This window comes from Daucus carota, chromosome 1, assembly GCF_001625215.2.
Source record: "Daucus carota subsp. sativus chromosome 1, DH1 v3.0, whole genome shotgun sequence".
Classification (NCBI taxonomy): domain Eukaryota; kingdom Viridiplantae; phylum Streptophyta; class Magnoliopsida; order Apiales; family Apiaceae; genus Daucus; species Daucus carota.
This window is the reverse complement of record NC_030381.2, coordinates 2,227,813-2,296,288: the sequence shown is the minus strand read 5'-3', so window position 1 is coordinate 2,296,288 and position 68,476 is coordinate 2,227,813. Positions and strand designations below refer to the sequence as shown.

Here is a 68,476-nt window from a genome sequence, read left to right as displayed (position 1 = left end):
ATATATAGATAGATAGGTTGTATAACAGAATAACAAGTAGAGCAACTTGGCACTTGAAAATAAGTCTTTTTTTGGTGTGCGAGAAGCGCTTGCACGTAAAATGTAGAGGAAAGATGTTGAAGTTGAACCATATATTGTTAGAGGTATGTAGACGTATAGCTCAGTATTACAAAAGTATCGGAGCCGTGTACTTGAAAGTAGAATCCTGAGAGGATATGTTGTGTTCGTGATTAAATTATATGATAATAATATATTTTGAGATTTGTACATAATTTATGTCAGAAGATGGAAAACATCAATAGTTCATACATGCAGATCGGGAGAGGGAGAGAGAGAGATATTTGCAGGGAGAGAGAGAGATTTGCAGAGAGGGGGGAGAGAGAGGGGGGGAGAGGGAGGGAGAGGGAGAGAGAGAGATTTGCAGAGAGGGGGGAGAGGGGGAGAGAGAGAGGGGGGAGGGAGGGAGAGAGAGAGAGGGGGGGGAGGGAGAGAGAGAGAGGGAGGGAGGGAGGGAGGGAGAGAGAGAGAGAGAGAATCTCGCTACCTTTATCATAGCAAAAACCCACAAGCGACGGCCTCTAGCATTAGTCCCAACAACGGTAGACAGAGGCTGAGTCCTCACTCTGTGCCACAACCAAACATGATAACTCACCGACACAAGAAGCGCTAGAGGCACAAGCACAGCATCCAAATAACACTTTCTCCACTCCATTATATATATCACCTTAATATCACAAAACTCCCTCAATCTCTCTCTCTACAGCTAGCAATTCTTGTTTCCAAAAACTACTTAAGCACTGGCCAGCACTTTCTGTTTGAGTATTGTTCAACACGCATATTTATAGAGACTTCCGCAAGGGAATGAATTTGGACAGAGACCGTGTCCTAATACAACATTTAACCTCACTTAAAAACAAAAAAAAAACTAATTTTTAAATAATAATAATTAAAAAATAAAAGTAACTCCCACTCACTACGTTATGTTGCTAGTTTTGTGCATGGGTCTTGTTCTTTCCTCTCACAGTTTGTATTGGTTGGTGAATGTGATTGCACCTTTTGCTTCTCCTATTTTACTCTTTTTTTTAATTAAGAAGCATGCATAAATTAAACTAATTAATTAATTATCCACTAATACAAATATTAGGTCAAAAGGCATATAGATTTATGAACGGGATATGAACATTATAAGCCTCACGTCATAACACATGCACTGTTAAAGATTAAACGCATTTAATTTAACTACGTGGATTGATTCATGCCACGTGCATAACCAAGCAAATAAATTAACGTTTGTTGCTCTTCATGTCCCTGTTTTATGTACTTCCACTGAAGTACTTAAAATTTAAAACTTGTGGTTAGTTATAAATACAATATTATTTCAACCAAACTTGGTCCAAGTCAATCTCTCGATTATCATATCCGTTATAATTTTTCTTTTGCATGAAAAATTCTCAACTTGAACTAAAAAATATTTTTATATATTATCTTATAAATCTTCCTTTTCAGGAAAGAATATAAATAAATTTTTATTCTTCAAAATATGTGCAAATAATCAAAATTAATATTATTTTAGGGAGAGATCATTGTATATACTTGTAGATTCAACCACTTTATCCATTGTTTTCACCTTTACATAATATTTTCCACATACTATTTCCTGACCTTGGTGGCCCAGCAGGTGGTGGGACGGCTGGATTTAATGTTTATCCGGTACAAGAATTTTCAGATGCAGAGAGAGCAACAGATCGAGTGAAAGTCTGACCAGGAGGCTCTTTGACTGAGCCTAAAAACAGGACTTCAAATCTTCGAAAATGATCATTTGTGTAATAAATTATAAGTAGGCTTAGAATTGAAAATAAGTCATAAATTTATTTAAAATCAGAAGTTGATTTGAGGTATTTTCTTAATGATTTTTCTAAAAAAATTGATAAAAGTCATCATAAGTCATAATTTATTCATAAATTATTTTTATTTTTATTATTATATTTTTAATAACTCATAAGTAAAATTATCAAACAGACTTTTTAAATTTCTAATTTATTACCTTTGTCAAAAAAAATTTCTAATTTATTACATTAAATCCGTTTCATAATTTTAACTTCAGCTTGTAGGCGTTGGACTGTTGGGTACTAGTGAAGTGAAAGTACGATGAGATAAGAGGGATGTGTGACTGTGTGTCCAATTGGAACGCACGCAAATTATTCATTTTGAGCGAACCGACATGATTAATTAGTTAATTGTTTCCTGGAGGAGGAATAAATTTAATTATGCAAAATTATATGTTAGGAAAAATAATTGAATCATAAATATAAAACAGATTATATCATTAACTAAATCAGTATTACGAGACAGTTAATTTGTTAAAGTTAGTGCATGGTTCATCGCAGTCGGTTGAAGTATTGACAAAAATCCAGCATATCTAATATCAGGAATATCGAATTATAATATCAGAATATCAATACTAAAATTATATTTAGGTTCGTGGCCAAAAAAATAAAATATTTTAGGTTACCTCCTTCATTTATCTTCTACAATTCTGGATACCTTATTGATGTAACCAGGGGATCATGTTCTGGTTAAACCGCAAAATCCGCATAAACCAATCTGATATTAATCCGATCTAAATCGAAATCAATCCGATATTAATCTGATCCAAACCGAAATCGAAACGAGGTTTACGGTTTCGGTTTGACTAATTTAAAAAACCGTGGTTTGTGGGTTGGTTTCGGTTTTATAGTAAACCAACCCGTTATAAAACCGAACCGCGTATTTATATATACAATATAAATATTTTATATTTTATATATACAAAATATTAATTTTATATAATATATTAATTTTTAAGTTTATACTTGCTGGGTTGATGTTTAGTTACTTACATTATCAATACCAACTACTAGTCATATCAATTCAGTAATCCACGACTTCGATTCAAGTTTATACATTTTATTAGACTAAAATTTGTATTCTAATTTAACTATGTGAAATTGTGTAAATAGAGACAAAATAATATTTTATTTTCTAATGTTATTCATGAATCCTCATCTCTGATTATAAAACATAGTCACAAACCGATCAATCCGCTTAACCGAACCATCAAAAACCGCACCGCTTGGTCCGGATTAATTGGTTTATGGATCACGGGTTGGTTTTAAGATTTTAAAAAACCGCTAATGTATGATTTGGTTCCGATTCCACCTCCGATCCGAACTAAACCGGACCGCGATCACCCCTGCATATGTAACCGTTACATTCTGCTTATAGTGCGTATCGCACGAGTTCCTACGCAGAGCCTCGTATTCCTGGCATGCATGCTGCATCATACGAACACGCATTTGTCGAAAAATAGATATAGAAATGTTTGTGAGTGTTATATGGTGCTATACACGTCTGGTGAAACTGACTAACACCAACCATCAAATACATGTGACTAGAGAAAATTCTGGCCCAGAACGTTGCAAGAAACGAGCTGGGGACAGCAAAGTCGTAAAGGCAGAGTGCGGCAAATAACATTTGTGTTTTGTGATGGTCGTGTGGAAGCTGACGATTTTTCCATCTCTCGTTTTGGATTAATCTTCCGACATTCTCAAGTCATTTGTGTTGTGATATTCGTCTTTTCTTGAAATTGAAATTAATCGAATATAATTACAAATTTTACATTTTTTTTATATTTTCTCACCACTCTAATTTTTAGGCAAGTGTCTTCCTAATTTTTTTTTTTGGAATTTTGGGCAAGTGTCCTCCTAATTTTTTTTTTAAAATTTTTCACTGCTCTAATTTTGTAAAATTATAAAAATAACCATGCAAAATCTAGAAATATAATTTTTCAAAAATTTACTTGGTGCCCTGTAAAATTCGAATCCTAAATCTGCCTTTGTATCAAAATATACCTAGAATGAAAAAAAGACTAATCTAGATTCTAGACTGAAATCTGACCCGGACTAGAAAATTTGATGAATTTTTTAAAAAATCTTGATCACTTTTTTCTTTAAATATTAACTAGTTGTGAATTAAATAAAAAACATTATATAAATAATTTTTGATTACTTAATTTATGATTCTGTCACTGAGATAAAGATTTTGTCATACCTTGGTCCTGATCATTCTCGTTGTTTACGCGGAGAAACGCTGAAAACCTAATTCTAAATTGGGACGTTGAGCATCTATCTGACTTGATGGATTGTAGGGGAGATATTAGCAAAGATTAACAAATTCTAGTTACATTTTGAGGAGGATGGCAATGATACCTTGAATAGTTACAAATCTTCTTTCTTTTTTTTCCCGCCAGGAATAGTTACAAATCCTAATGACAACAAATGTTACAATTTTAATTGTTTTTCATTATTCTACTACATTTGGGCTTTACTTAGTTTAAAAGTTATCATGACTCGGTTTTGGGCTGAGACTTGTTTGATGAATGATGATTTTGTTATCAAGACTCAAGAGTACAAAAAGTTGGGCCTGGGTTTGGTCTGAAAATTTTGGCCCCAAAACCTTTGAGTATTGAAGCCGGGTTATCAATATTCGGAACAGCAAATCTGGATCCATTTGCTGCATTTTTCTTAATCAAGGTTATTCTGGGAGAACACTAAAAATAAAAAGGTCTTTCTAATGTGTCCAGGGGCAATTTAACAAAAACATTGCTCTTAGAATGATATATGATCCTAATAAGCACTTTTTTCGTCATGAGAATTGATTACTTAACATAGTACAAAGGCTCGGACAGGACAATTCTGTTGAACTTATTAATCCCCTCTCCTAACATTTCAGAACAGAAAATGACACTAACAATAGACCGAAAGCAAATGCAGTCTAACAAAATAAGACCATCTTCGCATTGCAAAAATATATCACTTACCCTCAAAGTAAAATCCAGAAAACAAATTGATAAACTTATGCAGGTCATGAATTTGAACTTAAGATTCTATATGTTATCTCATAAGTCTGAACTCAAGTGTAGCCTATATCAAACCATTTTTCCGAACTCAACTAACACGGGAGACTTGTGCAACGAGTACAACCGACTCTGCAACTTTCGGACTATCTTCTTCTTATTAAAATAAAAAGAAAACAGCAGCACTTATAATCTCTCCATTAAACAACAAGTTCTGTAACTTTCGAAATCATTAAATAAACACCACATAGAAAATCTACTCACTTCCCTATTCTTTGACCGACCTCCCCATGTGCCACAGAACCCAGAGCAACATCATAAACAAATGCTACTGTACAGTAACATGGAATTTAACTTAGACCAGAAAAGCAAGCCAAGAACAGTGAACAACTGTACTTTCAGGATAGCATTCTCTAGAAATACACCCAGTTTCCGAACCTCAAGGCTCCAAAAATGGAGTGCCAATGAGCAGGTTAAGCTTTCGAGGAAGAAGAATCATTAATGTTGAGCCACAGGTGCCAGATTAATTAAATGTAGCTCAGTACTTTTGATTCATACTATAAATGCCAAGCCATGGTTATAACTCAATGGAGTATAAATCAAACAAGCTAATAGAAAATGCGGAAATGCTTAGTTGAAGAAATTTGGTTGATCGTTAAAATATAATATGATCTTAGTGAGCCTTCCTTCCAATATTTTGAAAATTTGGAAGAATTGGTTATTTTACATGATATCAGAGGTCAGACTTGGATTCGTCTCCGACCTCCGTCTCCATGCGATCCAATATAGTACTAATGAATTATGGACACAAAGACAAAGTTATGCAAGAGGACCTCCGGTATGCACATAGATATGGACCATTCATTTTGAAATTCTAGCCAGATCAAACAACCTACTATTTCAAAATTGAGGGAGTAGTCTGACATTTATGAACCATTTCAGGGTCCCTAGAATTGCTCGAAAAGAGAAATACTACTAAGGTTCTTAATATATTAAAATTTGATTGTAACTAATTCCTTAATTATTAAGAAGCCCACCTAGCTAATTGGCTAATAATGTAAGGGCAGTTGAATGTGTATTTTATGCTAAATCTAATAATCCTCCAATCATATACCTGGAAACCACTCAAGACATGCATTATAATACAACTTCTTTTCCTTGCCTTATTATAATCCTTAAACCTATGAACCTTCTTCTATAAATCTGAAGACAGATCACATTGGATTACATCACTAATCATTCCAAAACCAAGTACAAACTCACAGAAAAGCCAAAACTCAAATATTCCAACATGTCAAACAAGATCATTGAAATTGTTAAGCTCCAGCAGATCATGAAGAAATGGAGAAAGGCTGCAAGCTTAAAGAAAACCAGCATGCAAGCCAATGCAGGCACTGGAGGAGTAAAGAGCATCAAGTTTCTCAAGAAAACTCTTTCCTTCTCTGACCGCAATCAAGGGATCTCTCGGGACAGTGTTGTCCCGAGAGGATCCCTGGCTGTATGTGTCGGAGAAGAAATGAAGAGATTTGTCATCCCAATGGCCTATTTGCGGTGTGAAGCATTTGACATTCTACTGAAAGAAGCAGAAGAAGAATTTGGGTTCCAGCAGGAAGGTATCCTGAGGATTCCTTGCCAGGTTTCTTTGTTCGAGGAAATTATCAGGCTGTTGGAGGACAATAAGGACGCGAAGATTATTCATGATTATGTGTTTACTGCAGGCAATAACACAATGGCATGCAGCTTATCAGAAAGTCCTATAACTAATTCTCACCATCCACAGAGTCCAATTTGCAGATAGTGTTATGGTTTCGGCTTCTCAGCCTGCGTTTTTTATGCTGGAACCATTAGAGAGGGAGAATCATGTTCGCTATTACTACTTTTTTTTTTTGAGTGATCACCTATACATGTATTTTATACAAATAATGAAATAGCATTAGTGTTCAATCTACTGGTAATCTTGTTTTAAAGTTTCAGATAAATCATCTCGAGTTCATTGATCAGTTGAAATATAACATAAGATCCATTTGGGGTCTTCCTCTAATACCTTAAAGTTTTAGATGAGATGGTTCTCAACATGGTATGGTGAAGTCATAAGTTTGACTCTCTGTCACCCCCAATATTCTCACAATATAATATGGACACGAAGACATTAATTGCCCTATAGAATGGGCACCCGTGATATGAACTCATAATTTTTGCAGTCAAGCATGAAAAAATTACCCTCCTTTCACAGAAAACATCTAGGTTATTTCATCTGAAGAGCGAAAAGATTCAGAGAAAATCAGGTAAATGTATGTACTAATACAAAGCTTCAAGCAGAATGATCTACGACAGAATAGCTAGCATATTAAAATCTTCCATCTGTCTGTGTTCTTAACTTTAAGGAAACCACAAACAAATGCTTACAAGAGCAAAAGGTTGATTCTTTTTAATCAAGTAACATATAAATAATAGTTTCGTTTATCTTTTGTGCTGCAGTTTAAAGAGTTCTAAGTCGCGTATGATGTGCTTCATCATATATTTTTTTAAACCTAAGGTAAAACCAAAGTATGTCATATTCTCAATTTGATTAATGATATACTTTGGGTCTACCTTATTCAAGAAACAAACTAAACTGTATCACATTCGGAAGTAGGGTCTGAAATACACATCAATATCAAATCTAAGGTTATTACAGGATCATCTTGAGTCGAAGAAACGCTAAGTTTCAGATGTTATCTGAAACTTCAGACCACAAATTACTACATGTACAATGTAAGGGATTTTAACATGGCTAGACAAAATTGCAATGACAAATTGATCTTTTATTTCATTACTTTATCAGATTTTTCTATTAGAATATTATAATCCATCAGATTAATATAGATATCATAAAAAACTTGACACAGCTTTCACAAATATACTCCAGAATAAGTTTTAGCTTTAAAAAGTGTTACGCGGAAGTGTGTGCATCGCAGACCTGGTCTTACATTGAATAAAAATGACAACTGATACGAGATTCGCAGGTTAGCAACTACTGAAGGGAAGGTATAGCACTATAGCTGGTATCATAGAAGTTTGGATACTAGCAATATAAATAAACACTCACCAAAGAGTTCCCCTATCAATTGCCTTTAAACTAATGCTTAAAACAGACGTGATAGCTACATGGTTGTTTAGCCAATCAAGAAAAATGAGCGAGGCACGTAAATGTACGATCCGTAAGTGTTGCCCTGCATACAATGAATATAACAGATGCATGTGTGCTTACAATTATAAACAAATTTGCGCTTCTAACAAGATAAAGCATCTGCTAATTTCTCAGTTCACATGCAACTACTGACATCTGGCATTTTAAATTAACAGGGGATAATAATTGCATGCTTATACATAATTACCTATAATTTGCGAGGAAATTAGAGAGTCAAGGTCAGATAACACCGTACCATATAAGATTAAATTTGAGTAAGATCTCTCCTGGAACTTGTACTGATACCATGTGTTTTCATAGTACAGACATTTGTTTACGTATTTTGTGAATGTGAATGTACACGATTGTTTATACGTTGACATAAACTTACTATAGTTTACTCCAGGTGGATACCCTGGAACCAAAAAGAATCAAAAACTAACACAAGCAGCATATATTGATTGAGAATAATGAGGTTTTGGAATTTGGAACTTTTCGTAAATGCATATGATATTTTAAACACAGAAAAGCGCAATCTATGATAAAGTGATGAATCTAATCTTAAACAACTCATGCTGAAACCTAGAGATTCCTCAGTTAATGCCTTGGCAGGTCCTTACACAGGGTTCTTAAGATAAAATTCAATTTACTATAATTTCTTTTAAATGGTAAAACTATGTGCTGCCTATATTATATAAGAATTATCTTATAAAATTTATGAAAAATTCATAGAGCACTGATTCATCATATTTTAAGTCCTAAGAGTATTAGGCATAAAATTTTGTTTTATTCAATTAATGCCACCATCTAATCAAATTATGTACAGGGAACCTGGTTCTTGTTCTGAATACGAAATTTTTTGGATTCAACTGTTTCAAATGCTCAAGGTCAAGGGATCCTAATTCAGTCACAAATCTGACCGACAGTAATGCAGAATATTACTATTAAACTGATATAATTTGATATCTAAATCAATATATTGTTTTTGCTATTATGTTAATTTGGAGTGATAAGGGTAGATTAGAGCTAAATACTAAAAATGTCAATCCCTCTATGAAGGATAAAAATCCAGTGAGTAACTGTCAACAATATAATTTTACCCCTGGTAATGTAGCCTATTGGATACCCCCTATATCTTAGTAAGAGGAGATTAAGTGTGCAAAATTAAGCAAAGACATCGGTGTGCAAGTATTTCTGTCTTAACTGAGCATTTCTTGAAAATCCGTGGATATAATAATATTAAACAAATTTTCTCAAGCCAGTTATTATAACGATCAAAGTAAGTTATACTGAAATGTGCCAAACAATTTAAAATTTCTAGTCAGGTAGCAGTGCTTTGCTGATAAAACAACCTCTTTGTTATTTGTTAGACAAGAATTTATCTGTTAATTTTTCAGTTGGACGGAGATATATCATATATACCAGCAGTAAATGTTCCTCCAGCTTAAATGTACAGCAGTGAAGTTTGAAACGAGCAGGATGACTCTAAGTCCTAAGGGTTGGGCAAAATGGCGAAGGGCTACTCCTTAAGATCACTTGAAACAGCGGAATCAGCCTTCTTTGTATAATTTAATGGGATGAGGACATTTAAGTTTAAGAGCCACAGAGACTTGCTCTTCTACTCCTGACTGGTAAAATTATGCAGGATATAGTATGACAAGTTAAGAAGAAGATTAGTAGGTTTTGAGGGCAAGTAAGAAGATAAATAATGTATCTTACAGAATTAGGATAATTAAAATTTGTCAACTCATATGCTGGACCTCATTGTGATTTTGCCAGCCTACTGGCTCATAATTGGGCTATATGTTTCCAAATTAAAAAATTGCTAAATAAATGTATTTTGAAATAGATATAGGAATAAGAATGACTTTACTTAATCTATTAGTTCAGTGGATGATTTTTCATCATCGATTATTATAGGTTGCCAGTAGAATATCTCAAGGAAGTACATGTTTGTTTGGAGGTTTCTCTTTTTTAAAGGGTATACTCATTAAGGTTAGGATTTCTATATAATCAAATGACAATCATTGTTACAGATAGATATGAGTATATAATAATAAAGGATGATCATCAGGGCCTTGTCCCAGCAGTTTCTACTCTCTTCCCGTGTGTGTTTGGAGGGGGGTGTGGGGGGTGGGCCGTGGGGGGTGGGGTGGGGGTGTTAACGGTTAAATCACCCTCCCCGCACAAAAGAATTGAATTGCATTGAAAATTTCGTCCTCTCCTAAATAAAATGGAATTTCATCATTATTTGGATTATTATAGTAGTTAAAGATATACAATGGGTTGTAACTCAAAAGTGATTCATGCATCAGTTATCGCTTATCTCATCAAAGGAGTACAGAGAGAGAGACCTGGATGAAGGCACTCGAAACAACCAGAATAAACAGAACCCTCATCAGCTAGATGAATCATGGTTAACAGTCTTGACTGATATCTCTCGATTCAACTCTAGGATCCATATGTTAGGTCTTCTCCATCAGTGTAATTTGGGAATGTAACACACTTAAATACTTTGCACTTGGAGCACAACATGTATCCCACCTGCAACTTTATATAGTCAGATTACTTGATATGCACCAGTATACACAAGAAGCTACAGCAACTTAAGTAATTTATCTACTCACATGAAATATTTAGTAATTATTTTTGCTCTTTTCATCTTTTTAAGTTATAAGACAGTTTTTCTCTGAATGGTCATTAGTCCAGTATTCAGTCCATGAGAAACTTTGACAAATTTATAGATAGCAACATGGTTCGTTCTACTTGGATCAAACAAGCATGTATTCCGACATGAAACTCAATGACCGTATATAGAGAGAAGGCTAACTTATTTTATATTCACTCCATATACTAGATGATAGATCACAGTCAAATCCTGCATATGGATTGTTCGGTATCCCTAGGTCTTATGTGCATGAGTTGATGGGACTGTGATGGTTGCCAATGAATACGACATTCGTACACAAAGACTAATTGGAAAAGTTTTTCATTTTGATATTTGAACAGGTTCATCTTGGTATTAAACGAATAAACAACAAAAAGAACAAAACATAAAAACTGAGGTGCAGAGCTTAGAATGGAAAAAAAAAAAAAAAAAACAAGTATAAAGGAAAAAATTACAGCTCTGCAAGATGGACAACGTCGGTAAATCTTTTTGTTTTCAGCTTTCACGTTTGTCTTCTGCCCTTTACAAAAATCACAAAGCAGCCAGCCTCTTCCTTTACAAGGTTCACACAGAATTCCCCCATCAACCTTTTGAATAAAAAACATATGATCGAATTAGAATGAAGAGCTAAGTTCTGAAGTTCTGCAAATGGCGACAAATGCACAAGCAAGACTTTAATTAAAACATTATGATTTTTATTTTATTTTTTGGAATGCAAATTTTGACTTACGGCCCTGCTAATTATGAAGCCACTATTGAGCACAAGAAAGAACTAAAATGTTTCTCAAAAAGACATTCCTAATAAGAACTCTATATTACCATTCCGTAAATGTGTGGATTTATCCATCATATATAATATGGAAAACTGTGATAACATAGTCGACTAATCGCCATCTCTGCATCACAAGATCACTTCTTGTTGAGTTAATCTGAAAGAGGGATTGCACTTTCTCTTCGTGAATCTCTACTAGGAGTATATGACCTTTTTCTGTTTTTCCCCTAATTTTTTCTATCATCTTACGCTGACAGATGAATTCCATATTTCATAGATACTACACTAGACAACAACCAATTTCCCTTCAAATCGGCTTCACAATTTTATAATACATTATTAATACCATATACTAATATACCACAACACATAAAGGAACTTGATATTCAGTTTCATCGTCACACTAACAATTATAACCACAATCTAAATTAACGAAGCCTTCAAACCTGCAATGTATATCGGCTCACTCAATTGAATAAAAAAACTATCATGCTTTATCATCAATTATAACTTCCAATCATACACCTTATCTAGTACTTCCAATATTTTAATGTAATACTATAATTTGCACAATTCATAACTTAACGTGGTCTGTATCGTAAAATTAACCGCTAAACGAATATGCAAGATTATTAAAAATATAGCCATGTACCAACATTGTGAAATAATCATACAGACTCAAAGTGCAAATGCAGTTTAAGATGACTAGAACATATACCTGTTCTTCGAGAGGCATGCACCGCAGAGGCTTCCGGATAATCCTAGCTGACAACGACACTGTCGATGACCGCAACAACGCGAGTTTCGGATTGATCAGCAGCTCATTAGTTGCAGCAAAGCAGCAGTAGCTCAGTGACATGTCCATTTCAACACAACAGCTTCCTTCACACATCCATTTCCTACCTGATAAGATGAAAATTTTAGGAATTATTGTTTACCCTTTAGGTATCATTAATTTACAAAAATGCCACCGTCTAAAATGAACCTGCATTGTTGTGAATGCGTATCATTACAGTAACCCGATCAACGTGAATGACCCGAAAAGGCTCCGATGATAATTCCAAACATGCTAGGATGGTCTGAACTTGCGCTACCACTACCTACATGAAAATAAATAAATTAAAAATAAATAATATACATGAAAAATTAATTACTTAAATAATAAAATTATAATTGTGTTGAAAAAAATACCTTCTTCGAAGATTCCTAGGGTAGCACGTACTTGTTGGGTCGATTATTCCTCCGCCTTCTTCCATTATCAATTTATTTCGAATAAAAATTAAATTAACTAAACAGTAAATTAAATACAGAATTAAAATATATAATTTCGAATGCAAAACAGGTGTTCGATAAAATGTCAATGAGAATTTTGAAATTACACAACAATTTCGACAATATTATGTATTGCATACTTTGAATTTTGCATGTATTGTGAAATCTTGACTCTTGCCTTAGCCAGGGAGCCCAATAGTCATAAAAAGATAAATTTATAGTAGGTTTTTTTTCAATAGAAGGAGCGGCACTACAAGAATGATTGAGTCGAATATACATAGATTAACACGCCCGTCTTCATACCCACGATGAGACAAATAAGCGATGTTGAAATTGACGATAATATATTTATAGATCATTGCTCTGTGATCACCATTTTTTCCAAAAAATTCGTTTGAGCTATCAACCACAAATGTAATCCCCGAGAAGCTTTTATCAATAAATTCAAACCAACTCTCACAAAAGAAAGTGAGAAAAGAGAAATCAAATTATCAAACTATAATTGTGCACAAGAGAGAAAGTCCAACTACAAACTAAAATGATTAGATATGCACCACGAACCTAAATTAGGATATAACCGATCCTCACAAAACCAAAAAATCCTTTGGAAACAAATAAGAACGAAAATCGAAATTTTCGATAATATAGATCTTAGATGACTTTGCCCGAAGAGAGAGTTTTATTTAGAAAATCGATGAAACAAGGAAGAACATCCGAAGCGTATCAAATATAAAAGAAATATAAAATTATAATATTAATAATTCTTACGAAGAGATTGTTATTTTTTTATCACAAAAAATTATGGTGAAAATCTGATGTATAAAATATATTTGTAAACATGATTTGTTAATTGTTTAATGCCTTTAAATAACTAAAACCAATTTTTTTCATAAAATCTGAAATTTTGAACCAATTTTTCTTAACAAAATTAATGATACCAATGTAAATTATTAAAACAAAATTTAATCATACATAAATTTTAAATAATTTAATATCATTTTCGAGATAAATTTCTACACAAATATGAATAATTCCCAAAAATACAATAAAAAAATTCAAATATCCTCCAAATATACCCACATTTATTTTATTTCCTAAGAAAATATGGACAAATTGATTTCAAATATATTTATTTTCATAAATACAGTTGCCCAGAAAAGGCTCGGCAATTGGGGATAACGCTAACGCAGAGGGATAAACCTCAAAAATGCTAGCAATGCTCAAGTCCTACAAGCCCTCTTTCCCCCTTTGCTCATCTCCCACTCTCTACTCATCCAAAGCTTCAATTTTGACACACACCCACAAATTCTTGGCCAAGAATCTCCCCAAATCAACGGCCAAGATTCAATTTTGCAGCTCACTGAGTGATGCTGAGCCAAGATCAAGAAATGGGCTGGGCCTCAATGGGGCAGAAAGAAAGGGGGAGAGTGGTGGAGTTAAGAGAGAGTTGTGGCTGTATAATACGCTGAGTAAGCAGAAAGAGTTGTTTAGGCCTAAAGTTGAAGGGAAAGTTGGGATGTATGTTTGTGGGGTTACTGCTTATGATTTTAGCCACATTGGTCATGCCCGGGTTTATGTTTCGGTTGATGTGCTTTTCAGGTCCTTTTCCGCGCTCTCGAGATGTTTATTTGTGTGTTTGTAATGATGGTGATTTTAGTTAAGTTTGATGAGGATGTTGTAGGTGATTTTGAAGTAATGAAATTTTGATGATCATGTCATTTAGTTGGTCAGTCCAAGTAGGCGGTTATCTCGTGATATATGTTGTTTGTGTGTTATAAAGATGTTAATTTTACTTGAGTTTGGCTAGAATAGTATGTGATTTTAAATTAGTGAAAAATTAATGATCACGTCATTTGAGGTTATAGTTATTTGATCAGTCCAAGTAGTTGGTCCTTTTCCTTTTCCGCCCTCTCGGGATAGATATTTGTGTTTAGTTGTTGTCTATGGTAAAAATGATTGTTTAAGTAAGTCGGTTTTGGACAGTGTCATACATTGCGGCTTATTCTTGAATGCAGGGTGTTAAGTAACCTTTTGATATATATGATCCTGATTGGACTTGATCATCCTATATAAGTAGATTGAACCCATAATTCGAAATTAAACTTGATAGTAGATTGTGGTTGCTGAATGCATACATGTGCTCATAAATTAGTAAAATATTGTCTTGTTATTAGAAAATTTTATTTAGCACTGAACAAAGCTAAGCTTTTGTAAATTTGTAGAATGCAATGGTTTTGTTTGCAAGTTACTTCTTCATGTTTCTTGTTTGTATGGTTGTATGATTGCTGCTGATACATAATAACTAACTGGACATTCTTGGATGTGTTTTCGTCAATGATTAGGCAGATATCTAAGGTCTTTGGGATATGAAGTGAATTATGTTCGCAATTTCACGGATGTTGATGATAAGGTGAGCAATTTTTTTTTACCTTATGCTATTACTTCTGTAACTTCTATTATTTCCTCTATAAATGAAGAAGTTTATTTCAATTCATGAGTGACACCTTGGTAATTTATTGACTTGTTGCAAATGGACAATTATGAGCCTCTTGTTCATTTGTTAAGTATATGATTACTGACACTTGCAATACTCATTCTTTTGCTTTGTTTAAATATTGTTGATTGATGAATGATGATTATGATTTATAGTTGTTACTCATTATTTGACTGAGTTCTAGATCCTTCTTATGATGAACTATGATTACTTTCTCTTAAGCTTTAGTGGAATTGGTACAGTTACACCCAACAAGAGGATGGTTTGAATCAGATCAGTTTACATTGTTGAAACCATATATACAATTTTGCTTACGATCTTTAAATAGAATGCATAATGACATGTAAAAATTGGAATATTAAGACAAAAGTTAAAGATTATAGTTTTATAAAATAACAAGGAACCTAGTATTCTATCTAATTAACAGCCAGGGTTGTTTAAATATCAATTTAATATTATAATTGATATTGGCAATTTTTTTATGTTATGTAATAGCAAAGAAGTACAGTTTATCGGGGAAAAAGAAGGCTAACACTAAGTGTAAATTTTTAAAATTGATTTAAACATAATTTTCTGGTAAAATACCTGACTTTGCTTATTATAAGTTTGGGTTAATTATCAAACTCATCACTGAAGTGGACAAATGATATCAAACTCATCACTGATCTCCACGGGGTCTCAAGTGGCTTACTAAAATCGCTTAATGGTATCAAACTCATCACTGCCGTTAAAAAACCTAACAGAACTTTAGACGGAATGACACATTGGCGGTTGACGTGGCACGTTAATAAAAAAGACTGAAGAAAAACAAATGAAAGAAAATAAAAAAGAAAATGTAGAAATATTTTTTTGCCAACAATAATAATTATAATTATTAAAAGAGAAAACATTTCAATATTATTTAAAAATAATTATAATCTAATAAAAAACATAAAAGTTAATCTTAATTGTTTAGTTAATTATATATTAAAATTTAGTTCCATGCATTTATTTAGATAATTATATCTTAAAAGTAATTTAATAAAAAGATTGCATACTTTATTTCCATGTAAACTTATGTGGCATGCCACATGTCAAACCCTACCGTCAATATGTGTCATTCCGTCTAAAGTTCTGTTAGGTTCTTTAACGGCAGTGATGAGTTTGATACATTAAGCGACTTTAGTGAGCCACTTGAGACCCCGTGGAAATAAGTGATGAGTTTGATACTATTTGTCCACTTTAGTGATCAGTTTGATAATTAACCCTTATAAGTTTGCATGGTCAAAATTATTCATCTGAAAATAAGTTTGGTGTCTCTAATGGTGTAAGAAGGAGGCTGTATAGTTTAACACATAGAGATGTTAGAAGTAGTACTATTTACTCTTCAGCCCAATTTACTAGACTATCAGGTACCAACTGTTTCTTTCATACATATTCCACTATATCTGATTGCAATTTTACATCGTGTAGATTATTTCCAGAGCAAATCAGCTGGGTGAGGATCCAATTGGTTTGAGTAGACGTTTCTGTGAAGAGTTTCACCAGGATATGGAAGATCTTCATTGTCTACCTCCTTCTGTTGAGCCTCGTGTTTCTGATCACATTTCACATATCATCGATATGATTAAGCAGGTATGTGGTTGACCTGAAATATTCCAGTTCAGACAATTTAGAAAACTGTTTATTGTACAAGTTGACATTCATTGACTGTGGGAAGATTTACAGTAATTGGTTGTACATTAGTTCTTTTAAGGTCCAGAGCTTAATAAATATTTCAACTGTATCAAATAAGTCGTTAGCCGACACCTTTGTCCTAAGCGAAGCAGATGACAACAAAAGGGACGTAACTATTGAAAACTTGATGATCTACTTTGTTAACAGATACTTGATAATGGATGTGCCTACAGAACTGATGCAGATGTATACTTCGCTGTTGACAAATTTCCTCACTATGGCCGATTATCTGGGAGAAAGATAGGAGATAATAGAGCTGGTGAACGAGTTGCAATTGACACAAGAAAGAAAAATCCAGCTGATTTTGCTTTATGGAAGGTATTTTTTTTTAAAATTTCTGCAAGTGCCCTGCAGATAACTCATAAGATTATTTTAATTTTTATTGATGCCTTAATAAATTCTTTCTCAAATATTGTGGCATGTACAAACCTGTTATACATTCATAATATTGGCACTGTATAGGGCGGGCATTAGTCAGCATGTTTCTTTCCTCTTTTATGTGCTCTAAAAGTCAAAGTGTCAAACTGAATGTCTATTTGAGATATAGTCATGGAAATTACTGCTGTATACCAGAATAACAGTTGTTAATGCATTTGGTAGGTTCCATATTTTGTGAAGAACGAGTCTTTTCAGCCTACTGAGAAACATATGTTTGTCTCAATAAATTTTTGTGTTGATAATTTATACAGTCTGCAAAGGAAGGAGAGCCCTCCTGGGAGAGTCCTTGGGGCCCGGGAAGACCTGGGTGGCATATTGAGTGCAGTGCCATGAGTGCGGCATATTTAGGTTATTCTTTTGACATACATGGTGGCGGAATGGACCTTATCTTTCCCCACCATGAAAATGAGATTGCTCAGAACTGTGCTGCATGTGACAAAAGTGACATCAGTTATTGGATACACAATGGATTTGTCACAATAGACTCGGAGAAAATGTCCAAGTCCCTCGGAAACTTTTTCACAATTCGGCAGGTAAAGGAATTTTGTGAGAATCAGAGTAACTATATTTACATTGACCAACTTATAAGAGGATATTACTTTGGACGCGTTTTGAGGCCCTTAATGCATTAATTCAAATTTTTTAATAAATCTAGAACTGAAGTATTATATTTGATGTTTTCCCAGGTTATAGATTTGTACCACCCACTTGCTTTGAGGCACTTCTTGATCGGAACACATTACAGGTCTCCTATTAATTACTCAGACCTTCAGCTCGAGAGTGCGTCTGAGAGAATCTTTTACATCTATCAGGTATCATAGTATTTTTGGTCTTCAACAATGAAATTATATATAAGCACACACATAACACAGCAGTGTACTCCCTTTTTATCCCCTACATATTTGCAGAAAGATACTAGTAGTTATGATGAGAATATTGCATTCTAGGCACAAGTGATATTGGCCTTGTGGAAGTAGATATATCCCTGCCTTGTCTACATAAAAAATTATTTTTCTATGATCTGTATTTGTAGTTTCAGTATGCTCTATTTTTTTGATTTATATCTCCTTGATAAAAGCAAGTACTCTTCTCCTTGTATGTGATCTGAATTCATTTGTTGCAGACATTGCATGACTGTGAAGATTTTGTAGGCCGGAATGATGCAACAGGACTTGACAATATTCCACCACAAACGATAGATTGCATCAGCAATTTTGAAAATATACTTTTTACAGCAATGTCAGATGACCTTCACACTCCAGATATTTTAGCTGCTCTATCTGACCCACTAAAAACTGCCAATGATCTTCTACACACTAAAAAGGTATTTGGGTTTCGGACAATAACTGTAAACAAATTGAATCAATGAGGCTTATCTGACAATACACCTTTAGATGAATGAGTATCGATTTCAAAGTTCGATTGACTAGATGCTACTTAGGTGACGGACCTCATTTAACATGCACCATTATAATTTCAGTTCAACCTATATTTTTCTGGTATGTCTTCAAATAAACTATATTCTCCATCTTAATATGAGTCCCTTTACTTGTATCGTTTTTTGAAAAATGTTGAAGTTTGCTTTGGATATACAGCAGTAGATATTGGATGATTATGCTTTAGTATTGCACTCAAGTAAAATAAGTTTATTATTAAATACTGAAAAGCTGAGGTTTGAGTGCAACATATGCACTTAAAAGCAAAAGGTACAAAAGCCCAACTACATTTAATCGAATTTCTTTACTATTTATTTCATTGGAGTTTTTTTAGGTACTTATTTCTATTCTTAAATTTTTTGTTTGATAAATATTATTTATAGCTTATATATTACTGAAAGTTTCCTTGACACAGGGGAAGAAGGCATCATTGAGAAGAGAGTCCCTTGGTGCTTTAGAGAAGACAATGCGGAATGCTCTGGCAATATTAGGGCTCATGCCAACAGGATACACAGAAGTATGTTGCTCCAAAACGTAGTCTTCACACTATTTACAGTTTGATGTTTTACTTTAGCCTATGGAATGGGAATATTGTATACCAAATTACCAACTTGCTTGGCGATTTGTCAATTCACATGGTGGCAGAGATTCTTTTTTTCATTTAAATATCTTTACCAGACCATTTCTGATATTACACCTTGTTTACCAAGTTGATGTGTTTTATTTGGTCTTCAATGTTCTGATTTCTGGATTAGGGCATATTGTAAGTTTGTTCTTCCAATGATTTCAGGCTTTACAACAGCTAAAAGAGAAGGCGCTGAAGCGTGCAAAATTGACCGAAGAAGAGGTTCTTAGTAAAATCACTGAAAGAGATACTTCAAGAAAGAACAAGGAATATGAAAAATCAGATGCAATCAGGAAAGAGTTAGCTGCTGCCGGGATTGCTCTCATGGACAGCCCAGAGGGCACGAAATGGAGACCAGCTATTCCTAGCCGATTGCAAGAACAGCTGGCTGCTGCAACAACTTGAATGATGATAGAGGTATCATTGTCAGGTTATAGTTGAGCATGACACCACGAAAAGACTCAAAAAACACTGTTGATCCCGGGAACCATATTAGGCAACTAGTTTACAGAAAATTAAAACGTCAATCCAGATTGCACCGAGTTACTGCGTTATGGAATGATGAAAGATAGGAAGAGAGCTGCATTATGGTGGCTATGTGATTATTTATTCTTGCAAAAGTATTTTGTTTTCAACCAGATGTAGTAATAATACATACTACTTCTGGGTTATATGTCGAAAAGAGCTTGAAATCATGTTTCTACAATATCGCATCTGAGTGTATTAGAAAATCGGAGTTAATATTCCTTGCAAAATGTTGTTTAGAAGACATTGAGATTCATGTAAATGGGGTTGAACTTGGAGAAGTTCTTAAATTTGGAGTGACACGAGATCCATTGAATCTCTTTTCTTCAACTGCAGAAGCTTGATATCGCCACAATATCTCTGCCATTCCGGACACCTTTATATTCCTCTTGTAGCAGGGTTCAATCGAGAATATCGTATATACGGATCTTAGAAACATTTTCGGAAAGACGACTTGTCCATATATATAAAGAAATAATTTATTTTCGTCGAAAGAAACTTTATGGATCAAATGACAAAGATATTATGGTTTTTTCCGGATGAAATGAAAATTGGATTAATGAAACAGGAAAAAAAAATTGCCGAAAATTTATGTGATCATAAGAGAGATCAAGTGGAACAGAATTATTTATGTGATCGTAAAACGGATTAAGTGGAACAGAATTGACAGAATGGTGGAATCGCGAAAGCACAAAGTCTTAGACGAGATTGATGTTAAAACATCTTCAGAGAATCATATAATCTAAAATTCATATAATATTCTGACAAAAAGACAAAGACAAAATTTATATACCACTAATCGGCAACTAATATTATGAACTAAAAAATAACCAAAAAAAAGAAGTAATCTCACACGATAATCACAGTTATTTCACATAGCTCGTACCTGAAATGAAATTAAAGAGTTAGCGAATTTAAGTATCAATTTCGATATATAATCATTCAATGTATTAAAAGCTCTTCAATCAAACACATTTCCCTTTTTTCTTTTTTTCTTTTTTTTAACAAAGATGTTAATTTAATAATAACAAGTCATATGGTATCTACACCAATGATCGAGTCGAACAAACAGTAAATTGCAATCGCCTGTTCTCATAAAATGACAGTTAAACGATTTTTTGAAGAAAATGTATATACAAATACAAGTACCCGCTTCATGCATCCTCGTTGATTTACTGGTACCCTATTCATCATGCCTAATAGAGCTATCGTTTGAGTTATCGACCAAAACGGCGATCCATACAAATTTTCATCACCAAATCAAGACCCCGCTTACAATTAAGAAGCGAAAAACAAAACTCTCGCCTCCCTAGCCTCCGTCAAAGATTTTTGAAGGGGCTTCCATCAGTTTTCACTGGTGGAAAGCCCCGATTCCCTTTTTTTTCCTGTTTTCTTTCTCATTCAATAAGTTCCCAATTTATTTGGGTTTTGTTAGTCTCTCCTTCTTGTGAGAGTTGGTTTGTTTTGTGTTTGGTGTGTTTTGATGTTTTTCATGACCGAGGTTATAGATCGGCATGATTTTCATGGGTTTGATTCAGATCTGAAGGTTATCATGGGATCACATCTATGGTCGATTGTTCAGAACACTCAGGTGAAAACCAATCAGATGGAAACAAGTGTGTATATTCAAATCATCTTCAAATCGCTCAGTTGCCTCTCCAAGAAGGAAGGATTCAACAGCGATATTTTTCAGCGTCTGTCCAATTTCGATTGTGTTTGTAGATGCCGTATGGCTTTTAATTAATGAATTAATTCCTTTTTATCAAAAAAAAACAAACTCTCGCTAGGGAGAGAAAACAGCTCTAAAGTGATTATTTCCCTTTTTTCTTAATCAATTTTATCAAATGAAATTATCTCTCGTTTTCATTTCTTTTTTTCGCATCACTTAAATGACTTCGGAAATAAAAAGTTGCGATGATAGAAATTCAGAAAGAGTTGGAAAAAGGAATTTAGGCGGGAAAAGAATCACAAAATTTGGCGGGAAGAAAAAGCATTTGTAAAAATAAAATCAACCCCAATAAATTCTCACACAACTGATCAAAAATTCCTCATATCTGTAAAACATACACAAGATTTGAAGTGTTTTTCTAGGGTTTGAGAAATCATGTTCGCCTCTACTCAATTCGATGGAAACTTCACCTTCTCTCAGGCTACTGATTCCGGCGTCTCTCCCGCTAAAGTAAGTTGATCTCTCTCTCTCTCTCTCTCTCTCTCTCTCTCTCTCTCTCTCTCTCTCTCTCTCCCTCCCTCCCTCCCTCTCCCTCCCTCTCTCTCTCTCTCTCTCCCGCTCCTTCCCTCCCTCTCTCTCTCTCTCTCTCTCTCTCTCCCCCTCCCCCTCCCCCTCCCCCTCCCCCTCCCCCTCCCCCTCTCCCTCTCTCCCTCTCTCTCCCCCCCCTTATATTATGTTTACATTTTTGGATTTACTTTATCATCAGAGTCGAGATGCTCCGGGTACGATACCGGTAACGGTAAAGAAGATAATTGAAGCCTCGCAGTCCGGTGATGAGAAGTCCAATTTTCTGGTCGCTGGCGTTGATGTTGCTAATGTAAGCTTGTAACCAATCCTTTGCCCTAAATAAGGATCTGTATTGAAATGCAATTAATTTCCTTTTATGCGTAAATGATCGATTTAACAAGAGCAGTTGATATTTATTTTTGATATATTTGGATTTGGTGTTTAATGGCAAATAATCAGATTTAATTAATTGAACCTTTAAAAATGAATATTTTTAGAATTGGATAATTTAATTGGTTAGAAATACCATGTGCCTATTATACTGATTACTCATTCGACGAGAGCAGTGGTTTGAGTGCGTACATGCTTGAAAGTGATGATTACATACATTGCCTAAATGTTGAGAAATGAAAGAATTTGTAGACTGTAATTGGTGATGGTTTGTTATGGTGCTTATACTGATTGTATACAAGATTTTCGTATAAGTGAAGCCCTTCACATGTAATAGTACGTGATTCTAACATTGTATTACTTGTTTGTGTTGTTGAGTAGGTTTCTGTGGTGGGAATGATAACAAGCAAGACAGAAAGGGTTACTGATGTTAATTTCACTCTTGATGATGGAACAGGCCGAATTGATTGTATCAGATGGTACGTGGTAAACTATATACTTTTTGGTAGGTAATATTACTGATTTACCAAGAATTGGATGCTGATGCTATGGAAATTTGCTCTGTTCTAGGGTCAATGAAGGATATGACACAAAGGAAATGAGTGAGATAGAGTAAGTTCTTGCAATTTGTCTGGGTAGAGGCTTAGAGAATGATTGTGTTTGAGTCTTTCTGATTAGTTTGTTGAATACTATTCAAACATAACTGAATGTGTCTATTATACTTATTTTTACTGGGAGGTTCTTTTGATTCTATTTTAATGCTATTTTTGCCACAGAGAAGGGATGTATGCCCGAGTCAATGGCCGATTGAAAAGCTTTCAGGGGAAAAAGCAAATTGCTGCATTTTCTGTTAGGTAACAGTTCAAAAATATTTTCAGAATATGTGCTTTGAAAATATATATTTTTTTCCAGTTTTTCTTTTTTTAAATATTCTGATGTGTCATTCTGATGTATTTCGTTTAAAGAAACTTAAATGCAATTATCTATCCTCAATATATCAACTTAAATCATATTTATACAGTTCAGATATGTACATTAATACATGAAGAAAGTGCACATGTGAAGATAACATCAGTGAACTCTAGAATTGTCTAGCTAGTGTCATCAGGCCGAGCTGGCTGGCTCTGAGCTTTACTACCACAGCTACTTATAGTCCCTCCATATGCGGTTTATTGTATATGATAAAACACACTTTTAGTTCTAGAATTGGTTTATTTTGATTTTGTAATTTATCTTTGTCTAGGCTTCTAGCAGATGCTTTGGAAAGTGCTAGATAGTTGGTGTCAGTGGCTACAGAATGAAGTGTGATACCAATCAAATTAAATCAACACTTTACATGGTCAAAACTTTGATATATCTGATTCTGACCTACTGTTTATTAACTTGATGAAATAGTGTAGACATGCTTTTAATTATCCTGAACTGTATCTAAGAGAAACTGAAGAATGGAGGATTAATATGAAATATACTACTGTAAAGGCTGGCTGTCATCCTTGTTGTATGCTAGTCTTGATATTTTTCGTCTAATTTTTGCTGCTGCTGCTTATTTCAGGCCTGTGACCAATTTTGATGAAGTCACTTGTCATTTTATTGAGTGCATACACTTCCATTTGAAGAACTCACATTTGCAGGTAGTTCATCTAAAGATTGAGCTGTCTGTAGGTTGATCATATTATAGCTTAAAGATGTGTTGTATTTAACTTCATTTGAATATCATCATATCTGAATGCTATTCTGCTGTAACAGCAAGCTGATGCTTCCACTCAGTTTGAGAATGGTCAAGGTTTGAGCACACCTACACAGAAGGGAACAGGTGCTTCAAATGCATATCAGGCACCAGTGTCTAATCCTGTAAGCCCCCCACCCCCCCAGGAAAAAAAGACGTATTTGTAATTCTGTATGGAAATCAGCTCTGCTTGTATTGAACACAATAGTAAATTCTCTCTTTTCCTGCATGCAGCTGTCAGGACTGCTTAATGGTGATGGACTTAAGGGCTTTGACCAGATGGTCCTGGACTATCTTCAGCGACCTTCAAGTTTGTATGTATTGAAAAAGTTTTGGTCTATTACTTCAATATAACAATCAGCTTCTTATAGTAATTTTTCTGCCTATATTCAGTTGTGAAGAGCTTTCTTCATGCATAAGTTAATCATCTAAATTTAAACGTCTCGAATTCATTTATATTGCAGTGCAAATGAAAAGGGTATGCATAGGGATGTTCTTCACAAGGAGCTGAAAATTCCAGTAGAGAAACTAATGTACTCCCTCTCTCTCAATGTATTCTTTCTCCCTGTTTCTTTCAATGCTCTCCCTCTCATGTACAAGGCTACACTCACATGCTGATCTTCGAAATTCAGACAGACAGCACACTCAATAACAGACTATTATTGTGTTAAACTTGTCTCTCTAATTTTATTGTCATTGCAGGGAATCCATCCGCACCCTTGAAGATGAAGGCTTGATCTATTCCACAATTGATGAATTTCACTACAAGGCAACTACTTCAGGCTGATCTTTCTGGTCATATACTGTTTTACATGGACCAAAAACACCTTATTTTTGTTTACGAACTTCTGAAATAGGTTCGGCCTGCACTCTCGTTGCCTGAGGTTGACATCAGTAATAGTAATCTAGTAACATATATATATTTATGTGTCTGTGCTTAAACTTTAGTTATGTGTAGTGCTGATATGCAGTCTAATGCTGATTCTCATCAAGGATTCCATTCTGTCTTAATTTACGACGTTATGTTATGACATAATTTGAGAACCCTGTATCTAGGCAAGAGCAGTCACCGTTAACCAGAGGATATAAACAACAAAAACATGTGTAGAATAACCTGTCACTTTTAGTGTGGCTGGACAAACTAGAGTTGGCTACTTGGCTACATTGCTTGGTTCATAATACTTTACCAGAATCCAGAAGCAAGTGAATAGTGAGTGGGTTTATTCTTTCACTGTAAAGCAAATACAAAGACTTAAAGCTAAAACACACATGAATCTCTTTTGTAGTTGCATTGCACTGAATAGACTTCTCCTCAGCTACTAGAATAATGGAAAATAGGGACTTTTCTGAAATGTGGTCTGAGTCTCCCTACTCAAATATAAGATTATAAAACTCCAATAAAATTAATATTTCAAAAGTATTTGTTCAAATATAACCACAACAAACGAGTATTTGTTAAGATACTCCTTGTCTTTATTATTATTCATTGTAATTTCAAAAACTGTATAATCAGAAAATTATAGACTCTGTTTGACAATATTAGTTCTGATTATAGCGTACAGCTTAAGGTGCAAATTCCAGTAATAAGATATCTTGGAGAAATAAAAGCCTATATTTTTTTTTTCTCTGTTTAAGTTCGAAATTTAACTCAATACTACTTAATAGTCAATAATAATAAATGGTTGTCCCCAAAAATAATAAGCCTCTAGCTCTTCATATTAATTTTAAATATTACTCCCTCCGTCCTTTTTTAGTTGTCACATCTGGTTTTGTGCCGGTCAAATCGACTAAATTTTGACCGAAATTTATTAATATTTTATTAATTGACAAAATATAAACAATGTGTCACCGGAAATAACTTTTAATCTATTTTAAGATGTAATTTTCAGTTTTTTAAAATAATGAGTGAGTAATAATCTTTGGTCAAAACTTAGTCAATTTGACCAACAAAAATAAAAGGGAGTATCTTGCAACAGTATTATGTGTACGCAACATTCTTGTGAACAGGACAGAATGAATGATAGAAATGCTTTGTCCGACAGTGAACCAGATTCATATAGTATACTTTGACAGGGTTCAAAGTACCTAATATATCAGTCTCATGAACTAATATATCAGTCTCAAGAACTTATTCCCTCCGTCTCGGTCATTTATATACAAATGGTTTGGACACGGAGACCAAGAAAAAGTGTAAAAAGTGAGTAAAGTTAGAGGAAAAATGGGTAAAGTGGTGGGACTCATTTATATTTAATGATAGATTTGATATAGTGGAGGAATGTAGTGGGTGTAATAGTGTTTATATTACTCCCTCCATCCCATTTTAAGTGTCCATTTTGCAAATTTCACACATCTTAAGAAACAATTAATGTGATGTTTTTATCATTATCTTCACACACCTATTCACATTGGTTTTTATAAATATTAATTACGTATAGCATCACTCCTACTTGAATACCGTGTATTTGACCTTTCTTCACTTCAAATTATACTATACATTCATATTCCCTACATTAATGCATTAATGAATTTGGGAAAGGCTTGTTGGTTGTATTTAATACTATATTGGAACTAGTAAAAAATTACATGGGTTAAAGAGTATGACACATATTTTGGGAATTTTTTTGTTGGCAAAGTGGACACTTAAAATGGGATGGAGGGAGTATTATAGAATGAAGATAGTGGAAGAAAGTAGTAGGTGTAATAGTGTATTATATTATTAAAAGTTACTATTTTTGGAATGTATAGAAATGATGGGACGTCCCAAAAGAGACTGTATAGAATTGATTGGGACGGAGAGAGTAAGTTTTATCCGTCTGTAATCAGAAATGAGGATCACCGCTCGACTGGAAACTTTGTCACACATGAGATAGATGACGCACAGAAAGCTAAAGTACAGAATCTCGTCAAATTAACGTACCCTCATATTCTACACGGATATAGAGTCTAGAAATCGCACGGCTCTTTTCTGTGCTCAGTGCTCTCCTCACCTTTTCATCAAGTAGACTGTTTGCTGCTAAAATATACTCCATCTGATTTTTTTCGCTCGGACTTTCTGCACACAATTCTATGTCTTTTGACCACCTACTTCAAATTAATTTTCTAATTTTTTTTTCTGAATTTAAATATGAGACATGTATTATTATTAAAAAAAATTTAAAAAATATTAATACTAAGTATGGGGTCAAAACGTCTAGATTTGTGTGTAAAAAGTCAAAGTGACTTACATATACGATATAGTTTCCGATGTTTCTCTATTTATACCGTCCTGTTTCCCAGCAGTCACGTGGACCTTTTAAGTGTCTTAGTATTATTTTTTGACTGAATATTCAACCGTCTAGATTATATCAAATTTTTAAACACGTTCAGCTCTTTTTAATCGTTGGACAGATACTCGTCCACCGCTTTTTAACCGTTAGATGGAATCATTTTACTCGTTTTGCAGTTAAAAAACGCTCAACATACTAAAAATTTGTTATAATCCTGGTCGCTGGATATTCGATCCAATGGCCGGAAAATAATGTCATTTAAAAGGTCCCCGGCACAGAACTGGGACCAGTACCCTATTTAGATATCGAGGTTCTTTTCTGACATTCTTTTCCGGCAATGAATATTATTGCGCCAACTTATATCTTTATGGATGCATTTGCCCACGGCTACAAACTGTGATAATATCTTGTAAATATGAGCTGTTGCTAACGCAAAGACCCTTTAAATTCCAGAATATATACTGTAATTTATTCAAGCATTTTTATTACACATAATGCCTCAACTTTCGCCGAGACAACCCTGAATCATGGCACAGCAGTACTCGTTTCTCAGTAATCTCGGACGTGGAAGACATTAGGATTCTTGATGACAATATCGTACATGTAGACTGAGTTGAACCTGGAGAAGTCCTTAGGGAGTGATATCAGATCAATCGAATTCCTCTTGTGGAACTGCAGAAGCTCGATATCGCCATGGTACCTCTCCCATCCCAACTCCCTCAGCATTTGCTCCAGGGAGTTGTATGATGAGACCACCTGCCCTGTAGGCAGGTGCACCAGCACCTTCTTCCTCGACGACTGCTGATCCCCATTGGATCCGTCGTTGAGGCGAATGACCCCATTCTTGAATACCCAAACCCCTGACATTTCGTAAAATATTGAAAGATCAAGGAAGAAAGTATTGTTACTTACTGTTAAGCCTGTTGGAGTGTTGGTTCTATTGAATAGTATGGTGAGGTGTTTATAAAGAGGGCTTTGGTGGAGAATATAGATATTGTGGGACCTGTCTGTTGAAAGATTGAGGACACAGAGAATCTGCAGCTTCTAGGGTTCCACAACTTTAGTTGTATGGCAGATGTTACATGCTCATCTCCGTGTGGGGAGGGAGGGTGCTAGAATCTCGCGAAGGTCCAGCCCTTGACGTGGAAGAATACTGGAGGAATTGACTGATCAAAATTGATTCAGAGTTGGGAGTACTTGGTTTTTCGACAGAGTTGCCAGTACTTAATTAGTTGTGTATAGATCATGCACACAATCAACTAGTCCAACTGTGTGTTTGTTGTAATTGGTTTGCACATGAATATTATCTAGAACCGAAGTGGGACTAAGTCTCAAAAGCTTTCTAGAATACAAGTATGAGCAACTGGTGCAAGTTGCATGAAAGCTAATTGGCAGGAATACACGAATTCGACAAACATGATACTAATAAATTATAAATTTTTATGTAAAAACTGATCTTTATTAGTTATTAACTGATGTTAAAAATAGGGACCTTTAACATCACTCAAAGTACCATCAGTTGAAATTTTATCGACATCAGTTTTTAACTGATGTGTATTAGCAGAATTCTAGTAGTGCTTAATTGATCTTTTCATATATGTTATATAAATTAGATCAAATGAATAACTTAGTTAATCATCTAAAACACATTACTTAACCTTGAAACATCCCTGTCATAAGCAAAAGAGGTCTTAGTCAAAATCAGTTTTCCGGACTCACAACTATATAAACTTAGCATAAGCAAGAGAGGTCCTATAGTCAAAATTAGTTTTCCGGACTCACAACTATATAAACTTGGCATATTTCATACATTTACATATAAAGGACTCTGAAAAATTTAGGGCTCGTGAGTTTGGGGGCTCTAGTTGCAAGTCTTATCCACCTCTGATCAAGAAGGTCCTTCTCGTGGTGATTAATTATGAATATACGTATAGTAAGTTCTGGATAAAGCTTAGAATAAAGAGCGAACCTATGATGAGAAGGAAGTAAAGGAGTGGTGGGGCTTAGGTTAAGAATGAAGCAGAATTCTGATAGCCCCTGGTGACATCTGGAGGATTGTATCATCATGTTATTATCTTCTTCACGTGAAGACCCATGGGGGCTTTGCCTCTTCTTCTGAAGATATAATGTGGACCTTAGCATAACTATCCACTTCAGTTGCAGCAATGCAAATATTCATTTCCCATTTACCCGGATGTCCGTCATCTATACATCATTTGATCATATACACATGATTACGAGAAATACAAATCTTATATATAAATCATATAAATCAAAGATAAATCAGATGGGTATGTCGTCATTCATCCCCTTATATCTTAAATGACGTCGCCCATCTCAGATTCATCTCCGATTCTATTCAATTCATCTCGGATTTATTAAAATCTCGTTAAAATTGCTTATAGCCAACTCAAGAGTCAATACTGAATTTCATTCCCACATAATAGGCCTCATCTAGACCAAGTTCCAACTCAATTCGCATTTTTGGGATCCACAAACTTTTGCTTCATCTTAAAAACATTAATTTGTATTTTAATTTACATTTAATAATTTTTACTAGAATAATCCTATATATATACACAAACAAAGACATATTATGTATTTCTTTGATTTGGATCGGATTGATCGAATTGTCCGAGCTTTGTATACCTATGATTAAGCCTGCTCGGCTTTGGTGGAGAATAAAGATATTGTGGGACCAATATGTGTAGAATATTTAGGGCACAGATTGGTGCTCTTAATCTGAAGCTAAATTAGCTAGGGTTGCTTTAAACTTACATGCCCCACCAATCATGGGTAAGAATCTTTTGGGTATAGATGAGTTGGCAAAGCTGTACATATACTTTATTCAATGGAGAATTTATTTTCTGACTAGGACAGATATTATATGCCCCGAAAATGAAATTTGTATTTATAATTTCATAAATTAATAATCCGTCAAATTAAAAAAAAAATCCACGAAAAACATCAAGCGAAGTTCATTGGTGTCAAAGAGGTCCACTGAGCCGGGTCGCGCGGTTACATGTATAACAAGCTGACACGAATAATATATTGCATCTTTATCAAAAATGCTAAGTTTTCATAGTTTTTTTTTTTTGCTAAATAAGTTTTCATAGTTTTATTGTTTTATAAATATATTTGTAGAAATACTATTTATAATTAAAATCAACTAATAATTAAATACAATCTAAAATAATCTTTTAAGAAATAATTGCAGTTGCTATTGATCATTGAATGTTGATTTCGTTATATTTGAACGCAACGCAGTAAATTCAAAAAAAAAAAATTGTAATTACTTGTTTATATTCTCTAATACCATCATATGTCTTGCTGATATCCTTCTTACTTAGTTTTTATTTTTAACCGTACTAGCCTTTAACCCGTGCGAAGCACAGGTGGATATATAGTTCGTAATTTATTATTTATAATTTAAATTTTAACATCATTTTATTAGTATTTTAGTATTAATGGATTGAATTTTAATTATATTATTCAACTGATTATATTTTCTCCCGTTTACTTGAAAATGGAGATACCCAAATAAATATATATATACATTAAAATTTTAGTATATTTAATCCGAATTTAGTACACCTAGATTTAAAAATAAAAAAAAAGACAAAATTCAAATCTTTTCCAAACATAGCCGATCATGTAATATCTTTAAAAGATTCAGTAACTTTTAAGATTTGAGTTAGAATGGGTCATGTAATGGTTCGTGTTTATATTGAAATAGAACACGTTAAAATTAAAAAGAGTTATATGAAGGTTCTTGTTAAAAAAAGATATTCAAAATCGTATATTTATAATTTTATTTATAACATCATTATAATTTTTTTAATGAAATATTATATGATAATGTATTGTTACGAGTGTTTTTAGTATTTGAAACTGTTTAACAATGTAAGACTAACAGATTCCACATTTGTAGACTTGTAGTCCCAAAAAAAGAGTACCAAACCAAAAAATATAATTAAAACCTTGCACTACAAATTATACCGATGTTAGCTTATTATAGTGATGCGTGCAAATATTGACGAACTTGATAGCAATTTTATTTTTTTAAAAAATTAGACTTATATATTTTCCGCTCTTACTGATACTTTTGGAGATGAGTTTGGACCAGTGTTTTTGAACAGAGGATAAACACAATCTATCCAATGATGCACTTTCACTTGACAGCAAACTTATTTTCAATTCAGCTTATAAGATCTTCCATATGTGTCACTTCACCCCTGCTTCCAAGAACCGAGATTCAAATTTTATTAAATGCGAATCAAGCAGGCAAGTGACTGTGCTAAATAAGACGACAGAATTGCAGAAACAAGAGAACAATACTAAAAAGCAGTACATAATTTACGTATGAACTATAATTCTTGCAGTGTACTAATACATTAATCACTTATCACACACATGCATATACTGATCCGCAAAACAAATATTACAAGAAAAACAGCTAATTCACAATAATCAAATATCGCCTAAATTTTGCACAATAACCATCCAGAGCTAGCTATCACACTAATCCCAGGCGTAATCTCACACACACACAGCTAATTAATTATTCAGTTAAGAGCTTCGGACGTGAAAAACATTAGGATTTTTAACGACGATATCGTACATGTAAACCGACGTAAACTTGGAGAAATCTTTAGGAAGTGAGATGAGATCAATGGAACTTCTCTTGTGGAACTGGAATAGTTCGATATCGCCATAATACCTTTCCCATCCCAGCTCAATTAATATTTTTTCGAGAGATTTGTACGATGAAATCACCTCTCCGGTAGGCAAGTGCACTAGCACTTTCTTCCTCCCGCCCGATTGCTGATCCGAAGACGAGCCACCGCCGTCGTTGAGACGCATAACGCCGTTCTTGAATACCCAGACACCAGACATTGTGATGAGATGCATGGAATTGAAGAAAGGCTAGTTATTTATAGGGATACGGGAGTTATGTTACTTTAACTCTTCATTTTGTCTCGAGTACCTGTGTCGAACACTCGACACTCTTACGTGAAAACTTCGATACTTACTTTAGGATAAAAACATATAAAATTTTCAAAATATTGTTGAATCCAATACTCGGACACATATTCATGTTGGACACTTTTAATTGTGTCCGGTTATATTGGTCAGGAGTTAGCGATCCAGAGAATTGCATGATCCCGGTTATAATCAATTTTCGGGACTTTAATTTATATAAACTTCACATATTTTAGTCATAAACCCTTCAAATATTGAAATTTTAGACGCAAGTTTTGTTTGCCTGTAATTACGACCGTCCCGTGTGAAATGCAGAAGTGAGAAGTACAAAAATATACTTTTAGGAGTGGAATGAAAAGGCTACGTGACTATAGGCGGTTTCGGCATAAGGTACGTGGAGAATATTTGTATTTATGTTAAATACTAAACCGGAAGATGCGAGTATTTTGAAATGGAAATATTTTAGAGAGAATTAAGAGAATATATATGTAATTATGATTAAATATATGTGAGAATCTAGTAATGGTATACGAGAGGAATTTTGGAAACCACATTTAGGTTCCCCACTTATACAAGTTGCATTGCCATGCACCTCTGTGACGTGTATATCATCACTCTACGATAACATCTACGTACAGTAGCAAGTCCAAGAGTGCCCTAAAATCATGTTTTAAATCAAAATTTAAGGTATTTGAAGTAAAATGATGTTCCAATAATATCCTAGTGGTGCCTCAAAACACTAGAACATCTAACAAATGTCTTATTTTTGAGGCACAATCATGCATGCCCTAAATCATTTCTATCAATAAAATATTAGTTTACTCACATTCTAACACACCTCTCTTCTCTTCCTTTTTGACTTTCCTCCAACAATAATTCAAATATACTATTATTTAAATAATAAGGCACAATAATAAGGCATATTGTTGGAGTTGTTATATTAAAATAATGTCCTAAAACACTAGGACATTATTTTTTATTATATATATAGGGCACTTGCTAGGACATTGTTGGACTTGCTATAATGACATTATATGTAAACCAGACACGCTGGTAAGACTACACTAAAAAAATTTCAATTTTACGTTATTTTTGACATGGATTTTCTTATTACAATATGTTTTCTAATTTTCGTTTCCTACATAAATTAATTTTTTTTTATAAGACTATACTTTACAAGAAATTGCCTCGGTTCTGCCAAAAAGGTACACTTACGTACTACCCAGCAACGCCACTTCTAATTATTCTGTACAATTATCATTTGATGATTGTGTCACAGAATCTTTGGGGGTATTTCAACCCCTTCTGCCTTAGAATTTTGAGATATCATATTTTTTTCAAGACAGGAATCTTGCTGAGTTTAATTGGGGAATTTACTTTAGTGTCCTTTTAATAATAACCCAGTTAAAAACCGAGTAGAAAAGCTCATAGGGGAATGTCACCTCCACTTAGGTCACATGTCGTGCACGTCAAGCTCATTCGAATAACATCATGTATTTTTATAATCCAAAAATTTATATACGTGGATATTTGTACATTCTCCTATCAAAGCAAAAAGAATTTCTTTTAAAATTTATAAAGTTGACAAGAATATCACCTTTTTTATATATACACCTTTTGTCCGCTTATATCTTCATTTTTATTTTTCATCTTCAACCAGACAAATGATCTGATTATATGAGAGGATCCAAACACTGTTCCGCGAAACTGAGGTCCATCTTAACCTGCAAAACAACGCCGCACAAGGTGTGTCCTGTGAAGTGCCTCCGGTGTGATAATCAGTGATCGGAATGCTGGACAAATATGAGTATCATAGAGTTTTAAACTCTAAGTGGTGTAAGAGAGAATGTTTTTTGTAGAGTGTGTTTTGAGGTAGAAATTGCACTTACCTCAAACATGGACCGGGGAGCCTTTTATTTATATAGGTTTTTGTCCACTGCTATAGCCACAGTGGCAAACGCGGACCAATACTTACTCCCCAGCATGGTTGCCTACTTTTATATACCAACTGTCTTTTTGTTTGTTATTTGGAGATTTGTGCGTACCTTTCATCCTGTTTGTCCTGTACTTTTGTAATGATGAGAGCCGTTTTGGGGTGTCCGTGTACTGTAGCGAGGGCGAGCACCGTAATGGTTACTATAACGGGGCACTATATAAAATTAATAATGAGATTATATATATATATATATATATATATATATATATATATATATATATATCATTAAATTAAAATTAATTATCTATTTACAATCTCATTTAGGATTAGGAATAAAAAATGAACAAAATTTATTATACTTTTCTCCACACAAAATGTTCGTACATGACTTGTCCAGGTCCATGAGCTTAAAAGCCTAGGGGAGCCGCAAAGTTGAGGGGATATCGAGCAAGGGCTTCACGTGAAGTAAATCACCATAACAAAATATTAAGAATATACAATTATACATCTTCTTCAACATGCATCCACCACAAATATGACAAGTGTTCGTATCAGTATATACAACTATACAACCAGCAAAGTGATGTAAACAATTCAAGTATGTTCCAAAAGTTCTCCCCACATTTTTGTGATACTTTTGACATTTGAGTCGAGAACGGTCTGCATGGTCGGTTTTATTCTCACTCGGAAAATACATTTTTATAAATGATCGGAAAAATGAATACTCTGGGTTATGTTGAGTTAGATTTGAATGAATAAATTCAGGAAGAATGAAATGAACGATGAATAATTGTTCATTTTTTTTATATCCGCGTCTCATTCCTCATGAGAAGTCATACCCCAATTTGAAAGGAATAATCCATTCCATCTTACACCCGATTTCTTCTCAAAATCTCTCGTAACAATTTTTCACTCGCTCACTTTTCTTTCAAAATTATCTTTTGTCTCTAGGGTTAAAAATGGGGCGGGTTCGGGGCGGAGACTTCATTTCCCAGCCCCGCCCCATATATATTTTTCCGGCACCGTCCCCGCCCCATTCACCGCGGTGATTTATTTTTAATCCCCATCCCCGTCCTACCGGGGATTTAATATAATTTCGCCCCACCCGGCCCCACTGCTATAATATTACACTTTAAATAATTACTTTAAAATTTAGTAATTTTTTCTTCAGAATTTAATAAAAATATACGAGACATGTATATATTAAAAGCAAAAAACTAAATATAATAGAAATCAAAGAGACATGTTATACATTGTAAAATTATAGTTTTGTGTATTATAAAATAATAATATTAAATATAATAAATATAGTATATTAAATATAATTATTTATTTATATTAAATATATGCGGGGCGGAGTGGGAAATCCCCGCGGGGATTCAACAAATACCATACTTTCCCCATATTTTGGCGGGGTAGAAAATCATTCCCCGTCACTACCCCATTGCCCATATTAGCGGGGCGGGTTGGTGCGGGTTCCCGTTTTCCCACCCCATTTTTAACCCTATTTGTCTCTAATATGTCTAATTTTCAAGGTAGTAGAGAAACAGCTTCATTGCTTTTACAAGTAAGTAGTGTAACTTAACCTAACACTTTAAATCCTTTATATTGGGAGATTATCATCTGAGTTCGATATACTCCTTAACACAACAACTGACCAGACAAAAATTTATAAACAATTGAGAAAGCTCTAAACGAGTATACAATATGTAAAATCAATTGAATAATGGCACGATGTGTACAACCAATTCAAGTTCAATTCACAACTGCATTAGCTACATAACAGATTAGCATATCTACTTCTGTACAGGAGGCTCTTCCAGCCATTTTGCTCGAAAGCCTGTTCCCTTACAATCAGAGCAGCGCGTTGAACCCTGAAAAGAGATGAACAAGAATGTCGTTAATATGCTGTCAGGCCAAACTACCAAATCAAACTGTCATCTCCGAACAACCTTCTCTTCGTGTTCAATTTCCTAATTATTATAGTGGTTAACTGGTTATGTTTACTAGTTAATATATATCTAGTATTACAGTGGCAGTTTCTTATGATAGAAGTGCAGCATAAGACTTGGTGGATGCTAGCCCAAGTGTATCTCGGGCTAGCATAATTAGGAGTCCACAATGTATAGTGTATCTTTTTCTGCGGTAAATATGATGTTAAAATGTGCCCATATAGAGATTACAGGTTCGTCCTATATTCTGCCCTTCAATTAATGATTCGATCAATACTATAACTTAAGTACCCCGTTTTCCTGCTATACTGATCCTTTTGTTTTATATTTGATTAAGTGAATTTGTTGATTATCGGTTGCTAGGCATTAATGGTTGGGTAGTTCTACCTATATTATACATTTGAAACATAACCAGACAGGTATAACTATGTGATCAATGCCATGTTCGTTTGCAAGGATCATAGGTCTTGGACTGTCTAGAATTTACAATCATTTTATCACACTTTAATTCTATAAAATAAATTCATGAACAACGGTAATTTTGCTCATTTCTCCTTTTAGTTAAAATTAAACCCATGAAACTAAACTTCAAAGTGAATGAAATTTAGTACACGAATTGTATTAGCAAGGCAGACTTTAAAGCACTCTTACCTTTCCAGAACAGATAACACAGCTAGTGTTTCTTGAAGGGACTTGGCATAGCATGTTGTCCCCAATAATGAAGAAGCCTGTGCCGCCACACCATTTGCATTCAACATGACCATTAGACTCACAGGAAGAACAAGAAACAGGCCTCGGTTGCTGCATTCACCAAAAAGATTTATTAAAAGCAATCCTTAATTTCCAAATACAGTAACCACTGAATTAGAAGTAGGCACATACAAATAATTACAATCGTTAAACACGTAAAGACAAATGAAATTCAAAGGAAATACTGTTCAGCTACAGGTTTCACCGAAAAAGTTCAGACAATCTTATTTTCCATGTTCCAGCAGAAGCATTATACTTATAATTCAGACCCAATTACCCAAAGATGAATTTATTTCTAAATATCTTTAACATTTAATAAGCAAATATAATTACAATCAATACTCAGGAATTTAGCAGTCGGTCCGTATACAATCCTCAATGCTTAAAAGTCTATTGTACCAAACACAAAAATTCTTCTACTTTTGAGATTGCATAAATTTAAAGACACTTGAAGGATCATTGCAATCCTGCTAACACTAATAAGATATCTAAATCAATACTTCGAATCATTTAAGTTTTGTAAAAGCATATATAATAAGTACCCATATAGAGTAAATTTAGCAACCAACTTAAGGAAATCCCGGAACCATTTCCCACGAAAAATTCAACCAATTTCCATAATTCAAACAAAAGACAACACAATTGAAGCATACAAGATACAGTATATAGAAGTAAAACAATAAAGCCAATTGGAAAAGAAATAGAGGGGGGGGGGAGGGAGGGAGGGAGGGAGAGAAGGAGGGAGGGAGGGGGGAGAGAGAGAGAGAGAGAGAGAGAGAGAGAGAGGGAGGGAGGGAGGGAGGGAGGGAGGGAGAGAGAGAGAGAGAGAGAGAGAGAGAGAGAGAGAGAGAGAGAGAGAGAGAGAGAGAGAGAGAGAGAGAGAGAGAGAGAGAGAGAGAGAGAGAGGAGGAGGAGGGAGGGAGGGAACCTTGGAGATCAACCAAGCACGTTCCATACGATTAACAGAATTATCATGAGAAGACTCCACCATTGAAGCTCTCACAACACCTGCAAGCTTAACACAACCAGCAGCTCTGCTAGCACAATCATAATTTAAACGACCTCGCAAGCTATTGAGTCTAATTGCGCCCAATTGAGGCGCATTCGACATTAGAATTGATGAAATCGCACAACTACAACTCGAAGAATTCATATTCATGATAATTAGGGTTTGATGAGAGTTCAAAACTTCCAAGTCAAATGAGAATTGCGTGTATTATTGTTGATTACTTGATTTTATTGTGTCCGAGTATCCTTTCTCTGTTTGTGGCGCAAAGATTTGTATACGACCTTTCCTTTTTGCTCGTGGTTTTTTGTTTTGTTTTAATGGTTTTAGCAACCGCCTCATGTATTATTGTTATTATTTTTGATTTTTTTTTACTAATGCAGACTTAAATGTCTTAAAAATTATTAATATATGTTTTAATAATTCTTGAGGTGGAACAGAGTCGAACCCGGGTGTTCCGGGACAACAGAGGATAAACCCACAATTGGGGGGTTTATTTTTTGAAAAGAAATGTGTAATCACTGAACAGTTTAAAAAATAACGGTACCAAAAATAGTATTAAATTGATTTTAATCTATAAAAACTATAAATCAATGAACATTAAGAGCAATTGTTTTGCACTTCTTAGAAAGTGGAACAATTGTTTAGAAAATTTTCACTCTTCCAATGTTATATTATTCTATATAAAACAATAATGTTCTCAGTATTTTCACGTTAAAAATTGTTCTCCGTTGATCGCGATTCTAAAATATAATCCTTCAATTTATATTTCGACCTAGTATTTTCAGCTATTGGTATTTTCAACTTTTATGCACGTAATCTTGGTTCATAATTTGGTTTTGCAGAACGTAACAGTTTTCTTGGCACATTTCTAGTAAAAAACTCCTCCCATCTTGATGATAATATATGTGTAATAAGTATGACTTGTCCTTAAATAGCTCATAACGATCATTATTCATTCTTTATTACAATAATCAACACAAATTAATAGATTCTTCATTACGATAATAAAAAAATTAGTACCAGGCGTGTTGTGAAATTAACAGCAGGCGTGCTCAAAATGCATCATAACTCATAAGTTCATATCCAGAGCAAAAAGAAACATTTGATAAAAAAAAATTAATGTAGCAAAATGAAGCGATTGAAAAAAAAAATGTCAAATTAGTGGTATGCGGTATTTGATATTTAGACTACCTGTACAATAAATAATTGACTAGATTAAAATCATTGGATAATGCAATTTATATAATCTTTTAAGGGAAATGTTAAATCCAGAGCTGATTTTTAATTTCCAGAGCAAACAAAACTTGAAAAGACAAAACTGCCCCCGTGCATATACAATAGCAAAAGAAAAAAAAACAATATAGAGGGGTAATTTCGTCTTTTCAAGGCTTTTCAGCTCTGGAAATTAAAAAACAGCTCTGGAAATAACATTTCCCTCTTTTAATCGCGCTATATAAAGAACTCGTTTTAACGTGAAAAATGAAAATACCGAGAACACTGTTACATTATTCTACAGAACAATATAATATTACAAAACAATTGTCCCACACTTTTTGAAAAGCGCACAACTGTTCAGACAAACTGTTCTCACTGAATTAATACCATTATTCCAAATACTGATTTTAAGCATGGTTAGAGACTCAAGCTTTCACTTGCAAAAAAAAAAACTGTAAACAAATCCAAGCAAGCAACTCAAAAATTAGATTGTAAAAATTACTATATTCTGTAGAAAGTTGACATGATTAGAAATGACAACTCATTATGCTTGTATGAAAAAAGAGTTGATTTTAATACATGATCAGAAATAGACCAATGTTCAACACATTTTTTCAGTCGGATTAATAGCAGGCATTGTAAAATATGAAAGAAAGATAGCTTGCTTGTTATCCTCGTCAATTACTCCCATTGGCCAAAGGGGTTCACTCGGGGGAGGTGAGCTGCCTCAGATTGTATTTGGCCAATTCCTTGTACTTCTCGACAACACCTATCAAGCACACAGTCTGATAGAAAACAAGTTAATATTTAAAAACAGAACATTTTGTAGATATTTAATACCATTTGATGCAACTATAAACATATTTGTAATTCCAAATGCCATCCCAAAATACTTGAGTTGCTAGCAATAGTAGCAAATAACTATGAAGGGTGTTTGGAAACGGGCATTTCATTTCAAATTATAGATTTCAAATGACAGGTGTTGAGTTGTCATGTCAAATTATTAGGTTTATACTAATATTTGAATGTCTTGGATTTCAAATGAAATCCAAATCCATATTCCCAAACAGGTTATTTGTTCAAATTCAGAATTTCAAATGAAATCCAGGTACCCAAACAGACCATAGTATCGTATATCAAAGGACAAAGGTTCTTTACCCTGGCGATCTGAACTACGATGTTCTTATCTGGGCTTTTCAGGTCGACTTTGTGGGGTTCAGGAACAGACTTTGCAACAGCATCTATGATTTTCATTCTATCAACACCAGTATTCGCACGGGCTTCATATAATACAGCATACTGCAACACAGGTTTTTCAATCTAGTAACTTTATTTTGCAACAGATAAGAAATATGATAAATAAATGCCTTCTTTATAACAATCTATAAACATTATAAATAAAAACATTCACTATCAGTATAATACACCATAATTTGTATAAACCAACTTTCAGAAGATATTTACCTTATGCGGGGTCTCAGTTTCAACAGGAAAGTGTTTCTCAATGAGGGGTTTGATTGCCCTTGTTATTTCTTCTTCTGATGAATAACATGATACTTCAATAGGTAGAACTCTCAGAAGGAACCTGATGACAGTCATTGCAAAATTCTAGTTAATGAACTAAATATCATAGTTTAACAACAAAGAATCAACCTACACCAGTATGAACTCCACACTTTCACTCGAAGTTAAACCTTGACATGTGCTTCTTTGTCGATGCAACAGATTCCATCATGTGCTGAGCGATATCTTTCGGACTGGGATCTCCCTCTTTTTTAAGCATTTGTACAAATACAACACCATTGCAACCAGTATCCAAGAAGATGAAACGCTTCTATAAGGAAGTATAAAAACTAAAAATTAATTACCATTTAAAGGATCTCACTCACACCCGGTACCAAAAATTAAAAAATAGCAGCAAAATCAAAATTTTAAGTGCCTAATTTACATTGTGACAGTTCCAGTTCCAGGTATCGGAACTTGAACTACCCATGTTAATATATCCAAAAATGGACAAAATAAAGTCCACATTTAGGCTCTACATCCTAGAAGTTACAGGTATATGTATTTTGATATTGACATCTGTGAGAATATTTATTTGCTATGTTACCCGGACTCTTCATTTTGCCTCGAGTACCCGTGTCGGACGCTCGACACTCGGACATGGTATGGACACTCCGACACTTATTTTAGGATAAAAACATGTAAAATTATTAAATTACTGCCGAGTCCGACACTCGGACACATATCCATGTTGGACACTTCTAGCCGAGTCCGGGTAACATAGTTTATTTGTACATATATATAAATATATAGCAGTATAAGAAGTTATCAAGGGAAGGTATGTTTGCATACACTCTGGACTCAAACTACTAAAACCAAAACCCACCTGACACTACTATTGAATAAATACACTACACTAGTAAATATCAATGAAGGCACGAAATTTATGTGTAATTTCTAAATATTTTCTCACCTTGCTCTTGTCTTTCAACTCTTCCAGTTCAGCTTCAATCAACTGATCAACTGACTTTTCTGCAACTTTATAGCTGATGCCTTTTTCAGGTTTTGATGTATCTTTTTCTAAGCATTGCTTCTTTTGCGGCTGCACCTCAGCTTCAACTTCTTGACCGTTAGCATCCTCCTTCATGTCATCTTTATTTGCACTTTTGTGATTCTCCGAACACAGATCTGCCTGTGAATTATCATTATTAGTATCTGACTTATTTTTGTCTTCTTCTATGGATTCTGATGCACACTGTTCTAAGCATTGCTCCTTTGCAGGCTGCACCTCAGTCTGAACTTCTCGACTCTTGACATCCTCCTTGATGTCGTCATTATTTTGATTTTTATGACTCTCAGAGCACAAACCTTCCTGCGCACTTCCATTATAAGCATTTGAAGTATCTTTGCCCCCCTCATCAGTTTGATCATTAACTTCATCCTCATCTTCGTCAGAATCAGAATATGTGAATGTCACTTTTTTGTTTATAGGTTTATCTTGTAACTTAACATACCCGCCTGATTTCCTCCCACTTACTAGCTCTTCATAGAACTGCAGCAAATATCAAGACATGAAGTAGAAAGAGTGGAAGAGTGAAAGGTCGGTCACATAATAATAGTTATGACATCATGAAACATATATCTTATGATGTTTTTTAGGGATGAAATTGCTTATATGATATAACGAACATTATGCTTATGGTAACTGTATGCAATCATATAGACCTTCAGCAGCGGGGAGAAATTATAAGAGGCAGGTTCAACAAGATTAACAGCTCAAAATATAATAACTATCAAAGAAAAACATGTATCACGACAGTTTCATACGAAGTAGATACAAAATTAATTGCACTAACACAACTAATAGGAAACCACTACTTAACAGCATCAGGTTAACAATCTTGCAACAGAAAACCTTTATAGTTGGAGAATATACCAGCTACATGCCTTCATATAAATGACATAGGATCTAAACAAGCTAAAGATCAGTCAATCACAAGAGCAATAAATTTTAGGTGCGTGAAGAAATGCAAGAACATACAAAGCAATATATTAAGTTGAGTTTCTGATTCAAATCAAATGTTTAAAGTTGTCTCTTCTATACCAAAATACTAAAACTATCACTTTTGTGATTTTAACTTTCAAGTTAATCCGTCGAGTTAAAGAGTTCCATCTAAATGTTTTACTCAAGCAAAACCCCACACGCAACTTAGAAACCATCCATTAACATCACCTCCACGTCCTCTTCATGCAAGTAATTCCGATAAACTATTTTCTAGAAAAGAACTAATATCATTAGAAGTACACTTATAGCACCTGCCTTAGACCCTATCTAATTCTGTTCTCTACACACCAACTAGTTATGATAAGCAACCAATCAGTCCAGTACACAAGATCACTCGAGAAGCTGACATGTTTATAATCGACATTTATTAAAACAAAATGAAACTAATAGAAAGTGATAGAATACATACAGTATCAAGGACATTAATGGCTTCATGAGAAGCTTGGCGCTCCCTACCACCATCACATGTAATAAAGAATCCTTGCACTCCTGGCTTTAGTGGGTACCCACCTTTCTTCACTCCCTTCTGTTTAATCATACACACACAAAAAACAAATTCAATCAAACTGCATATATGTAACACACACGGGGGAGAGAGGGACTGAGGGAGGGAGGCACCCTCAGGCACGGCCCTGAGAGGGAGGGAGGGGGAGAGAGGGAGGGAGAGAGAGAGAGAGAGAGAGAGAGGGAGGGAGGGAGGGAGAGAGGGGGAGAGAGAGAGAGAGAGAGGGAGGGAGGGAGGGAGAGAGAGAGGGGGGGGGGAGGGAGAGAGAGAGAGAGACTAACGTTTTGGGGCAGATAGCGATTCTTTCTCTTCTTGCCGCCAGCACCATTGTTTGCCTTTGATTTGTTTTCACCAGCCATCTTAATTTTTTGGCAGCAAAGGAGTGAGGCTAGCTGAATAAGAGTGTGTATATATTTCTGAGTGCTCTGCAGCTTAAATCAAATTAGGGCACCGGATTCTCGTTTGTTATTTTACAATTTGGGGCTCGGATCCTTTGTACCAATATATGACCCGTTTTACCCATTTATATTTTTAATTTTTTAACGGTTTGAATAAAATCATTTAATTACGTTTCGATTCGCAATACAAAATGATTTTAATAGTTTTTATCCTGATGGACTTAGCATACTCATTTAATTTTATACGTTTTTTTTCCACTGCTCGACACGCACTTCAATACTCTTATAAAATATAGTTTTATAACTTATTTTTATAAATTTTCTTTTTAAAATTTCCTTTTTCTGAACTTTAAAACTTATTCAAATTTTTATTAAAAAAAAAAATCTTAAAAATAAGTTATAAAACTATACTTTACAGGAGCATTAAAATTCGTGCCGCATCCCCGTTCCCCAATGTATATAATTCAAGGGGACGGAGGGAGTAGTTACTTCGATCAAACCAGTTTACAAGTGGTGTGTACTTCACCAATATATCAATAGAAAATAGAATCGATGTTTTTCTAAAAAAATACAATATACGTAAATTATTTATCAATAAAAAAAGAAGCCAAATTTCATTAATTAATAAGGGGGTATAAAAGAATAAGTAGCAAATCACATGTACAGATAAATACATTACAGTCGGAATGTGGCCAGAAAAAAAACCCCGGCCACTTCTCAATCAATACAACTCCCCTTTTACTAGGGATGATTTCCAAAGACTAAATGCATATATACTCAAACCTACATGTATCACAATTCTTCACAAACTATATATACATTGATCACACTTAAGTGGCAATATCGTCAACCTCGGAATGAAAGACAAAACTCGGAAATGTCGTGGTGATGTCCCTGCATTTGCCAAGAATATGAAACGTATAAGGTCATGTTACAGATGAGAACAACAGTTTTGTACACATTACACAATGGAAATGACGCTAAGGTCAGAAGGTACCTCAAATATGGAAGTGTCATTATCTTCAACAAAGACGGATTTTTTGCCACAAAATTGAGCCACTCGGATCTATCAATTTTTCCATCCCCGTTTATATCAGCTTCTAAAAAAGTCTGGGTTCACAAAGATGATAAAAGTGTAAGCATTTTCTTTGAAGTAAAACATACACCCCCATCAGATGAACAAGGAAGCTTTCTGTGAAGCTGTTTTGGTAAAATATATGGAAGGTGTAAGTTATAAGTATATGAATACATCCTTTAAAAATGTAATCATTATCCCAATAAACTCACTTTATCGAGTATGATCTCAATGGTCCCGTCAGCCAACTTCATATCAGACTCGCACAAAAGAGCAATCAACATTTGCTTAACCTACAAAAGATAAAAATGCCAATAAATTGTTACGAGTAAACAATATACACACAAAAAAGTCATGCTGGCTTTGACACCTTCACTCTGATTATAGTTTTCTAAAAGTATTGCTCAACAAAAATAGTTGAGTCAGAAATTTCGGTACCCACAAAGAGCGGAAGTTAAAATATTCCTTTATATAGTTTAGTAAGTACATATACAAACTAATGTGAAAGGTTGACTTAAGATGACAATCCAAAGGGTATGGCAAAAAGAAGGCTCGTAATAATGGAAGATCAGTCTGGGCAGCTCATACTAAGTTAATTAGCTAAAAGAGGAGGATTAAATATTAACTTTTACCGCTCCGCCTTGTGGGAAGTTACAATCCACCGGCCCAACTCCAGAAGTGCCGATTAATACCTCGTTCTTCAATTATAGGCCGAATGTTTAATCTTACTCTAGGGTTAGGTGTCAATTCCTACTACTATATTCTGATATCATTTAAATGAAGAGACTTCATATATATAGAGAACCCCCATTTAGGTTGTCATTTTTCTTCAATACGTGGTAACTTTAACAAATTGCCTAAGTATTATTAAGAGACAAATTTATTTATTTTTAATTTACGAGTGGTGGGGTTTGGAACTTTGTTGAGTTGGTTGGGTTGAGTTCACCTCGAGATCAGTCTGCCACGTGACATTCAAAAAACAAAAGTTGGTTTAAATCTAAAAGCTGACAAAATTTTCATGTTCTTGTAATCATTTCGACACAAGTCTACAGAGTAAAGGAAGCGAACACATTTAGCATCCCTTGTATACTAAAGGAAGCTACGAGCTAACACAAAAGAGAGTCTGTATGAGAGGTCTAAAGTCCGACTCTCACCACCACCTTCCCTATACTATCAACCAGAATAATTAAATAGTATTGTTTTAATTTTCGATTCAGATTTACCCACAAAGGCAACAAAAGAGACGATCATATAATTTAAGATTAGTGTAGAAATATATACAAATTAGCATAAGTTTTGATTCAGATTTACCCACAAAGGCAACAAAAGAGTTATTCATATATTTAAAGATTAGTGTAGAAATATATACAAATTAGAATAAGGCAACAAAGGCAACAAAGCATAAGGTTTAAATTAGCTATCATCCACATACCTCTTGTCGTTCAATAAATCCAGTGCCATCCATATCATAGAGAGTAAATGAAACTGCAAGCACTTAATCGTGTCATTAAGACCGATAAAATCTTTAGTGCGCCAAACTGTAAAATTCTCTATAAATCATAAAAGCCAATACTTATCTCTATCATGTAGCCTGGTAATATCCCCCACCCTTAGTAACCAGGGGTCAAGTGTTTCAGTCCCGATGGAGATAATTGTGTGCTTTTTTTAGTTTCTTAGAATTGACTTTATCCGGGGGGAAAATAATTCAATTTTCCACTTACAACTGATCTTGTCTTCTAGTGAGCCATTAGGATGGAAGACATTGAGTGATCTTACAAAGTCACCAAAATCGATTAACCCCTTTCGTTTAACATCAAAAAGATCAAAGATCTGCATACAGGAAAAAAATGTTAAAACACAATAATTACCTAACAAAATCTACAAAATAAGGGCACAAATCAAACAGAAACTATTCAGCCTTGGCACCTTTGACCTAATAAAACAGCTAATTAATCAAGTGTAGCCTGATCTATAATATACTAGGCATTATCAAATTAAAACCGATTTAACTGGTATATCCATTATATTGCATTTTCCTAACAGAGTTCAATCGCTGCATACTATCGCAACAATACTAATTTAAGCAACTGCCTAATACAAGAGAGTGAATTCAAAAGTAAAAACATATGAGTTCACAATGTATAATCTAGTATATGTGAAGCGAAAGACACACACATGTTATGTCTTAACAGACCATTTGAATTACAATATATAACGAAAAAGACACACACACACAAAATAAAAACATTTAAGCTCACAATTTATAATCTACTAACTGAAGGAAGCGCAAATAATAACATTGAACAAAACATGTACAGCTTGCTAAAATAGGCTTTGGAGATGACCCAAATAAGCAAGAAAGGGAATGAATAATACATAATCATACTTCAAGCATATTCTCAAGCAATCCACTAATTGAATCCTCAACTAGACTAAATAGATCAAGTCAAGGATCATACCCTGTTTGCAAAAAGATTCTCTTTCTTTCTGTTCTTGAATAAAGCTAATTGAAATTCTTCCTGCATTCCACACGAATATATAACTTCGTTTATTTCAGCTTAATGAACAATACTGAATTAAGAAACACTTATCAGCGCTTGAATTACAATAATTATTCATTGCTTAATGAAGTAGCCTTATAAGGTAGAATTCCTAAATCTGATAGTCTATTAAAAACTTGTACACGTTACATAAACACATTTGATGTTTAAAAAGTGTTCTCTGGTGGAGAAAAGAAGAGAAGACAAGTAAAAACTATGCCTAGCATAGAAACTAGGCCAAAAAGGCAAATTGTTTGGTAGGCAACTTTAAACGATGGAAGACCGAGGATTCAGGGATATCTTAGCAGCAGAAGATTACCTCATTCTCTCCTCTTTTACTCAAGAAAAACAATATTTTAAATAGTAAAACTAGATTTCAAGGGAAGCAATTGGTCGAAAATACCTTGCTTATTAGACCATCATCAATCAAGGAACTGCTTATACTCTTGAATAGCTCAAATAGTGCTTCAACTTCGCTAACACTGACTGCAGAATGAATACAAAAACAAGTTTGTTGTTACACAACCCACAGATACAAATGAAAAGTAAACTTAATATATCATGAAACATATCTGTGCAACCAAAAAAATAAGCTACTAACAAGCTGTTTGAGAAGCAAGAGCTACTGGATCCTCATGTCCGGGAAACTGCTTTTTGACCAAAGACTGAGAGCAGCCCATCGACTAAAGTTAGGAGATGTGGCCGACAGCTAGACTAGCACTTTCCCGTCCCTACAATATATCATCATTACCATCTTAACCTTGAAATTTACAAATCCACATTCGACCGAGCAACATTGTCATTTAAACTATAGTTGAAATGATTACAGTTTAACAACTCAAGATACAATCACTGCGCAAATTAACATTAACAGGGATATTCACAAAAGAGTTACTAAAACAATATTAGGATAAAACAGCGAAAAAGCCAATAAAAACCGAAAACCATTTCAAAGAAATTTATTTATTAGTCAAGTCAGTTATCAAGCTCTCGTAGCTCAGTTGGTTAGAGCACCCGTTTAGTAAGCGGGAGGTCTTGAGTTCGACTCTCAACGAGAGCACATGTTTTACCTCGAGTTTTGTTTCCCGACTTCGCAAATTGTTTTCCGGCAAGATGGTGCGGTAGTCTCACAGAAACAACATATTTACTTGTCTCTCAATGAGAGCATAAGTTTTCCGATTAAAACACCCGTTTGGCTGTCGTTTCTCGCTTAGTCAAAGAGAACATTTATCTTCTTTTTTAAAAAATTATTGAACCTCTTACCCAGTATGCTATCCTTAAGCCGGAGGATTCCCTAAAACAGCTTATATACTCCGACACCGAGTACGTCGAATTTCAAAAGGTCTGCCTCTTTTTAAACTCCCCATGTTGATTCGTTTCTTACAGCTGAAGATTAATTTTCCAGTGTACAAATTCTAATCCATTTACATATAGATGAAGTGTTCTTTCTTCTCTTGTTGACTTGAAGGTCTGGTCAGACCATTTCTAATCACCTTAATATAATTACATATGCATAAAAACATAAAGTTGGCACCATACACTTCAAGGGTGTTTATTTATTACAAAAGAAACATACACTTATGTTTTCCCCAAACTCATATTTCTAATATCATGAAGGGAACTAGTAATCCCGCTAGATTGTTTCAAATTTTTGATTAGTGTACACTGAAAAGGTGAAAAGATACATTAAATGAAAATATATAATCAGGGACACAATACTAAATAATTCAGTACTAAACAGATATTTGTATGTAAAATGGGACAAGATACCCACTTCAAGATAGAACAAAAAACTTTTATGGAGAACCTCAGCCATAAAACCTGGCAGATAAGGTTTAGATTTATAAAGGGACTATATTCAAATATACTTTGCGGTCTCTTTCTCTATGTTCTTGTAATTAGTTTAACAATCAGAACATCATGTACATAAGGAACTGTCCAACGTGCAAGAATTTACTACCTCAAATCAGCACAATCTGTTTTGGACAACTAGAGACTACACTCTACGCAACAATGAAATTCATATCTTGCAGAAAATAATAACAAAAAAGTATCAAAATCATATCAGTCATCCCGCTCTCGTAGCTCAGTTGGTTAGAGCACCCGTTTAGTAAGCGGGAGGTCTTGAGTTCGACTCTCAACGAGAGCACATACATTTTATTCCAGTATCCTTTTTCCTCATTCTCGACTTATTTTCATAACTTCACAAAATGCTGGTCTTTACCGTTACAACATATACACTGGTCTTAACGGGTACAATGTTTTCTAATTTTTACTAATTAATTAAGTGCAAAAGCCGCATACAATAAGATATACAAACTATTAACTATTCAAGTTGGATAATTACTTGAGTAGCTCGAATTACAACCCTATTGCTAAAACATCGAGACAGAACCATATAACAAATCCACGAGCTTCTCCCAAATTGTGACTCATAAACCCTAAATTACAATAAATAAACATAAAAGATACTACTTAATTAAACATGTAACTAAATATGATCAGCATATCAAACAAACTCATATGATCCACAACTGCAATTCTAAATAACTTAATTCGAGAATATGTGACTTACAGATTACACGCAGCCACAGATCGTGGAGAGAGAGAGAGGGTGGAGGGAGGGAGAGAGAGAAGGGTGGTTGTTGATACAAAGTATACAAACGAGTGGTAGTCAAAGTGGTGTGATCATAAGGGTTAGTTGTTAGATACGGGAGGGATCGAAGTGTGGACGGCAAATTCAAGATCATTGACGATTTGACGGTCGGTGGTTTGGTTTGAAACGTGGCATCGAAACCAGAAGTACAACTAAATTTTTCAATTTGGTATTCTTCTGATTTGTATTACCTCCGTCCCACCATCATGTTTAATGTTGATACTCTCGTATTAGCTCAATAACGCTTTTTTTTTTTTTTTTACGAAGTTCAATAACGTTTTTTAATTTATTTTTTTAATAAAAGTTTAAATGTCAAAATTTTTTTCAAAATTTTTTTTATAAAAAAATATTATAAAACTATACTTTATAAGAGTCTCGAAATGGGTGACAATCATAATCATGTTTATACTCGTTATACTTCCTATTTATTTATTTATCATTTTTACTTAAAAAAATATGGAAAGAAATTAAATAATATTATAAGAAAGTGAATATTATATCTGATGATAATAAATTAAGAGCATCTTCAACGTATTCTCTAAACAAACTCTCTTGACTTTAAAATAAAAAATCTCTCAAAAAATAACTTAAAAATGAAAGAGCGTGTGAAAAAATAGTGCTCAATGACTTGTAGTGGCTCTTTAAAAATTTAAGAGTAAAAAAATATCTAGATGCTCTTAAGCCATCACTATTATTGAATATTCATTTCGCTTCAATTTTATAGGGTTGAAATTGTCACATGTATAATGTATTAACCTGTTATGAATCATATATTATACTCCATCCGTTTCATTTTACGTGTTTGTTTCGAAAAAATTACATACCTTAAAAAAATATTAGTTGAATATTTAATTTTCTTGTGCATCATTGCATCAAGAATAAATTGTGTTGTGAGTGTGTGTATATGTATATATATATATATAACTTAAATTAAAAATTGTATTTGAAAAATATTCTAAGGAAAATCATCCAAAAATTGCTTTGATAAAATGAAGTAACAAGTATTATACTCCCTTGGTCCCTTTTACATGTGTATTTTAACTTTTAACTAGTTAAATTGACTTCAATTTATATGTAGCATATAATTATATAAAATCATACAATAGAGTTAGTCTATTTCAATACTATGTAGTTCTCAGATTTTAAATATAGGGGCCGTTTGAGTTAGTTTAAAAGAAGTGACTTCTTGCTTATAGTAAAGAAGTGGTGTAGATTTGAGAAGTAAATAAGTTAATAAAGTGTTTGGAAAAGAAGCAGAAGCTGTGAGAGAGAAGCTAGCATTCTCAGCTTCTTAAAAGTGCTTCTACTTCTTTGCACAAACGGGTCAAGAGAAGCAGAAGCCAGAAGCCTTGGCCAAACAGGCCCATAATGAATTGATAATTTGTGGTAATATTTAATCAAAAACTGGTCAGTTTGACCCATACAAAACCAAATTCCACGTGTAAAAGGGGAGGGTGTAAGAGAACCCTAATAGTGGTGGGAACTATAATGAATTGATAATTTGTGGTAATATTTAATCAAAAACTGGTCAGTTTGACCCATACAAAACCAAATTCCACGTGTAAAAGGGGAGGGGGTAAGAGAACCCTAATAGTGGTGGGAACTATAAAGCCTCATCCAGGGAATGCAAAGAGTCCAAAACGTTCAGTAGTACAAAAACACTTGATGCAAACTAAACTCTCTGCACTAGCTCATCATAGTATTCTCTTAGTTCTGCATGTCAAGATGGCTGAGCATGGAATAGCAGTTGGAATCGATCTGGGAACAACATACTCATGTGTTGGTGTTTGGCAACAATATGTTACCGTGGTGATGATTTGATATGGATAAAGATGACAAGATTACTAAGTTAATTCCAGGAAGTCAGCAAAAGAGAAAAGCAACTTCGAAGAGACTAACTGTGATAATATTAAGGAGGAGAGAATATAGAGATAGATAAGTTTTTACACCACAATGATAATGCCTCAGGCTCTACCTACTCAGGACTACATACAACCTTCCTCATACAAAACAAAATGATAATTAAATGTAAATGCAAACAAAATACTGCATGTTCCTGGCTTGTCCTTCTGAGTGGTCCTAAGCTTAACAAACTCTCCCTGCTAGCCAGTGATGCCATTATTTCCTTCTGTTATTGCTAGTGCCATGTCATTCTCCACATCACCTGCTCTCTGTCCCACCTTGCCAGCTGTTGCTAGTGTATCAATGCTTCCCCCATGAGAGGATCCTTGACCCCAAGGATCAAATTCTGGAAATTTCTTCATCATTTCTGTAGCATTTTCCCAGGTGGCCTCCTCCGCAGACTGGTGTTTCCAATTTATTAACCACTGGACCATGGCAGCATTTCTTCTTTTTACAGTCCTGACCTCGAGCACTTTCTGTGGCTGTGGGTTTATAATGCTGCTAGAATCGTACACCCGTGGCAATGTTGTATCCAACACTGTTGGTGGTGGACCATGATGTTTCTTGAGCAGTGAAACATGAAAGGTAGGATGGATTTTAGAATCTGCCGGCAACTTTAAAACATAAGCAACCTGCCCAATCTTTTTTTCCACTTGATAGGGGCCATAAAACTTAGTTGCTAGCTTAGGGAAGGGCCTGTTGGATACTGAAAGTTGTTTATAGGGCTGCAACTTGAGATATACCCAATCCCCCTCTTCGAACACTCTTTCAGACCTCTTCAAATCAGCTCTCTGCTTCATTCTGTTTTGTGCCTTGCAAAGGTTGTGCTTAAGCAATGCAATGGTGTGCTCTCGCTGTTGCAAACTGTTATCCAAAGCTGCTACTTGTGTTGATCTCCATACGTAAGGTCTGTGTATTGGTGGTGGCATACCATACAAGACTTCGAAAGGTGTTTTCTGAGTAGCAGAATGGAAGTTAGAATTATACCAGAATTCTGCAAGAGGCAACCATTTCGCCCAATCTCGAGGAGTGTCATGGCACATACATCGCAGATATCCTTCCAAACACCTATTCAAGACCTCTGACTGACCATCGGTTTGCGGATGATAAGCAGTTGATAATTTGTGTTGCACCCCTTGCCATTTCATCAATTCAGACCAAAAATGGCTTATAAAAACCTTATCTCGGTCTGATATAATAGACTTTGGAAACCCGTGCAGTTTGTAAACTTGATCCATGTACGCCTGAGCAACATGAATAGCTGAAAATGGATGTGATAAGGCGACAAAGTGAGCATACTTGCTTAGTCTGTCGATAACGACGAGTATGACATCTTTGCCATGAGACTTAGGGAGCCCTTCAATGAAGTCCATTGTCACTTCTTCCCACACATGTTCCGGTATTGGTAGAGGCTGCAGCAGCCCAGGGTATGCATTCAGGTCGGCCTTACATTTCTGACACACTCCACATTGTTTGATGAATTCCATCACCGTTTGCTGCAATTTAGGCCAGTAGAATAACGTCTGTATTTTCTTAGTGGTTACTGCAATTCCAGAATGCCCTCCCTGGTGAGAACTGTGCATCCATAATAAAATAGCATCCTTTAAGCTCTGATCGTCTCCGACTACCAGTTTCCCATTGCGGGTGAGAATTCCTTGATGCCACCTGAATAAAGGGTGGGATGAGACATCACCCTGAAGGTCTGTGATGATTCGCTGGCAATTGGCATCAGTTTCCCAAGATTTTTGCAACTTCTCCATGAGATCAGATTGCACTGATGATACCGATAAGGTGAGAAGTTGAGAATGAGGGATCCTGGAGAGGGCATCTGCAACCTTGTTCTCTGCTCCCTTTTTATACTCTATCACAAAATCAAAGCCAGCTAGTTTAGATAGCCATTTTTGTTGAAATGGAGTAGCCAATTTGTGATCCAACAAGTACTTGAGGCTATGCTGGTCAGTCCTGATAGTAAAAGGAAGCATCGTAAGATAGTGCTGCCATTTTTGCACAGCGAAGACAACGGCCAACAGCTCCCGTTCATACGCTGATAGTAAAGCATTTTTCTGTGAAAAAGCCTTGCTAATGAACGCAATAGGATGTCCGTCTTGCATCAATACTGCTCCCATTCCCTTCCCCGACGCATCAGTTTCAATCAAGAAAGGTTTGTTGAAATTTGGGAGGGTCAGCACAGGTGGCCGCACCAACTTTTGTTTTAGCTCCTCGAAAGCAGCGGTAGCATTGTCATCCCAGCAAAATGTGTCCTTCCTGAGCAAGTTGGTGAGAGGTTTACATATCATGCCGTATCCTTGTATAAATCGCCGATAATAGCCCGTTAGTCCGAGAAAACCTCTAAGTTGCTTAACATTCTGGGGTATAGGCCATTGTAACACAGCTTGTATCTTCTCTGGTTCTGTTTGAACGCCCTGATCAGAGATTATATGGCCTAAGTAATGGATTTTGTTGACCCCAAATGAACATTTTTTGAGATTGGCATGTAAAGAATGTTGCTTCATTAACTGTAAAACCTCTCTAATATGTAACATGTGTTCCTGCCAAGACTTACTATAGACTAGTATGTCGTCAAAAAATACTAGCACCCCCTTTCTCAACAAAGGTTTAAAAACATAGTTCATGAGCGCTTGGAAAGTTGATGGGGCATTTGTCAAACCAAACGGCATCACTAAGTATTCAAAATGGCCAAAGTGGGTCTTGAAAGCAGTTTTATGGACATCATTGGGTTGCATCCTCACTTGATGATAACCAGATTTTAAATCAATTTTTGAGAAGAATTTTGTACCTTGTAGTTCATCTAAGAGCTCTTCAATGATAGGGATCGGAAATTTATCTTTCACCGTTGCCTTGTTGAGCTGCCTGTAATCCACACACATTCGCCATGCCCCGTCTTTCTTTTTGACCAATACAATTGGAGCCGCAAACGGACTATTGCTTGGTCTAATGATGCCCTGATCTAACAACTCTTGAACCATTTCCTCGATTACATTTTTCTGTAGCACGGGATATCTATAAGGCCGTAAATTCACAGCGTTGCTGCCCTCTTTCAAAGGAATGTGGTGATCAAAATGCAACCTGCTAGGAGGTAGTCCTCGAGGTTCTTGAAAAATGCAATCGAACTCCTTCAACACAGATTTTAATTCATCTTGCTGGCTCTCAGGTTCTGTGCTCATTACTGATATTTGAGGGCTAGTCCCCCCTTCAAGTGGGATCAACTGCAGCATAGATAACTCTCCAGTACGGTGCATTAATTTCTCCAGCTTGGCAGATTGGATGTCTTTCAATTTCTTCCCATTTGCCCCACGTAATTTCACCCTTATGCCTTTGTATGTAAACTGCATTGTGAGATTCAAGAAATCCCACACGACTGGGCCTAAACTAGTGAACCACTGGATGCCTAATACCATATCACTCCCACTAAGAGGCAAGAGTAGCACATCAGCCTCAAATTCTACTCCCTGCATTCTCCATTTAAATCCTTGAATTGCTTTATCACATTTGAGCTGGCCTCCATCAGCAACCTTAACCCACATCGGAGTGATTTGTTCAATCTTGCAATCGAGTTTTAAGGCCTTACTAGCATCTATAAAATTGTGGGTGCTCCCACTATCCAATAACAACTGGAGCTCCTTTTTGCCATGATGTCCTGTGACTCGCATAGTCTGAAAAGCAGTCACACCTTCCATAGCCTGGACTGAAATTTGAGCACACTCTTTGTCACAAAGGTCAACTATTTGATGCTCTTCTGGTGTGTCACTTTCGTCTCCCTCCTCATCTTCAACCTCAATATGATAGAGTTGTGGTTTTTTTCCTCGACATTTATGTCCCGGAGTGTATTTTTCATCACACCAGAAACAAATGTTGTTGGCCCGTTTTTCATTATATTCAGCCGGTGTAAGGGTTTTGCGATTGGGGTTGTGTGGAAGTGTGGTGTGTGGTTTATAGGTGGGATTAGTGAGTGGTTTGGTGGCTGGTGTAGGTAGGAGGGGTGGTTTGTAGTATGTCTTTCCCTTTTTTGCCTTTTGAGCTGCTTCTTGTAACTTTGCCAGACATAGTGCTTGTTGCACAGACTTGGGGCTAAACATTCGAACTGAGAGTTGTATCTCTTCCTCCAATCCGCCTAGATAACAACTCAACATATATTCTTCAGGTAGCTGTAACCGACTAGCCAAAGCATCAAAGGAATCGTGATACTCCTGTACCGTCCCAGCCTGTTTCAGAGCCTTCAACTCGGCCATGGGATCATCATATAATTCACCAAACCTCAAGTGTATCTCCTCTGTATACTTTGCCCATGTTGGTAAGATGTTGTTGCACTTTTTCATGAAATTCTGATGCCACAGCAGGGCCTTGCCCTCTAAATGAATCGCTGCTAATCGAACCCGGTGAGAATCTTCAATATTATCTAATTGAAAGAACTGATTACATTTATAAAGCCAAGACCTCAAATCAGTTCCATCAAACTTAGGAAAATCGACCTTCGTCATTCTAGATGCAAAATTATGGGTTTTGTTTGGAAAATCAGTAGATCTAGACCCATGTTCATCATCACCCCCTGATCTAGAGGAACCAGACAATCTCCCATCATTAGATAAGACCTTACTTATTTGCATAGATAAGCCAACAATCAACTCATTCAAGGCAGCAATAGATTTAGTATTTTGACTAATATTTTGAGCATTAGCAGCACATGTCTGACTTAATTTTTGTTGTTGATCCTCGAGAAGAGCTTTAACAGTTACCTCTAAGCGCTGCAGATCACTGAGTGCTCCTTCTTCGTCGGACTGCTCTGTAGTTCTGTTGTGTCGCCCCTGCACCATGGTTGCCAAGGAAGGTCTGGGTCTGATACCAGTGTTACCGTGGTGATGATTTGATATGGATAAAGATGACAAGATTACTAAGTTAATTCCAGGAAGTCAGCAAAAGAGAAAAGCAACTTCGAAGAGACTAACTGTGATAATATTAAGGAGGAGAGAATATAGAGATAGATAAGTTTTTACACCACAATGATAATGCCTCAGGCTCTACCTACTCAGGACTACATACAACCTTCCTCATACAAAACAAAATGATAATTAAATGTAAATGCAAACAAAATACTGCATGTTCCTGGCTTGTCCTTCTGAGTGGTCCTAAGCTTAACAAACTCTCCCTGCTAGCCAGTGATGCCATTATTTCCTTCTGTTATTGCTAGTGCCATGTCATTCTCCACATCACCTGCTCTCTGTCCCACCTTGCCAGCTGTTGCTAGTGTATCACAATATCGAGTTGAAATCATTCCGAATGATCAGGGTAACAGAACCACACCATCATGTGTTGCTTTCACTGATACAATGCGCTTCATTGGCGATGCTGCTAGAAATCAGGCTGCTCTGAATCCTGTCAACACTGTTTTTGGTACTGATATAACTTTTTCTATTTAAAATATTTTCAGAATATTTTTTTAGTATGTATATCTTTTGTTCTAGATTTTTAATACACATATATGAAGATCATTCTTGACTCAGATCTATGGTCAAGTGCAAGTGCACATGTTTTTGCTATCAAAACTGAAGATGATTAGGATAAAGATTCGTGGGCCGTTCTGAATTTAGCGGTCCTAGTCAAAATCAGTTTGTGGGGTCTATTTAGTATATAGTCAGCATGTTTTTTTAAAATTATACAAAGATAATTCTTAATTTGGGGGCCTTAAATTTTCGGAGGCTCAAGGCACAGGCCTTGCCCGCAGGGGCGGATGCGGATCTAGAAATTTGTGTTCGTGGGGTTACAAAATTAAAAATTAAGAAAATTAAGAATGCAATGATGGGATTGTAAATAGATTTTTTGCAAAATGTAGTTAAATACAATTCTGTACAGACTAGATGAAATGGAACTCTGACCTCTGCCAAGAAATAGGAGAGATTTGATCATGGGTCAGCTAATTAACTGTAAAATTACAAATTAAAGAATACATCTATACATGTATAGAACATAGTGGGGGGAAGTACTTCCACTGCCCTATTATAGCTCCGTCCCTGCTTGCCTGCGTAGCCAAGTAATAGATAAAGAGTGTTTGGTGTGAGCTGGACTTCAGTGGAGCGCAAAGGCACTGCCCGTGTTTCGTAAGTTTGATTAGGAGCTCAACGTCCTTGTCGAGCATATAAGAGGGGGTGTTTGTAACATCGCACGTCGGTTAAATAAAGAGTGTTTGGGTCCTTTATAAGCACAAGAAAATAACTAATGTATACCAATTTGTAAGCACTTTTGTTGGACAGACCTGTGGTGGGTTGTTGAGTCCGGTATGCATCTAGTTGCGGGCTTGGGATGTTATGAAACCTATTATTAGTTATAAATTAATAGTCCTTTTTTATTTACAATAGGCTTCAAATTTGTGGTTGAATCTTTTTGCACTCCTGAAATATCTTGTTGGGATTATAATTTTTAATAATTATTATAAATTGCTAGATGTTATGAAAATATAACAGTGTATCTCTATAATTTTTTTGGTGCAGATGTTAAAAGGTTGATAGGAAGAAAATTTACAGATTCATCGGTACAAAAAGACATGAAGTTTTGGCCATTTAAGGTAACTAATGACAGTGCCAACAAACCTGTGATTGCTGTGAATTACAAAGGTGTGGAGAAACGATTCTCACCTGAGGAGTTGTCGTCGATGATTCTCATCAAGATGAAGGAAATTTCTGAATATTACCTCGGAAAGAAAATAAAGGATGCGGTTGTTACTGTACCTGCACACTTTAATGACTCGCAGCGCCAGGCTACAAAAGATGCAGGAAAAATAGCTGGCCTCAATGTGTTGCGTATCCTTGTTGAACCGACAGCTGCTGCAGTTGCTTATGGTCTCGACCAGAAGCTTATAGGCAGTTCAGCTAGTGAGAAAGTTGTGCTGATCTTTGATCTTGGTGGTGGTACTTTTGATGTTTCTCTGCTTAGAATCGAAAAGGATAAATTTGAAGTTCTGGCTACAGCTGGTGATACTCACCTTGGAGGCGAGGACTTTGACAATCGTTTGCTAAACCATTTTGTTGAGGAATTCAAAAGGAAGCACGGGAAAGACATTAGTACAAATGCCAAGTCTCTACGAAGATTGAAAAATGAATGTGAAAAGGCAAAGAGAATTCTCTCTAATATTCCCATGACTACTATTGACATAGATTCTTTATACGAGGGAATTGATTACAGCGGGAATATCACTCGTGCCAGATTTGAGGATTTAAACGTGGACCTGTTTACAAATTGTATCTCTATTATGGAGAAGTGTCTGAAAGATGCGGAGATGGACAAGAGCAGGGTCCATGATGTTGTTCTTGTCGGTGGATCTACTAGAATTCCGAGAGTGCAGCAGCTATTGCAAGAATATTTTGATGGGAAGGAGCTGTGCAAGAGTATTAATCCAGATGAGGCTGTTGCTTATGGTGCTGCTATCCAAGCTGCTGTACTGAGTGGCGCGAGAAATAATATTATTCGGGATATAGTACTGCTTGATGTTACTCCTCTGTCGCTTGGGGTTCAGAAATTAGGTAAAGCTATGAGTACTATTATTCTCAGGAACACAACATTCCCCACCAGCAAAAAAAGAGAATACTACACCGCCCGCGATTATCAGGATTCCATGTGCTTTCGAGTTTATGAGGGAGAGAGAACACGTTCAACAGATAACAACTTGTTGGGAAAGATAACACTCCATGGCCTCCCTTCTGCCCTGAGGCGCGAAGTTAAAGTTATGGTTACGTTTGGCATCGACGCAAATGGGGTATTGCATGTTACTGCAGAGTGTGAGAAAGCTGGGGTGAAGACCGCCGCGACAATAACAAACGACAAGGGAAGGCTTACAAAGAATGAAATCGAGAGGATGATACAAGAAGCCGAGATTTACAGAGCCGAGGATGAGGAGTTCAGAAAGAAGATCAAGGCAATGAATAAATACGAAGACTATGTGTATAATATGAGGAGTGTAGTCAGAGCTGTGTGTAATCTTAATGCATCAACTAAGAAAAATGCGGAGAATGTTATCAAGGAGGCTATCCAATGGGTTGATGCAAACAGGAGGGCTGAAGTTGAAGAGTACAACTCCAGGATGAGAAAACTGAAGGCTTTTTTCAGTTCTGTTATTCCAAGCAATGCTGGCATCAGGATAGAGGAAGTTGATTAATCCCTTTTCACTGCAAAATTTCTCATCTCATAATTCAATTCTGTTAAATGTGAATTTTTTTTGGTTGTGCATGTTAGACAACTGAACGATTTAATTTTTCATATGTAATGGATGTTTTTGGTTATCTACTAAATATCAAAAGTTGGAGAGTATTTATATAGACCAGTATTTTTCTTTTTGTTGACATAGATAAATGATTAAAGTAGAATGTAGTATTTATTTTTTAGAAATGTTGAATAGTTTGATGGATGAGACTGGGAGATGGCATATGGAAGTAATTGATGATGTGTTTAATAGTGGGGATGCTGAGCTTATCAAACGGGTGCCTCTCCCTCTGAAAGAAAAAAATGATTCTTGGTTCTGGTTATTAGATGATGATAAAGGGTTATTTACGGTCAAGAGCTCAAGAGCTGCTACAGGTGGTTGCAAGGGGAGTGTGACAGTGTGCACAAGTGATTCTGGAATAAGCTCTGGTCATTGAAGATGCTAGGTAAAGTAACACATTTTCTATTGTGTGTGTGTAAAGGGTGTTTGCCAACTGCACACGCATTAGCAGTTAAACAGGTTGTTGAGAGTGCACAATGCCCATGGTGTCGAAATGCAGTGGAAACGGATAACGCAAGTGCCAACACGACACAGCATTCATGATTTTAGGTCGTATGTTTGAAGCTTGTACCAGGGAACAATGTGTTCAAATTGGACTAATCAGCTGGTGCATTTGGAATGGGAGAAATAAGTGGTTTTGGGACAGGATTAACAGTTCTGCGTTTAATGTTAAAGCTGCAGCCACAAGCTTCCTGAAAGGCTGGAGAGAAGCTTAGATTATGGTTTAGTGGATGCTGCTGTGTTTAACAATAGGAGAGTATTAGGCTGGGGTGTGTGCTGCAATATTCACTGGGAGCCTTTGTGGGTGCTAGAAATTCACAATTCTTTTGACGTGACTGAATTTCAAATTTGATCGTTTATAAAAAATTTATATTCCCTCCGTATCAATTTATAAGTCTATTTTGGAATAAACACGCATATTAAGAAAACAGTTGATTAAATATAATTTTATCTCATATATCATTAATTAGTACATTGATAAGGGAGAATATAATTGAGTTTCAAAAAAATCACAATAAATATAGAGATTTGGTGCATTGAAAAATGAGAATAATGTTGAGTTTCAAAAAATTCATAATTAATAATTAATATAGAAAAAATTTTGTATTGAAAGAAGAGAGGGACAAGTATTTTGGGACAATTTTTTTTCAAAAGAGACATATAAATTGAGACGGAGGGAGTATTAATGATATCTCCATCTGAATATCTCTGCTTATTTTTTGACACACATTTTAAAATGATCATAACACATAATTCGAAATGTCATTAAAAAAAGCCTCAATAAAAACATTAATTTGATATATTAATTAACTCGATTGAATTTTTAAAATTGTATACTTAATTATGTGATTAAAATATTGTAGAATTGTAAAAAAAAATAGATATCAAGATTTTACAATTTTTTTGGAATAAAAATAATTATTGAATATATAGACGAGATTGGGCCACGATTGCACAATCCCGCGGACACAATCCCCCGGCCTTTTCAAATCCGCGCGCTCTTCGCTCCGAACCCAATTACCCAACCAACAATTATAAATACACCTCATCTCAAATCTCAAAAACAAAAATTAAAAAATATGGTCCAGTTTCACGAACACATCATCACGGACCTTCTAGAAGACCCCGCCGGCGGCATGGTCATTCTCTCCGGCGGCCTCTCTCTCCACAAACTCATCTCAAATCTCGTCTCTCTCCACCACACTTCCCAAGGCACTCTCCTCATCCTCGCCTCCTCCCCTTCCCAGAGACAGTCCATCCTCCTCAACACCCCCAATCCCCCCGCCCCCGACAATCTCGCCGAAAATATCGGAGCCCGGGCTCCGACAATCTCGGAGATCACTTCCGAGCTCCCGTCGAACCAGCGCGCGTCGCTGTACACTTCAGGCGGCGTCGTTTTCGTGACCTCGAGGATATTAATTGTCGATCTGTTGTCGAATCGGTTGGAGCCGACGGTGATTGCTGGACTGATTATACTTAATGCGCATACGTTGTCTGCGACGTCGACGGAGGCGTTTATTGTTCGGATTATGAGGACGGGGAATAAGAATTTGTATGTTAGGGCGTTTTCGGATAATGCTCAGGCGATGGTTTCGGGTTTCTCGAAAGCCGAGAAGACGCTGAAGTGCTTGTACTTGAGGAAATTGCATTTGTGGCCGAGGTTTCATGTGTATGTGAAGCAGGATTTGGAGAAGGAGCCTCCGGAAGTTGTTGATGTTCGGGTTCCGATGACTAACTACATGATGGAGATTCAGAAGGCATTGATCGAGGTTATGGATGCGTGTTTGAAGGAAATGAGGAAGACTAATAAGGTTGATGTGGAGGATTTGACGGTAGAGAGTGGATTGTGTAAGTCGTTTGATGAGATTCTTAGGAGGCAGTTGGATCCGATTTGGCATACTTTGGGGAAAAAGACGAAGCAACTTGTTTCGGATTTGAAGACGTTGAGGAAATTGTTGGATTATCTTGTTAGGTAATGCACATTTGGCTTGAACTTTAAAGTTCATATCCTTTTAATTAATAGTATAAAATGTTTTTACATTTTAGTATACATAAAAGTACAGCATGATTCATAACTTGTAGCATTATTCCTGCAGACAATTATGATTAAGAGTGAACTGATAAGAAACAAGTTTAAGGGGGATGTTCATTCATGAAATCTAAGTGTAGTTTATGATGGATTTTGTGACATTGTTCAGTGTATTTTATGTTTTTTGAAATTCCACGATAATTTAAGAGATTTTGAAGCACTGTGCCTAAATCATAAAGATACTAAATAAACTTTACGACATTTTATCTAGAATTCACTAGACTCCGCATAAAATCAAAACAGATACAATTTATAAAATCCCAATTGAATATACCTCCCTTAGTTGCCTTCATTATTGTGTTTTTTATGTTGCGGTTTGTGATTGACATGAGAGTTGAACAGGTATGATGCTGTGACCTATTTGAAGTATTTGGATTCCTTAAGAGCATCCGAGAGTTTCCGGTCTGTATGGATATTTGCAGAGTCAAGTGTTAAGATTTTTGAGTATGCGAAGAAGCGAGTTTACTATTGCAAGAGGTTGGAGGATGGGAAAATAGTTGGACAGAGTAAGACCAAAACACCTAAAAAGAGAAAACTGCAAGATAAGAACAAGGACAATGAAGGTGAAGTTCTGTGTAAACCTAGATCTTTTATTCTGTGATTTAGGTAAATTCTTATTGTTCTTGCTTTTTCACATGCAGATTCTTTACCAGCAAGTACAAATATTCAAGTAGTTTTGGAGGAAGTTCTAGAGGAGGCACCAAAGTGGAAAGTCTTTCTTGTGAGTGAGTGAGTTCTGCTTTGCTTAAAATTTACAATAGCTGTATTCAACTATATTTGTTACTTCCATTTTAAAAGTTACTAATTATTGTAATTATAAATAAAGTTGATTTTTGGTCTTATAAGTAAGTTATATTTTTTACTTTGGTTGTCAAACGACTAAAACCAGCTACTAACTTTGCCCCCCCCCCCCACCCCCACCCCTCTCATTTTTTTAGGAAATCCTTGAAGAGATAAAGAATGATAGACTGAAACAAGCTTCGTCGACGGAAGATTCCGTCACAGAAGAAATTGACGAGGGAACTATTTTAGTAGCTTGCAAAGATGACCACTCATGTGTGCAGCTTGAAGAATGCCTTACCAAAGGTCCCCGCAAGGTCTTGGATATTTTCACTTATAATCTCTCCACTTGAGTTTTTTTTCTTGTTTATCTTGCTTGCATTTTTTTTTTGCCTTTTATTTTAATACAATTTCACTATTTTCTTAAACCCTAGTTCTATCTTTATATTGTTTTTGTTGTATATGTTTCTTTTTCCCTTACTTCTTGTCGAGCACCTGTCAGCCTTATTTGGTTTACAGTGCATGTAGTAGCTTAGCTGTAATCTTAACTGTTCATATGTATATTATATAGGGTCATGTTCTACTTAGAACCCTTAGCCTAAGAACCCTTAGAACCTTCTAGTATGAATAAGGGTTCTGCAGCAGAACTGCACATGCAAAAAGTGTCGTGTTTGGGTATTATATTTTAAAATTATTTTTGAACACACACCACGATGCAAAAAACATGTATTTAGATTTAGATCCTGAAAATCTACTTAAAATTTAGGGTTCCGCAGTAGAACCTTAGTGGTTTCATGGTTCTATTTTAAGGACCGATTCTCTCTTGAGCGTGACCAATATTATATAATATAGGGTCATGTTCCTCCTAGAATCATTAGCCTAAGAACTCTTAGAACCGTTAGCCGTATTTCTAGTATTGGTTAGGAATCTGCAACAGAACTGCACATGCAAAAAATGTCATGTTTATATAATATATTTTGATATTATTTTTGAACACACAACGATGCAAAAAACATGTAAATTTATTTTTGAACATAAACAACGATCCAAAAAATATGTATTTAGATTTAGATCCTAAAAATCTATTTGAAATTTAGAGTTCTGCTGCAAAATCTTAGAACCATTAGCCTAAGAACCCTTAGAACCCTTAGCCTTATTTCTAGTATTGGTTAGGATTCTGCAACAGAACTGCACATGCAAAAAATGTCGTGTTTATATATTATATTTTGAAATTATTTTTGAACACATACAACGATGCAAAAAACATGTAAATTTATTTTTGAACATAAACAACGATTCAAAAAATATGTATTTAGATTTAGATCCTAAAAATTTATTTAAAATTTAGAGTTCTGTTGCAGAATCTTAGTGGTTCTAAGGTTCTATTTTAAGGGCTGATTCTCTCTTGAGCGCGACCCTGTGTGTGTGTGTGTGTGTCAATTAAAATTAGGTAAAGTGAACGGGTCCTGTGTCTTAAAAATTGCAATCAGTCTCTTTCCTTGTGAAAATCTAGCTGCAGTGAAGCCACCTAGTTCAATCTTGATTTTTTAGCTGCATACTTTCTTCTTAACCTGGTCCTGAACTAGTAGGATCTGTTATAACTACCGTCAGCATGTAGTAGCTGTAGTTCTCATGTTTGTTATACATTCTTTCATATATTCAGTTGGGAGTCAAGTTATATAGAGTGTTTTCATGTCTTAACAAAGTTCTCGTTGCCTGTCATTTTCTTATTGAAGAATGGACTTGCTAAGTACTTTTTGAGAATTCTTAATAGGTCATGCAAGATGAGTGGGAGAAATATTTGCTAAGCAAAGTAGAACTGCAAAGTTTGCCAAAACACAACGGTAAGAAGAAATCGAAGGAATCTAAAGGAATTGGGGTTCTTGATGGGACGATCCGAAAGATATCTGGAAATAATACAGATGTCAGTAGCATTAGCAAGCAGGAAAATGATGCATTGCTTGCAGCAGCCACTGATTTACGTAAACAGGTCAAAAAAGACAAGGACAGAGATAATTCTGAAATGTTGGAGGACAAAGCAGAACATCAAAAAGGAAAGAAGAAAAGGGCCTCAAAAAATATGCCAACCACTTCAAATATCGATGATAAAAATAGTGCTGCAGCTGCAATGAATAAAAGATCAGATAAAGTTTCCTCTGAAAGTCACAAGAGAACAGATCCAGAGGTTATTGGTGATGTCCATACAAGCATAGTTAAGGATTTTTCTGCCGACAGAGGGATTATTTGGAAGCATATGCAAAGTGTTGATACTGAGGGAACAACAGAGTCTAATCTACTCCCACCAGTGCTTTTCTATGCCATTGATAGTGATAGTCATGTACTTGACATCTTGGAACCCTCTGTAATCATTGTTTACCATCCTGATGTGGCTTTTGTCAGGGAAATTGAAATCTATAAATCTGAAAATCCTTCAAGTAAGTTGAGAGTATATTTTCTTTTTTACGATGATTCCACGGAGGTTCAGAAGTTTGAGGCTAGTAATCGCAGAGAACATTCAGCCTTTGAGTCGTTGATTAGGCAGAAATCTATGATGATGCTCCCAGCTTATCAGGTTAGCTTTGTTGTTCTTTTCTTAATCCATCATAGGTGCTCTGGGGCTGTTAAGTTTTTTATACTTGATAATGATCTATCCTGGCAACTGATGTTGTAAAATGTCAGAATACTCTTCTAATAGAGTGGTTAGTTGTTAGTCATCATGTATTTATGTGAATGTGCTGCTCGACAAATTTTTATAGTTGTAAAGTAAGGTGGTTATTATAATTATCTACCTGAATAGATTTTTTCGCATTATTACATTGTTTATCTGCATATTCAGCTGATTTAGTTAATTTTAATTGGATCATAATCAGGAAGGCAGTTTTTCGGGGTTTGATCCTCCCATTGAGCCAGCGTCTGTAGCTTCCCAAAATTCAATAACCAGGAAGGCAGGTGGAAGAAAGAAAATTGAAAAAGAAATGCAAGTATGTCATTTATTCCTAGCACACCTTATCCATGTTTGATCCCAAATTACGACAAATATGTTTGTGCTGTCGCCTTCTATTATTTTATGAGATTTTGTATATTACTATTTTTAGGTCATAGTGGATATGAGGGAGTTCATGAGTAACCTTCCAAATGTACTACATCAGAAGGGTATGCGTATTATTCCCGTGACATTGGAAGTTGGAGACTACATTCTTTCTCCATTAATATGTGTGGAGAGAAAAAGTATACATGATCTTTTTGGTAGTTTCGCATCAGGGCGTCTCTTCCATCAAGCAGAAATGATGATTCGTTATTATCGGATGCCTGTTCTTTTAATCGAGTTTTCGCAAGACAAAAGCTTCTCATTTCAGGTACCAATATATCTATAAAGATTAGTTTTGTAAGGTGACCAGAAGGTAGATGTTACTCATATGTTAAATGGTGCAACTTGCAGTCAGCTAGTGATATTGGCGAGGATGTTGCACCAACCAGTATAATATCCAAGTTGTCCCTGCTGGCTCTGCATTTTCCTCGTCTGCGTATTGTTTGGTCACGTAGTTTGCATGCCACAGCTGAGATTTTTGCTTCACTCAAAGCAAATCAGGATGAACCTGATGAATCCAAGGCACTTAGGGTTGGTGTACCCTCTGAAGATGGTATTATAGAAGATGATGTGAGGTAAGATTCCTCAAGTTGAGTTGGTCGTGGTTCTCCACAGAATATGGAACATACTGCACTGTTTGAATTAATTCCAAATAGCGAATAGTATAATTATTATATTTGAGTAGTGTATACTCTTTGAGATCAGGTGCATCAGCTCATTGCTCCTGTAATTATGTTTCTCTTTGACTTGCAAACTGTGATATTTGTTGTTAAATGATTGTTGGCTCCAATCTTTTTTACAGAGCAGAGAATTATAACACATCAGCAGTGGAGTTCTTGAGAAGGCTTCCCGGGGTTACAGATTCCAACTACAGGGCTTTAATGGACGGGTGTAAGAGTTTGTCCGAACTTGCGACCCTTCCTGTAGAGAGATTAGCTGAGTTGATGGGTGGTCAAAAAGCTGCCAAAACGTTAAAGGACTTTCTTGATGCGAAGTATCCAACTTTACTCTAGGCTTACACGGATGCTTCATTCTTGGAAGATACATTTGCAAAATTTTAACATTGTCGTCCCTAAGATTTAATTTTTCTTGTTGGAGAATTAGGTTAAGAATATGGCTTTCAACATTTTATTCATCATTTCATTTGTATGATTTAATGTAACTTTAGCAAGAAAAATGGATATGTCAAAAGGAGTTGATTGTTCAAATCAATGTCAATTACTCAAAAGTTTCTTTACTATGTACCCCACCCGACCTTCATTTCCAGGTTCAACTAGCTTGGTCGCAGGGTAAGCAGATAGCGGGAAGCCATTTGCTTTAGCACTACCTTATCAATATTTAGGTTTAGGTTTATATTTTCTGGTGTGATATGTTTGATTGTGTTGGAGATTATGATGACATTAGGAAGTCCAATGGATGATATCGTATCTTCGGAAAAATGCAGATTGATAAGGAGATGCAGGAACGCAAAAGGTGATGGATGAGAAGCAGAATGTGTTCTTTGAAGCAGGAGTTGAGACATTGGGAGGTATCTGTTTATGATCTTTAAAGCTATACTCTCTTTGACTCTTGTGTTTTATATATACAATAATTCTTGTTGATTCGATGCTTTTAAGTTCTAGTTGCAGCCTTG

At 35.3% G+C, this 68,476-nt stretch overlaps 11 protein-coding genes and 2 non-coding genes across 17 annotated transcripts in view; 7 read left to right on the top strand and 6 right to left on the bottom strand.

Annotated features, from left to right (window-relative positions):
* The window catches only part of LOC108215483 (uncharacterized), a 1,953-nt gene extending 1,090 nt beyond the window's left edge, over positions 1 to 863 (bottom strand). Inside the window, exon 1 of the mRNA XM_017387991.2 lies at positions 545 to 863. Within this exon, the coding sequence (XP_017243480.1) occupies positions 545 to 712 (168 nt within the window). The 5' untranslated portion in view covers positions 713 to 863. The remainder of the gene's footprint in view (positions 1 to 544) is intronic.
* A 5,322-nt stretch (positions 864 to 6,185) lies between these two features.
* LOC108198490 (protein SMALL AUXIN UP-REGULATED RNA 9) lies at positions 6,186 to 6,692 on the top strand. Its single transcript, XM_017366247.2, has one exon. The coding sequence runs from the start codon at positions 6,186 to 6,188 to the stop codon at positions 6,690 to 6,692; it is 507 nt and encodes a 168-aa protein (XP_017221736.1).
* A 7,226-nt stretch (positions 6,693 to 13,918) lies between these two features.
* Positions 13,919 to 20,339, top strand: LOC108205332 (cysteine--tRNA ligase, chloroplastic/mitochondrial). 2 transcript variants are annotated; one of them, XM_017375254.2, is made up of 9 exons: positions 13,919 to 14,374; positions 15,122 to 15,185; positions 16,722 to 16,883; positions 17,133 to 17,303; positions 17,675 to 17,956; positions 18,110 to 18,235; positions 18,547 to 18,747; positions 19,275 to 19,376; positions 19,650 to 20,339. In XM_017375254.2, the coding sequence occupies exons 1-9, from the start codon at positions 13,983 to 13,985 to the stop codon at positions 19,887 to 19,889; spliced, it is 1,740 nt and encodes a 579-aa protein (XP_017230743.1). In that variant the 5' UTR covers positions 13,919 to 13,982; the 3' UTR covers positions 19,890 to 20,339. The 2 variants fall into 2 exon arrangements, with proteins under 2 accessions (XP_017230743.1, XP_017230744.1); XM_017375255.2 differs by having other exon boundaries at positions 14,235 to 14,374; positions 15,118 to 15,185; positions 19,650 to 20,090.
* A 1,688-nt stretch (positions 20,340 to 22,027) lies between these two features.
* Positions 22,028 to 25,353, top strand: LOC108194489 (replication protein A 32 kDa subunit A). 2 transcript variants are annotated; one of them, XM_017361448.2, is made up of 10 exons: positions 22,028 to 22,188; positions 22,445 to 22,555; positions 23,017 to 23,114; positions 23,206 to 23,247; positions 23,412 to 23,489; positions 24,188 to 24,266; positions 24,382 to 24,486; positions 24,596 to 24,675; positions 24,826 to 24,894; positions 25,064 to 25,353. In XM_017361448.2, exons 1-10 carry the CDS (start codon positions 22,114 to 22,116, stop codon positions 25,146 to 25,148), a joined length of 822 nt encoding a protein of 273 aa, XP_017216937.1. In that variant the 5' UTR covers positions 22,028 to 22,113; the 3' UTR covers positions 25,149 to 25,353. The 2 variants fall into 2 exon arrangements, with proteins under 2 accessions (XP_017216937.1, XP_017216946.1); XM_017361457.2 differs by having other exon boundaries at positions 24,826 to 24,913.
* A 2,476-nt stretch (positions 25,354 to 27,829) lies between these two features.
* On the bottom strand, positions 27,830 to 28,866 carry LOC108196799 (flowering-promoting factor 1). The gene has a single exon (XM_017364239.2). It carries the CDS (start codon positions 28,492 to 28,494, stop codon positions 28,177 to 28,179), a length of 318 nt encoding a protein of 105 aa, XP_017219728.1. The 5' UTR covers positions 28,495 to 28,866; the 3' UTR covers positions 27,830 to 28,176.
* Positions 28,867 to 31,942: 3,076 nt separating this feature from the next.
* Positions 31,943 to 32,523, bottom strand: LOC108216083 (flowering-promoting factor 1). The gene has a single exon (XM_017388762.2). The coding sequence runs from the start codon at positions 32,521 to 32,523 to the stop codon at positions 32,197 to 32,199; it is 327 nt and encodes a 108-aa protein (XP_017244251.1). The 3' UTR covers positions 31,943 to 32,196.
* A 3,677-nt stretch (positions 32,524 to 36,200) lies between these two features.
* On the bottom strand, positions 36,201 to 38,520 carry LOC108215069 (protein PHOTOSYSTEM I ASSEMBLY 2, chloroplastic). The gene is made up of 3 exons (XM_017387405.2): positions 38,177 to 38,520; positions 37,150 to 37,299; positions 36,201 to 36,420 (listed from the first exon to the last, which is right to left on the bottom strand). Exons 1-3 carry the CDS (start codon positions 38,405 to 38,407, stop codon positions 36,343 to 36,345), a joined length of 459 nt encoding a protein of 152 aa, XP_017242894.1. The 5' UTR covers positions 38,408 to 38,520; the 3' UTR covers positions 36,201 to 36,342.
* A 1,436-nt stretch (positions 38,521 to 39,956) lies between these two features.
* On the bottom strand, positions 39,957 to 44,026 carry LOC108202745 (uncharacterized). The gene is made up of 7 exons (XM_017371307.2): positions 43,827 to 44,026; positions 43,450 to 43,566; positions 41,949 to 42,527; positions 41,167 to 41,306; positions 40,937 to 41,057; positions 40,631 to 40,771; positions 39,957 to 40,257 (listed from the first exon to the last, which is right to left on the bottom strand). Exons 1-7 carry the CDS (start codon positions 43,902 to 43,904, stop codon positions 40,177 to 40,179), a joined length of 1,257 nt encoding a protein of 418 aa, XP_017226796.1. The 5' UTR covers positions 43,905 to 44,026; the 3' UTR covers positions 39,957 to 40,176.
* A 512-nt stretch (positions 44,027 to 44,538) lies between these two features.
* On the bottom strand, positions 44,539 to 50,369 carry LOC108205445 (calcineurin B-like protein 1). 3 transcript variants are annotated; one of them, XM_017375408.2, is made up of 9 exons: positions 50,134 to 50,369; positions 48,160 to 48,289; positions 47,962 to 48,044; positions 47,478 to 47,537; positions 46,740 to 46,848; positions 46,451 to 46,503; positions 45,231 to 45,311; positions 44,941 to 45,053; positions 44,539 to 44,837 (listed from the first exon to the last, which is right to left on the bottom strand). In XM_017375408.2, the coding sequence occupies exons 2-9, from the start codon at positions 48,236 to 48,238 to the stop codon at positions 44,774 to 44,776; spliced, it is 642 nt and encodes a 213-aa protein (XP_017230897.1). In that variant the 5' UTR covers positions 48,239 to 48,289; positions 50,134 to 50,369; the 3' UTR covers positions 44,539 to 44,773. The 3 variants fall into 3 exon arrangements, with proteins under 3 accessions (XP_017230897.1, XP_063945968.1, XP_063945971.1); XM_064089898.1 differs by having other exon boundaries at positions 48,160 to 48,318; positions 50,134 to 50,271; XM_064089901.1 differs by lacking the exon at positions 44,539 to 44,837 and having other exon boundaries at positions 44,995 to 45,143; positions 50,134 to 50,349.
* Positions 48,545 to 48,618, top strand: TRNAT-AGU (transfer RNA threonine (anticodon AGU)). The gene has a single exon. It is a non-coding gene; the product is annotated as a tRNA-Thr (tRNA).
* On the top strand, positions 49,634 to 49,707 carry TRNAT-AGU (transfer RNA threonine (anticodon AGU)). The gene has a single exon. It is a non-coding gene; the product is annotated as a tRNA-Thr (tRNA).
* Positions 50,370 to 57,293: 6,924 nt separating the features above from the next.
* On the top strand, positions 57,294 to 60,448 carry LOC108216075 (heat shock 70 kDa protein 18). Its single transcript, XM_017388751.2, has 2 exons — positions 57,294 to 57,525; positions 58,620 to 60,448. Exons 1-2 carry the CDS (start codon positions 57,294 to 57,296, stop codon positions 60,278 to 60,280), a joined length of 1,893 nt encoding a protein of 630 aa, XP_017244240.2. The 3' UTR covers positions 60,281 to 60,448.
* A 1,487-nt stretch (positions 60,449 to 61,935) lies between these two features.
* Positions 61,936 to 68,083, top strand: LOC108204919 (DNA repair endonuclease UVH1). Its single transcript, XM_017374609.2, has 9 exons — positions 61,936 to 62,858; positions 63,318 to 63,538; positions 63,617 to 63,696; positions 63,914 to 64,072; positions 65,530 to 66,327; positions 66,626 to 66,736; positions 66,851 to 67,111; positions 67,195 to 67,418; positions 67,646 to 68,083. Exons 1-9 carry the CDS (start codon positions 61,966 to 61,968, stop codon positions 67,854 to 67,856), a joined length of 2,958 nt encoding a protein of 985 aa, XP_017230098.1. The 5' UTR covers positions 61,936 to 61,965; the 3' UTR covers positions 67,857 to 68,083.
* Positions 68,084 to 68,476: the final 393 nt, after the last annotated feature.

Excerpts from the sequence above, each read along its gene's own strand:
- LOC108198490 (XM_017366247.2), top strand. The coding sequence starts at position 6,186 with ATGTCAAACAAGATCATTGAAATTGTTAAGCTCCAGCAGATCATGAAG.
- LOC108205332 (XM_017375254.2), top strand. The coding sequence starts at position 13,983 with ATGCTAGCAATGCTCAAGTCCTACAAGCCCTCTTTCCCCCTTTGCTCA. Across the intron at positions 14,375-15,121 it reads TCGGTTGATGTGCTTTTCAG|ATATCTAAGGTCTTTGGGAT; the intron begins GTCCTTTTCCGC and ends ATGATTAGGCAG. Across the intron at positions 17,304-17,674 it reads CTGATTTTGCTTTATGGAAG|TCTGCAAAGGAAGGAGAGCC; the intron begins GTATTTTTTTTT and ends TAATTTATACAG.
- LOC108194489 (XM_017361448.2), top strand. The coding sequence starts at position 22,114 with ATGTTCGCCTCTACTCAATTCGATGGAAACTTCACCTTCTCTCAGGCT. Across the intron at positions 22,556-23,016 it reads CTGGCGTTGATGTTGCTAAT|GTTTCTGTGGTGGGAATGAT; the intron begins GTAAGCTTGTAA and ends GTTGTTGAGTAG. Across the intron at positions 23,490-24,187 it reads ATTGCTGCATTTTCTGTTAG|GCCTGTGACCAATTTTGATG; the intron begins GTAACAGTTCAA and ends TGCTTATTTCAG.
- LOC108196799 (XM_017364239.2), bottom strand. The coding sequence starts at position 28,494 with ATGTCAGGGGTTTGGGTATTCAAGAATGGGGTCATTCGCCTCAACGAC.
- LOC108216083 (XM_017388762.2), bottom strand. The coding sequence starts at position 32,523 with ATGTCTGGTGTCTGGGTATTCAAGAACGGCGTTATGCGTCTCAACGAC.
- LOC108215069 (XM_017387405.2), bottom strand. The coding sequence starts at position 38,407 with ATGAATATGAATTCTTCGAGTTGTAGTTGTGCGATTTCATCAATTCTA. Across the intron at positions 37,300-38,176 it reads GTGCTTGGTTGATCTCCAAG|CAACCGAGGCCTGTTTCTTG; the intron begins GTTCCCTCCCTC and ends TGGTGAATGCAG. Across the intron at positions 36,421-37,149 it reads GTGTTATCTGTTCTGGAAAG|GGTTCAACGCGCTGCTCTGA; the intron begins GTAAGAGTGCTT and ends ATCTCTTTTCAG.
- LOC108202745 (XM_017371307.2), bottom strand. The coding sequence starts at position 43,904 with ATGGCTGGTGAAAACAAATCAAAGGCAAACAATGGTGCTGGCGGCAAG. Across the intron at positions 40,772-40,936 it reads AAACTGAGACCCCGCATAAG|TATGCTGTATTATATGAAGC; the intron begins GTAAATATCTTC and ends CCTGTGTTGCAG. Across the intron at positions 40,258-40,630 it reads TCGTAGTTCAGATCGCCAGG|ACTGTGTGCTTGATAGGTGT; the intron begins GTAAAGAACCTT and ends GTTTTCTATCAG.
- LOC108205445 (XM_017375408.2), bottom strand. The coding sequence starts at position 48,238 with ATGGGCTGCTCTCAGTCTTTGGTCAAAAAGCAGTTTCCCGGACATGAG. Across the intron at positions 46,504-46,739 it reads ACTAGAAGACAAGATCAGTT|TTTCATTTACTCTCTATGAT; the intron begins GTAAGTGGAAAA and ends AAGTGCTTGCAG. Across the intron at positions 45,312-46,450 it reads GATTTATTGAACGACAAGAG|GTTAAGCAAATGTTGATTGC; the intron begins GTATGTGGATGA and ends TATCTTTTGTAG.
- LOC108216075 (XM_017388751.2), top strand. The coding sequence starts at position 57,294 with ATGCCATTATTTCCTTCTGTTATTGCTAGTGCCATGTCATTCTCCACA. Across the intron at positions 57,526-58,619 it reads TCCTGTCAACACTGTTTTTG|ATGTTAAAAGGTTGATAGGA; the intron begins GTACTGATATAA and ends TTTTTGGTGCAG.
- LOC108204919 (XM_017374609.2), top strand. The coding sequence starts at position 61,966 with ATGGTCCAGTTTCACGAACACATCATCACGGACCTTCTAGAAGACCCC. Across the intron at positions 66,737-66,850 it reads AAATTGAAAAAGAAATGCAA|GTCATAGTGGATATGAGGGA; the intron begins GTATGTCATTTA and ends TACTATTTTTAG. Across the intron at positions 67,112-67,194 it reads ACAAAAGCTTCTCATTTCAG|TCAGCTAGTGATATTGGCGA; the intron begins GTACCAATATAT and ends TGCAACTTGCAG.